We start from the raw sequence: 72,089 nt of genomic DNA, 5'->3' as shown, positions 1-72,089 counted from the left end.
AAATTGTCAGAATTACCCTTCTAATTTCTCTGCTAAGTGAGCCATGCAGCAAACTGCCTAGCTGTCTGTGAGCTGTCTTCTTCCAGGTGCAGGACAGGAGATCACTTAATGCAGAATCCACCCTGGCTGAAAAGTCTTATAACTCAAGGACACCAACATCTCTGGTAATAATTTCACAGATCCACTTTAAGGATCCTGATCAAAATGGACAACTTACCAATATTAATTTTTCCACTCCACCGGAATGGTACATACTTCCTTATATTTAGGACTTACACATTTTCTTTCAGAATATTTTGTAGTAGCGGTTGACAAATTACAGCCCATGGGCCAAGTTCACTCCACAGCCTGTTTTTGTAATGCCAATGGGCTGAGAATCATATTAACAGTTATTAAAGTTTTTTTTAAAAGGAAAAAAAAAAAGAAAAAGAAGAATACACAACAAGATCACGTGTAGCCTGTAAAGCCCGTAATATTTACTATCTGGCCCTTTACAGAAAAATTTGCCAACACCTCTTTTGTAGTTTCAGTGTATAGGTATTATACAACATTTGCTAATTTATTCCTAAGTATTTCATAAGGTTTTTATATGCTATCGTAAATTTTATCTTTTAAATTTTAGTTTTCAATCATTTGTTGGTAGAAAATACAATTGATTTTTATATATTGACTTTGTATGCTGGAACCTTACTAAATTTATTCTTTACTTCTAGTAGATTCTTTGTAGATTCCTTAGGATTTTCTATTTACACAATCATGTTTTCAGTGAATAAAGATAGTTTTACTTCCTCCTTTTTATTCTGTATGCCTTTGCTTATTTTTCTTACCTTTATATTTGCTACAACCTACAGTAAAATACTGAGAAAAAGTAGAGCCAGCAGACACCGTTTTCCAGTTCTTGGTCTTAGGGGAAATTGTTCAGTATGCTATTAAATGAAGGTTTGTTACAGATGCACTTTATCACTTAAAGGAAATTTCCTCTAATTCCTATTTTGCTGAAAGATTTTTTTTGAAGGGGACATTACATTTTGACAGTTACCTTGCCCACAATTTTAAGAGAATCACATGGCTTTCCTCCTTTATTTTCTTAATATGATGAATTACTTTGATTGTTTTTTGAGTGTTAAACTAACCTTGCATGCCTGGGAAAAATCCTACTGGTACTCCTAGATCAACCTTTTCTATTTTGTTGGATTAGATTTCCTAAAATTTTGTTAAAGATTTTTAATGTCTATGTTCATGAGGGATATTAAACTATGAATTTCTTTACTGTTGGGCTTTGGTATTAGGGTAATGCTTGCTTTGTAGAATGAGTCAGGAAAAGTTTACTCCTTCTATACTCTCTGAAAGAGTTTATATAACACTGGTAAAATATCACCCTTACATGTTTGATACAATTCACCAGGAAAAGTCATCTGGATCTGCAGTTTTCATCAAGGAAAGGAGTTTATAGCCACTTGTTATCTTTTTAATATCTGTCAGAACTGTAGTGAAGCTCCCTTCTTTATTCCTGATACTGGCCATTTGATTTTTTCCCTTTTTATTTCTTGATCAGACTTGCTGGAGTTTTACCAATTTTATTAATTTTTTAAAGATCCACTTTTAGCTTTGTTAATGTTCTCTAATGTACATTTTCTATCTCTACTCTTCTGTTATTTATTTCTACTTACTTTGGATTTAATTTGTTCTCGTTTTCTCTAATCTTAGAATTGAAAATTATACCCTTGTTCTTAAATTAAATCTCACTTATTTTTTCATATAAGCACTTAAATCTGCAACATTCCCTTAAGTACTGCTTGGGCTGCATCCCACAAATTTTGATTTGCTGTACTTAAATTCAAAATATTTTCTAATTTTCCTTATTTCTTCTTTGATCCATTGGTTATATAAAAGTTTGTTTTGCTTTATTTATAAATATTTGAGTATTTTCTATATATCTTACTGTTTTTTATTTCTACTTTAATTCTATTGTGGTCAGGTAAAATATTCTGCATGATTTCTAGATTATATTGGTAAATGTAATATGGGTAGATGTAATTAATATAAATACTGCAGAAATTGTCAGAAGTTCATAGATTTGTCAATACCCTTGCTGTCATGATTTGTCCTGGTTATCAGTCATAAATCCAGTTATTATTTTAAAATATTGTATGCTAGAGAAATAACCAAATTTCCTTGTCAAGTGAACTCTCTTTACCCAAGGCCATTTCAAGTCTTTTGTTGTCCACAGGTGGTTTTTGTTTTACTCTGATTCTTCCCTGAAAGCATTTGCAACCAGCTACCAGCCAAAATAATTTGTTTTCAACAGAAAGAACTATCTCAGAAACCCATAGAAAGAACTTTGACATGTACTCTGGAGTACATGTTTCTAATGGCATTGCTTAAATAACTTTGAGTCCATGCAATTGACTAAGCATGGCTTTCCGGAACACTAGCTGAGAAGCTGATGGGTTCATAAAACTGCTAACCCAAGATTAAGCTGAACAAGAATTAATTACATGGGCCTGAATGAACTGATGAAAGATGATTATGATTTTTGTTTGGAACATTGCTGGTTTTTAATGTTCCATTCTGGATATAAGGAGCCCCTTTCCTTTCTTCCTAAGCTATCGATAACTTGCAGCAATTTAGTAGATTATACTTTTGTAAATAAAAATGAAATATTTATCTTTTCTCCCTGACTGATACCTATAACATTCAGAAACTTTTATTGATTGTTCTTATTTTTATGGCAATATAGTTATCTATATAAGTTCAATAAGAGTCAGCCCTCTTCATAACAAGACATAATTGGAAACATTGGTTATGTTACCAAGGCTTCCACTGGAATGTCATATTTGAGAAAGATGCATAAAATCAAATATGACAAGATAGTATTAAGGAACTGAGGTTGACTTTATGGAGCCAATGATTACAAAGCTCTCTTGGAAAAATCTGCTTGTATCTGACTTAGTGTTCCCAGCCTTACAGGTGAGAAAGGAAGGTCACTAGGATACTTTGGGGATCTGAAGAAGAAAAAGTTTACCCAAATCTATATGTACTGAAGGCAAAATCTGGTGGTGAATTCTCAGCTTTGCTTCCTAGCCTTGAGAAGCTTCAAAAGTCTGATCTAAGATTCCTTATTAAAAGTTACAGCAAAGGGACTTCCCTGGTGGCGCAGTGGTTAAGAATCCACCTGCCAATGCAGGGGACATGGGTTCGGTCCCTGGTCCGGGAAGATCCCACATGCCGCGGAGCAACTAAGCCCACGTGCCACAACACTTAACCCCTGCTCCACAACTACTGAAGCCCACGTGCTCTAGGGCCTGCGTGCTGCAACTACCGAGCCCGCATGCTGCAAATACTGAAGCCTGCACACCTAGAGCTGTGCTCTGCAACAAGAGAAGCCACTGCAATGAGAAGCCCGCGCACCGCAACGAAGAGTAGCCCCTGCTCGCCGCAACTAGAGAAAGTCCACACACAGCAACGAGGGCCCAACGCAGCCAAAAATATATATATAAATAAATAAAAAGAAACTTTATTAAAAAAAAAGTTACAACAAAGCAAACTTTGAAAGGCCCACGTGGTAAATTACCATTCTTGCTGTGCTTATGTAAGTAAGGCCAAATCTAATAAGACCAGACTTATTTTGTAAACAAGATTCAAAAGGGGGATGACTCTACAGAGAAATTTTATGTTTCAAGTGCACCCTTGTGAGTTATTAGATTATAATCTTGTGCATTATCTTTGAGCTATTTTTCACCTCTTAGTAAACTCCATTTTATGTTCAACTTTGATATCTACCTGTACATTTTATCCTGCCTCTTGTACATTTTATCAATAATTAAAATTTCCAGTTTTTCTCCCATCTTCCTGACTTGGCATCACTAAGAACTAAAATTGCCCTTTTCCCAAAGCCCCACAAACTCAAGCTGGACAATTTGATACAAACTTCAGATAAATCGCCACAATATATTAACACATATATGTGGAATCTAGAAAAAGGGTATAGATGATCCTATTTGCAAAGCAGAAATAGAGACACAGATGTAGAGGACAAATGTATGGGTACCAACGGGGAAGGGGGAGGTGGGATGAACTGGTAGATTGGGATTGACATATATACCTTACCGTGTATAAAACAGGTAACTAATGAGAACCTACTGTATAGCACAGGGAACTCTACTTGGTGCTCTGTGGTGACCTAAATGGGAAGGAAATCCAAAAAAGAGGAGATATATGTATACATAAGGCTGATTCACTTTGCTGTACAGAAGAAACTTACACAGCAGTGTAAAGCAACTATACTCCAATTAAAAAAAAAATCACCACCATAGGCCATGTACAGTCAACCTTTGTGCCTCCTGTTGTGTGAGCCACTGGAAAAAGTTCACCAGAGTATCCAATGCCATCACCAAAAACATTCAAACTGCAGAGCATGCTTTGAGCCCAACATCTATAAATCTCCTCGAATGATCGTCCTCAGAACTCAGCAATTAGGTTAACAGTCTGCTCCAACCATTAATCTTTGCTTTTATTTTCTTAGAAACTCCTTTCAGTAATGCCTGACTGCTAGCACCAGCCAGCAAATATCCTCTGCTACCAAGTCTCAGTAAATGGCTCAACTGGTCCTTAATGAACAAAAAGCAACGGAACAAGAAATGGACTTAGATTGTACAGGGGAAAGAAGAATGCCTCTTTTTTTCCTTGGACAGGAGGAGGGAATAACAAAGACTTTCCTGAATTAAACTTTAGTCAGACTCCTCAAGCCCTCTAGGCCTCGACTTTGACATCTTTCTATGTCTGGCCTGCACTGCCCGGTCACAGCAAAAATCTTGCTAAGTCAGTTTAGCCAGAATCCCCCACACTCCATATCTGATCAAATTTTCATCCTCCACCATCCCGCAGGTGCTACCTGATCACGCTGGCCTGCCTTCAGCAAGAATCTTATTGGCTCTTTTTAACCAGAATCTCCCTTAACCCCGAGGTTTCCTCTGAGTAATTTTCCATCCACTGACTGCCACTCTGTTCCTTGGCTATAAATCCCCACTTTCACTTGTTGTATTCAGAATTGAGCCCAGTTTGATACTGAAATCTAGTTCTCCTATTGCAATAGTTCCTAAATAAAATGTTTTTATTACTTTAACTACTGTTTGTTTTTTAACATATGTAAGCATATGAATTAAGAAATACTATCAGGATAAAAGTGTTGCTCCTGGATTGGAAACAACCTCTGGCTATTCAGATTGGGAAGTTTTCCGTTTGATCCAGTGGCACACTCAGCACCACCACTACGCACTTCATATCCCTCCCCCCATCATCCCCCTCACGACATTGTCTGGAGCTTTTTCTCTCTTGTCATTGACCAGATAAATTGAGGCTCACAACATTGAACTCTAAAGCTTCAGTCTACATATATTTTTTAAAAAACATGATAATATTTATTAGCTCCCAGCTAACAGGGGGACACACTTTTGTACCAGACTGACATTGCGGTATTGTGCGTCTATTTCACTTTGTAGCTTTGGAGAACATAGGTAGCTAAAGATTTCTGTCATCCGTTGCATACTATATTCCATGGAAATCTGAGTGCGTACCTTTAAGAGGAGTGAAACCCCTGCACCTCTCAGAGCCTCCGGGCATCATTACCCAGCACCTCGCCCCACCTTGGCGCATGCCCGGTAGCCAACAGTGGGCGTGCCTCGCCAAGGCCCGTGGCCAGCTGGGAACTACATTACCCAGATGCCCCCGCCCCGTGCGGCTGCGGGGCTGAACCAATGAAGGCCCTGGAGAGACGCCTTTCCGTGCGGGCGAAATGCTTCTGGACGGGACTTCCAGAGTTTTCTTGGCCGTGGTGCTTTTGGTTGGTTTTCATTCTGTTCACCTGATCTGATTCTCGAGTATATAATTGCTGGGGCCCAAGATAAAGTGAGCTGGAGGTGTGAATATTGTCCCATCTGATAGAGGCGGTTCTGACACTTGGTGAGAGCGCCGCTTGTGGTGACCCCTTGCCTGAACCACGCCGGGATGAGGGTCTGGCTGAGGCCGCAGCGCCCTGGCCTGGTTGTCTGCCGCTTCCGGCTCCGCTCTGTCTGCGGGCTTTGCTGGTGGTGTTTTCCCTGATGGAAACCACATAAGTTGCATTCCCCAAACTCTCACGCATGGGAACTGCCACCTCTGAATCCTAAAGACCCAAATGCGTGGTGCCTGCTGAGTTCACTTTCAAGTCAGGCCGTTTGTGCAGGACTTGGCGCATTCCTGGGTGGGGTACCATTTCTGACACTCGGTGCGATTAAAGTGAAATAATGTTACAGGCAGAGGGACCGCGATGTGCAAAGGCTTGGAAGTGCAATTGAGTGGAGTATTTGGGAAACCTGGGGCCACTCTCCTATCTACAGGAAACACACTAGGAGTGGCACAGCAGCCTGAGCAGTTAGGGCTTCACCTGAAAGTGCTGGTAGACGTGGAGGGTTTTGAACCTAGAGATAGGATTTTAAAACCTCCCAAAGGCAGCTCAAGGTAGATTGGACATGGGGGAGGCGTGATGAGAGTGAAAGTGGGAGACCTTGAGAAAAAGTTACAGCCACAGAATCCAGGAGAGTTACCACGAGGGCTGGACCAGAGCAGTAGCCAGAGAGGGGTGTGAAAGTAAAAAGTGCACTGGACAAAGTTAAACAGGCACGGAAGGCTTTATTCAAGATTGTTGGAATAGGGGAGAGAGACTGGACTCCGTTGAAACAAAAGGTGGGAGGGTTTTTAAGTGCTGGAGTGAGCTACTGGAAAAGTACTGGGGGACCTTAGATGGGGAGGTTGATCAATGGGATCTATGGATCATATTGGGTTATTCCTGAGTTTGTAAATCTTTTCCTCTATGATTAAGACATATGTTTCCTAATTGGTATCTATTGAAATTAGGCTCCTTCCACAGAGACTGAGAGATAGGGGTGCTGTATCCTTCGATGTTTATATTCCAAGGAGATGATTCTCAAGTCCTTGAGAAAAACATTTACTGGGTTGTGAAAGTGGCAAGAAGCTGGGAGAAGGTTTACATACATTTTAAAGGGCAGAGAAGGAATTTATAATTGCAAAGTAATAAAGTAAATGCTCTAAGAAGAAGGAGGTTAGGGGCCTATAGTCAGGAAGAAACCTGTCTAAAGTTTAGTCAAGCTGAAGGAATGTTAAGGCTGTCTCGGTGAGGGGGTAGAAGTGATACAAGGTAGACTTTGAGGATGGAGGACTATTTTAAGGATAGAGGACTACCATCTACCCACCAACCAAGGCCTATCCTCTCTACCACCTCATTTTAATTTATGAACTTAAGAAACACCATCTATTTCAAAACTATGCAATCACTATTCTAAATGTGCATATAAAGGTAGTCTGTTAAAATTTTAAAAGTATGGATTTAACAAATTAAATTTATGAACGCACTTAATATTTGGTTCACCTCTTAGTATATAACTAACCAGTATACTAACATACAAAAATCAAAAGTCTTAAATATCATATTCTCTTAAATGCTTAAAGGTAGCTGAAACACACATTCAAAATGTCAAAATCCATCCTTTCTTTGCATTGAGAACACTGACAAAAGCCTTAATTTTGTGTATAGTGATTTGATATACTCAGCACTTAATATGTCCTAATATGTTTGTCCCAACACCAGCCCTGTGAGGTTGGCTCAATAACTGTTCCCATTTTACAGAAGACACTGAGGCACAGAGGGGTTGAGTTGTCCAAGATCACACAGCTGATAAGAGGCTATACTAATGACTGAGGTTCCTAAGTTAGGCATTCAGATGGAGGTCACCTTGCTCCAGGGCAGAGATGAGAGATTGGATGAGCCCTTAAGACCCCACCATGGATGCCCACTGCTCACAGTTTTGTTCTTCTCACAGGGACCCATGGCTGCAGAAGTGCTTATGGACCACGCTCAGGTGAGCAGAGGGTATTTCAGGCCCTTGTCCAACCCATCTCCCACCCATATAGTCTCTGGGATTGTGGTGTCCTGGAACTCAGCACCTGCCACCTTTCTGGCCACCGTGACTTAGGGCCCCTGGGTTTCCTGAGATTCAGGGTCCTGACCCCACACTAGGGGTTATATGAGGGGGTTTCCATTTCTGACAACCAGTAGAATACTGTGTAGAAGTTTTTATAGTTACAGAGATCAACACTTGCAGATCCTTGTAGGTGGAACTGAGTTGGCATGATGCAGGGATCTACACATCCCCATCGTATCTGGTGGGACCAGAGAGAAGAGACGCAGGAGTCAGGCCTTGAATGGCAGTCTAGGAACTATTCTATTTTGAAGATGTTAGGAATCTTGGACCACTTGAAGTAGAGGGAGGTGATCTGAATCAGGTCTTATCAGACTCCCTCAGGTGGACTAGAGAACAGAAAGAAGGGGTGAGGGAGGAGGGTAATGAATAGACCAGCTGTGTATTAGTAATGACTGGATCAGGGTGTTGGCTGTGGAGGTGGGAGAAACTTATGGCTTCTGGAATTGTTTTTTTTTTTTAACATCTTCATTGGAGTATAATTGCTTTACAATGGTGTGTTAGTTTCTGCTTTATAACAAAGTGAATCAGCTATACATATACATATGTTCCCATATCTCTTCCCTCTTGTGTCTCCCTCCCTCCCACCCTCCCTATCCCACCCCTCTAGATGGTCACAAAGCACCGAGCTGATCTCCCTGTGCTATGCGGCTGCTTCCCACTAGCTATCTATTTTACATTTGGTAGTGTATATATGTCCATGCCACTCTCTCACCCTGTCACATCTTACCCCTCCCCCTCCCCATATCCTCAAGTCCATTCTCTAGTAGGTCTGTGTCTTTATTCCCATCTTGCCACTAGGTTCTTCATGACCTTTTTTTTCCCCCTTAGATTCCATATATACGTGTTAGCATACTGTAACTGTTTTTCTCTTTCTGACTTACTTCACTCTGTATGACAGACTCTAACTCCATCCACCTCACTACAAATACCTCCATTTCATTTCTTTTTATGGCTGAGTAATATTCCATCGTATATATGTGCCACATCTTTATCCATTCATCCGATGATGGACACTTAGTTTGCTTCCATGTCCTGGCTATTGTAAATAGAGCTGCAATGAACATTTTGGTACATGACTCTTTTTGAATTATGGTTTTCTCAGGGTATATGCCCAGTAGTGGGATTGCTGGGTCATATGGTAGTTCTATTTTTAGTTTTTTAAGGAACCTCCATACTGTTCTCCATAGTGGCTGTATCAATTTACATCCCCACCAACAGTGCAGGAGGGTTCCCTTTTCTCCACACCCTCTCCAGCATTTATTGTTTCTAGATTTTTTGATGATGGCCATTCTGACTGGTGTGAGATGATATCTCATTGTAGTTTTGATTTGCATTTCTCTAATGATTAGTGATGTTGAGCATCCTTTCATGTGTTTGTTGGCAATCTGTATACCTTCTTTGGAGAAATGTCTATTTAGGTCGTCTGCCCATTTTTGGATTGGGTTGTTTGTTTTTTTGTTATTGAGCTGCATGAGCTGCTTGTAAATCTTGGAGATTAATCCTTTGTCAGTTGCTTCATTTGCAAATATTTTCTCCCATTCTGAGGGTTGTCTTTTGGTCTTGTTTATGGTTTCCTTTGCTGTGCAAAAGCTTTTAAGTTTCATTAGGTCCCATTTGTTTGTGTTTTTATTTCCATTTCTCTAGGAGGTAGGTCAAAAAGGATCTTGCTGTGGTTTATGTCATGGAGTGTTCTGCCTATGTTTTCCTCTAAGAGTTTTATAGTGTCTGGCCTTACACTTAGGTCGTTAATCCATTTTGAGTTTATTTTTGTGTATGGAGTTAGGGAGTGTTCTAATTTCATACTTTTACATGTACCTGTCCAGTTTTCCCAGCACCACTTATTGAAGAGGCTGTCTTTTCTCCACTGTATATGCTTGCCTCCTTTATCAAAGATAAGGTGACCATATGTGCGTGGGTTTATCTCTGGGCTTTCTTTCCTGTTCCATTGATCTATATTTCTGTTTTTGTGCCAGTACCAAACTGTCTTGATTACTGTAGCTTTGTAATATAGTCTGAAGTCAGGGAGCCTGATTCCTCCAGCTCCATTTTTCGTTCTCAAGATTGCTTTGGCTATTCGGGGTCTTCTGTGTTTCCATACAAATTGTGAAATTTTTTGTTCTAGTTCTGTGAAAAATGCCAGTGGTAGTTTGACAGGGATTGCACTGAATCTGTAGATTGCTTTGGGTAGTAGAGTCATTTTCACAATGTTGATTCTTCCAATCCAAGAACATGGTATATCTCTCCATCTATTTGTATCATCTTTAATTTCTTTCTTCAGTGTCTTATAATTTTCTGCATACAGGTCTTTTGTCTCCTTAGGTAGGTTTATTCCTAGATATTTTATTCTTTTTGTTGCAATGGTAAATGGGAGTGTTTTCTTAATTTCACTTTCAGATTTTTCATCATTAGTGTGTAGGAATGCAAGAGATTTCTGTGCATTAATTTTGTATCCTGCTACTTTACCAAATTCATTGATTAGCTCTAGTAGTTTTCTGGTAGCATCTTTAGGATTCTCTATGTATAGTATCATGTCATCTGCAAACAGTGACAGCTTTACTTCTTCTTTTCCGATTTGGATTCCTTTTATTTCTTTGTCTTCTCTGATTGCTGTGGCTAACACTTCCAAAACTATGTTGAATAATAGTGGTGAGAGTGGGCAACCTTGTCTTGTTCCTGATCTTAGTGGAAATGGTTTCAGTTTTTCACCATTGAGGACAATGTTGGCTGTGGGTTTGTCATATATGGCCTTTATTATGTTGAGGAAAGTTCCCTCTATGCCTACTTTCTGCAGGGCTTTTATCATAAATGGGTGTTGAATTTTGTCGAAAGCTTTCTCTGCATCTATTGAGATGATCATATGGTTTTTCTCCTTCAATTTGTTAATATGATGTATCACATTGATTGATTTGCATATATTGAAGAATCCTTGCATTCCTGGAATAAACCCCATTTGATCATGGTGTACGATCCTTTTAGTGTGCTGTTGGATTCTGTTTGCTAGTATTTTGTTGAGGATTTTTGCATCTATGTTCATCAGTGATATTGGCCTGTAGTTTTCTTTCTTTGTGACATCTTTGTCTGGTTTTGGTATCAGGGTGATGGTGGCCTCGTAGAATGAGTTGGGGAGTGTTCCTCCCTCTGCAATATTTTGGAAGAGTTTGAGAAGGATAGGTGTTAGCTCTTCTCTAAATGTTTGATAGAATTCGCCTGTGAAGCCATCTGGTCCTGGGCTTTTGTTTGTTGGAAGATTTTTAATCACAGTTTCAATTTCAGTGCTTGTGATTGGTCTGTTCATATTTTCTATTTCTTCCTGGTTCAGTCTCGGCAGGTTGTGCTTTTCTAAGAATTTGTCCATTTCTTCCAGGTTGTCCATTTTATTGGCATAGAGTTGCTTGTAGTAATCTCTCATGATCGTTTGTATTTCTGCAGTGTCAGTGGTTACTTCTCCTTTTTCATTTCTAATTCTATTGATTTGAGTCTTCTCCCTTTTTTTCTTGATGAGTCTGGCTAATGGTTTATCAATTTTGTTTATCTTCTCAAAGAACCAGCTTTTAGTTTTATTGATCTTTGCTATTATCTCCTTCATTTCTTTTTCATTTATTTCTGATCTGATCTTTATGAATTCTTTCCTTCTGCTAGCTTTGGGGTTTTTTTGTTCTTCTTTCTCTAATTGCTTTAGGTGCAAGTTTAGGTTGTTTATTCGAGATGTTTCCTGTTTCTTGATGTAAGCTTGTATTGCTATAAACTTCCCTCTTAGAACTGCTTTTGCTGCATCCCATAGGTTTTGGGTCGTCGTGTCTCCATTGTCATTTGTTTCTAGGTATTTTTTGATTTCCCCTTTGATTTCTCCAGTGATCACTTCGTTATTAAGTAGTGTACTGTGTAGCCTCCATGTGTTTGTATTTTTTACAGATCTTTTCCTGTAATTGCTATCTAGTCTCATAGCATTGTGGTCAGAAAAGATACTTGATACGATTTCAATTTTCTTAAATTTACCAAGGCTTGATTTGTGACCCAAGATATGATCTATCCTGGAGAATGTTCCATGAGCACTTGAGAAGAAAGTGTATTCTGTTGTTTTTGGGTGGAATGTCCTATAAATATCAATTAAGTCCATCTTGTTTAATGTATCATTTAAAGCTTGTGTTTCCTTATTTATTTTCATTTTGGATGATCTGTCCATTGGTGACAGTGAGGTGTTAAAGTCCCCTACTATTATTGTGTTACTGTTGATTTCCCCTTTTATGGCTGTTAGTATTTGCCTTATGTATTGAGGTGCTCCTATGTTGGGTGCATAAATATTTATAATTGTTATACCTTCTTCTTGGATCGATTCCTTGATCATTATATAGTGTCCTTCTTTGTCTCTTGTAATAGTCTTTATTTTAAAGTCTATTTTGTCTGATATGAGAATTGCTACTCTAGCTTTCTTTTGATTTCCATTTGCATGGAATATCTTTTTCCATCCCTTCACTTTCAGTCTGTATGTGTCCCTAGGTCTGAAGTGGGTCTCTTGTAGACAGCATATATACGGGTCTTGTTTTTGTATCCATTCAGCCAGTCTGTGTCTTTTGGTGGGAGCATTTAGCCATTTACATTCAAGGTAATTATCGATATGTATGTTCCTATTCCCATTTTCTTAAATGTTTTGGGTTTGTTATTGTAGGTGTTTTCCTTCTCTTGTGTTTCTTGCCTAGAGAAGTTCCTTTAGCATTTGTTGTAAAGCTGGTTTGGTGGTGCTGAACTCTCTCAGCTTTTGCTTGTCTGTAAAGGTTTTAATGTCTCCATCAAATCTGAATGAGATCCTTGCTGGGTAGAGTAACCTTGGTTGTAGGTTTTTCTCTTCTCTTTAAGTATATCCTGCCACTCCCTTCTGGCTCGCAGAGTTTCTGCTGAAAGGTCAGCTGTTAACCTTATGGGGATTCCCTTGTGTGTTATTTGTTGTTTTTCCCTTGCTGCTTTTAATACGTTTTCTTTATATTTAATTTTTGATAGTTTGATTAATATGTGTCTTGGCATGTTTCTCCTTGGATTTATCCTGTATGGGACTCTCTGTGCTTCCAGGACTTGATTAACTATTTCCTTTCCCATATTAGGGAAGTTTTCAACTATGATCTCTTCAAATATTTTCTCAGTCCCTTTCTTTTTCTCTTCTTCTTCTGGGACTCCTATAATTCGAATGTTGGTACGTTTAATGTTGTCCCAGAGGTCTCTGAGACTGTCCTCAGTTCTTTTCATTCATTTTTCTTCATTCTGCTCTGTAGTAGTTATTTCCACTATTTTATCTTCCAGGTCACTTACCATTCTTCTGCCTCAGTTATTCTGCTATTGATCCCTTCTAGAGTATTTTTAATTTCATTTATTGTGTTTTTCATTGTTGCTTGGTTCCTCTTTAGTTCTTCTACGTCCTTGTTAAATGTTTCTTGCATTTTGTCTATTCTATTTCCAAGATTTTGGATCATCTTTACTATCATTATTCTGAACTCTTTTTGAGGTAGACTGCCTATTTCCTCTTCATTTGTTAGGTCTGGTGTGTTTTGACCCTGCTCCTTCATCTGCTGTGTGTTTTTCTGGCTTCTCATTTTGCTTATCTTACTGTGTTTGGGGTCTCCTTTTCACAGGCTGCAGGTTCGTAGTTCCCGTTGTTTTTGGTATCTGTCCCCAGTGGCTAAGGTTGGTTCAGTGGGTTGTGTAGGGTTCCTGGTGGAGGGGACTAGTGCCTGTTTCTCGTGGATGAGGCTGGAACTTGTCTTTCTGGTGGGCACGTCCACGTCTGGTGGTGTGTTTTGGGGTGTCTGTGGCCTTATTATGATTTTAGGTAGCCTCTCTGCTAATGGATGGGGCTGTGTTCCTGTCTTGCTAGTTGTTTGGCATAGGGTGTCCAGCACTGTAGCTTGCTGGTCGTTGAGTGAAGCTGGGTCTTGATGCTGAGATGGAGATCTCTGAGAGATTTTCGCCGTTTGGTATTACATGGAGCTGGGAGGTCTCTTGTGGACCAGTGTCCTGAAGTTGGCTCTCCCACCTCAGAGGCACAGCCCTGATGCCTGGCTGGAGCACCAAGAGCCTTTCATCCACACAGCTCAGAATAAAAGGGAGAAAAAGTAGAAAGAAAGAAAGAGGATAAAATAAAATAAAATAAAATAAAATAAAGCTATTATAATAAAAAATAAGAAAAAAAATTAGTAAGAAAAAATTTATTAAGAAAAAAATTTTAATTTTTAAAAATAAATTTATTAATTTTTTATAATAAAAATAAAAAATTATTAAGAAAAAAATTTATTAAGAAAAAAATTTTTTTAATTTTTTAAAATAAAAAAATTATTAAGAAAATTTTTTTTAATTTTTTAAAGTAAAAAATAAGGAAAAAATTATTAAGAAAAAATTTATTAAGAAAAAAAAATTTTTTTAAGTAAAAAAAAACAAACAAACGGACGGACCGAACCCTAGGACAAATGGTGAAAGCAAAGCTATACAGACAAAATCTCACCCAGAAGCATACACATATACACTCACAAAAAAAGGAAAAGGGGAAAAATTAATATATCCTGCTCCCAAAGTCCACCTCCTGAATTTGGGATGATTCGTTGTCTATTCAGGTATTCAACAGATGCAGGTACATCAAGTTGTTTGTGGAGCTTTAATCCGCTGCTTCTGAGGCTGCTGGGAGAAATTTCCCTTTCTCTTCTTTGTTCGCACAGCTCCCGGGGTTCACCTTTGGATTTGGACCCACCTCTGCGTGTAGGTCGCCTGAGGGCGTCTGTTCTTCGCTCACACAGGACGGGGTTAAAGGAGCAGCTGCTTCGGGGGCTCTGGCTCACTCAGGCCGCGGGGAGGGAGGGGTATGGATGTGGGGCGAGCCTGTGGCGGCATAGGCCAGCGTGACGTTGCAGCAGCCTGAGGCGCGCCGTGCGTTCTCCCGGGGAAGTTGTCCCCAGATCACGGGACCCTGGCAGTGGCGGCTGTGGGAGGGAGGGGTGGTGTGGATAGTGACCTGTGCTCGCACACAGGCTTCTTGGTGGCGGCAGCAGCAGCCTTAGCGTCTCATGCCCATCTCTGGGGTCCACGCTGATAGCCGCGGCTCGCGCCCGTCTCTGGAGCTCGTTTAGGTGGCGCTCTGAATCCCCTCTCCTTGCGCACTGCGAAACAAAGAGGCAAGACAAAGTCTCTTGCCTCTTCGGCAGCTGCAGACTTTTTCCCAGACTCCCTCCCGGCTAGCTGTGGTGCGCTAACCCCTTCAGGCTGTGTTCACGCTGCCAACCCCAGTCCTGTCCCTGGGATCCGACCAAGCCCGAGCCTCAGCTCCCAGCCCCCGCCTGCCCCGGCGGGTGAGCAGACAAGCCTCTCGGGGTGGTGAGTGCTGCTCGGCACCGATCCTCTGTGCAGGAATCTCTCCGCTTTGCCCTCCGCACCCCTGTGGCTGCGCTCTCCTCCGTGGCTCCGAAGCTTCTCCCCTCTGCCACCCGCAGTCTCTGCCCGCGAAGGGGCTTCCTAGTGTGTGGAGACCTTTCCTCCTTCACAGCTCCCTCCCACTGGTGCAGGTCCCGTCCCTATTCTTTTGTCTCTGTTATTTCTTTTTTCTTTTGCCCTACCCAAGTACGTGGGGAGTTTCTTGCCTTTTGGGAGGTCTGACGTCTTCTGCCCGCGTTCAGTGGGTGTTCTGTAGGAGCAGTTCCACGTGTAGATGTATTTCTAATGTATCTGTGGGTAGGAAGGTGATCTCCGCGTCTTACTATTCCACCATCTTGCCCAGACCCCCCCCGCCTCAGTTATTCTATTGGTTCCTTCTAGTGTATCTTTCATTTCAGTTATTGTGTTGTTCATCTCTTTTTCTTCTTTAGTTCTTCTAGATCTTTGTTAAACATTTATTGTATTTTCTCAAACTGTGCCTCCGTTCTATTTCTGAGATTCTGGATCATCTTTACTATCACTACTCTGAATTCTTTTTCAGGTAGGCTGCCTATTTCCTCTTCATTTATTTGGTCTTGTAGGTTTTTACCTTGCTCCTTCATCTGTGACATATTTTTTTGTCGTCTTTTTTTTTTTTTTTTTTTTGATGGGTGGGACTGTGTTCCTGTCTTACTGGTTGTTTGGCCTGAGGCTTCCAGCACTGGAGTTTGTAGGCCAGTCACTCAGGGGTTCCTCCCATCTCCTTGGGCATCGAGGTCCCCCACCAGCATCTGGCAGGTGCCCTAGTTGCGGGGAGATGCAAACTCCATGTCCTCCCCCATTGCCATCTTGACCTAGAGACAGCAAATATTGTTTTGAGAATGGCTGGTGGTGTCCTTGAGTCTGTTACAGTTCAGTAAACCTCAAGTTCTCTGTAATGCAGGAACACCTCTGAAACCACATCAGTAATGGCCGACCCCCTCCATTTTGACTGCATGCACCACAGTTACTCCATTTTGATTTTTAAATACATTATTTTCTTTAATGGTGAAAGCAGATCTACAATGCATGTTTGACAGGCCTCAAAATAGGATGTTCTAGTTAGCATAAAGTTCAAGCCAAATCTCATATAAGCTAGAATGACTTCCCATACCTCAGTATGTGAAAATATCTTCCATCACCTTCCTCTTTGGAGGAGTGATCCAGGTGCTTTCTGGCTCAGCCTCAGTGGGCTGCCAGAAAGTTCAGCAAAGGAAGAGCTTCATGAAGGCCATTGGCCCAGTTCTCCAACCTCACTGAAAACAGAGAAGAGGCAGGGAAGAAAGGTGTTAGATATGCTGTCAGGAATTCTCTACCCACATCTCCAGTTGTAGGCTCTGTAAACAAAATTCCAATGTTCCTATTGCTGCCACTGCCACTGCCATTGTTTTGGGGTCCAGGTGAGCTGCCCCAACCTCCTAAGCTTCTTTGAAAGCTTCTTTGATGAATTGAAATGGATATAATATCTGGATAATACAAAGGAGAGGCAACATTATAAAGAGTAGACAAAATATATAGACAAGGAAGTATAACAGCTAGACATACTTTAATAAAAAGAAAGTATGTGCGTGCACACACACACACACACACACACACACTGGACCTGAGCTCTTCCACCCATAGGCACTAACCAGACTGTAGGGAATAATCTGTGCAGAGATATCTCTCAATTAGTGGGGATGGGAACCAGTGGAGAAATAGCCTAGCCTTCCCACCCTTTGGTGGGAAAATTCTGAGGATGCTCCTCTTGATATCTCAAAGGGTCCTTAGCATGTGGGGCACACCAAGGAATACTATATTGGCCTATATGCTGGGTGGCACAGAAGGTTGCCAGATTTGAATGGGACCTAGAGCTTAGCAGCTGATCCAGCAGATCCTATTGTGTTGGAAATATCAGTGTTGGGGAAAAATGCTGTCTGGTTCTGATGCCAAGACCCAGTGGAAGAATCACAATGCAGATCCCTGACTCTGGAGCAAGGCCATGCCTTCTATAGCAGAGAATTAGAAACCTTTTTAGAAATAGCTTCTGGTGTATTACTAAGCCTTAGTAAAAATGTATTGCCTGACCATGGGGCACTAATTGACCATGCATCTGGAACTGCCTTTTATGAACTAGGGTTCTGTTCAACAAACATGAAGAGACCCAGCAGGTGTTCATCATAAAATGGAAATGGCACATCCAGGATTGAGCCTGAGCAAGATCAGAGTTCAAAAATAAGTTACATAAGCAGGTAGCATATATAACACATGTCCACAAAAACCACCATATTTGCATCCCTAACTCAGTTCACTCCTATAGCCTTAGAAGGGGTCTCTATGACCAGCTGAAGAAAGTGAATGGGTCATTTCCGTGTGTAGATGCATTAGAGCCATATTCTGAAACAGCACTGAAAGACAGTGAAGAGCAAAAAAATCCCATTTAGTTGAGCTCTAAGCAGAGCACCTGGTCATCCACTTTATGAGGAAGAAGTGGCCTGAAGTAAGGAGGTATATAGGTTCCTGGGCAGTGGCTAATGGCCTGGATGTCTGGTCAGAAACCTTGAAAGAAAAGAACTGGATGACTGGAGACTGGGAGTTTTGGATAGAGGCATACAGCTGAAATATGGAAGTGGGTATGAAATGTAAAGATTTTTGTATCACAGTTTAACATCCATTGAAAGCATCCACTATGGAGCAGACAATGAACAAACAAATAGATAAAATGACTCAGCCAGTGACAGTAATCTACATCATCTGCAGCTCTGTAACTAGCACAATGGGCACATGAAGTGCCCAACACAGTAGAGATGGAGTCTAGCCCATCATCCCAATAACATCAACATATACGTATCAAGTTAGCTACTACTGCTAATGGCCAACTCAAGACAAGTCCTTGAGGAGGCAAAATGGCCACTTTGTGGAAAGTTGTCTATATGTGACCGCTTCCATTCTGGAAGAGTGACCACTTCATCCTCAAAAGAATATGTACCTAGGCAGAACACTCTATGACATAAATCACAGCAAGATCCTTTTTGACCTACCTCCTAGAGAAATGGAAATAAAAACACAAATAAACAAATGGGACCTAATGAAACTTAAAAGCTTTTGCACAGCAAAGGAAACCATAAACAAGACCAAAAGACAACCCTCAGAATGGGAGAAAATATTTGCAAATGAAGCAACTGACAAAGGATTAATCTCCAAGATTTACAAGCAGCTCATGCAGCTCAATAACAAAAAAACAAACAACACAATCCAAAAATGGGCAGACGACCTAAATAGACATTTCTCCAAAGAAGATATACAGATTGCCAACAAACACATGAAAGGATGCTCAACATCACTAATCATTAGAGAAATGCAATCAAAACTACAATGAGGTATCACCTCACACCAGTCAGAATGGCCATCATTAGAAAATCTAGAAACAATAAATGCTGGAGAGGGTGTGGAGAAAAAGGAACCCTCTTGTACTGTTGGTGGGAATGTAAATTGATACAACCACTATGGAGAACAGTATGGAGGTTCCTTAAAAAACTAAAAATAGAACTACCATACGACCCAGCAATCCCACTACTGGACATATATCCTGAGAAAACCATAATTCAAAAAGAGTCATGTACAATGTTCATTGCAGCTCTATTTACAATAGCCAGGACATGGAAGCAACCTAATTGTCCATCGACAGATAAATGGATAAAGAAGATGTAGCACATATATACAATGGAATATTACTCAGCCATAAAAAGAAACAAAATTGAGTTATTTGTAGTGAGGTGGATGGACCTAGAGTCTATCATACAGAGTGAAGTAAGTCAGAAAGAGAAAAACAAACCATATGCTAACACATATATATGGAATCTAAAAAAAAAAAAAAGGGGTTCTGAAGAAACTAGGGGCAGGACAGGAATAAAGACGCAGACGTAGAGAATGGACTTGAGGACACGGGGAGGGGGAAGGGTAAGCTGGGACGAAGTGAGAGAGTGGCATGGACATATATACATTACCAAATGTAAAATAGTTAGCTAGTGGGAAGCAGCCACATAGCACAGGGAGATCAGCTCGGTGCTTTGTGACCACCTAGAGGGGTGGGATGGGGAGGGTGGGAGGGAGACGCAAGAGGGAGGAGATATGGGGATATATATACATGTATAGCTGATTCACTTTGTTATAAAGCAGAAACTAACACACCATTGTAAAGCAATTATACTCCAATAAAAATGTTAACCAAAAAAGAAAAGAATATGTACCTATCCCAGGGATGGGTTTGTTTTTCTGCTCCCAGACTGTCTGCCGGCACCACTATCTGTGGCACGTGGAACGTCTCATCTACAGGTATGGAATCCTCCACCACATAACATCTGACCAAAGACCTCTCAAAGTGCAGGAGTTGAGGAAGTGGACCCAGTGCTGTGGAACTTACTGGTCATTTCACATACCATACCTTTAAGAAGCAGCTGTCCCTAAGTTACTGGAATGGCCTACTGAAATCACAGCTGAAGCACCAGCTCAGAGGCCACACTCCGCAAGGATGGAGTGCCATACTTTGGGATACAATATATGCATTAAATCAGTGATATTTCTATGTGGTTCCAAGTCCCTGTCAGGAATAATACATAGGTCTGGGAACCAAGGACTAGAAGCAGAAGTGACCCTACTTGCTATCATCAATCCCAGTGGCCCACTTGGGAGCATTTTGCTTACAGTACCCAGACCTTTAGGATCTTTTTGGTTAGTTGTCCTAATTCTAAAGGAGGTCACTATTGACTGGGATACAGCATGGATCCCTTTGAACTATGAGTTATGGCTGCACCCAGGGAACTTTGGACTCCTTCTGTCCAAGGAATAGCAAGCAGGAATAGTAGTGATTAACTCAGCAGAGGTAATTGATCTTGATGAGCAGAGGAAGGTAGGACTTCTTTTTTACAATGAAGGGGGGAAAAGAATGTGTGTAACTACAGTGATCACTTAGGTAGCTCTTGATACACCTTGCCCAAATGTTACTGTGAATGGACATGTGAAGAAACCTCAGCCTGTGAAGCGTATGACTACTAAGGGCTCATTCCCCTTTAGAATAAAGAGTTGGGTCACACCCACCACTAAGTTTGCCACCAAGACCTGCTGAGGTGATAGCAGAGGGTGAACAAAATGTAAAGTGGATGTTAGAAGAGTGAGTACCACTTGTGACCCCCAGACATATAACAGTAATGGTGTCTGTGGTTCTTTTCATCAACTCAGGAATGGAGGTCCTCAGGAACAATGGAGGAACTGCTCATGAATGTACATGGAAAAGTGGATCTGTGCAGCACCAGCGTAGCCATGGAAGTGCCCTGCTCAGATATCCCTTCAAGAGATCCTGTTGGGGCTGGAGCACAACTGATTGACAGCCTCCAGGTGCTGTGCTCTTAGATCACCAGAATTTGTTCTAGGTCTCACTTCCCCTGGGCTGTTCCCATCTAATGATATGCATCGCAGAGGTGTGAGAACCTTGCCCTTCCTGCCCAATGGGATAATCTTCTAGAGGGTAAATATGACTCCAGCATCCCCCATTGTCTTGGTCAAGAATTTCTCCTAACTGTGCTGAGGTGTGAGGCATTTTCTACCCAATCCTTTCTTCTCTCTCTCCTTTCTCATGTGTTCCACATGCATTGAGTTCTGAAAGCTCTGTGTTCCTCTTGTTCCCCTTTATCCTTTGAAGATGTGTTGCCCCCACAAATCTCTTGCAAGTCTCATCCTGTCGTGATATCTTCTCCTTGGGGGACACTTGCACTGATGTAGCATGTTATATGATGGTTTTGGACAAAATATTATTTCTATTTATAGTGCTCATACATACTTTACTACCACCATAGCATTTGAAGAAAAATCCTTTCTTCATATTTTTAAAGTACCTGTCCACTTCCACTTGGAAACTGAACAGCAACAGTGGCAAGCTGGCAGTTTTAGAAAGTGAACTTCTAGATCTAAAATGTTTTCATAGATAAGCCATCAATGCTCTTGTTATCTACTATTAGCTTTTAAAACATTTCTGATTTCCACCCAAAAAATTCGCATTTGGAAATCTACAATTAGATTTGCTACCTGCCACCAATTGCAGCCCTCACTTCACTATCTGGAAGAGCCCAGAAGATCTCATCTCCTTAGTCTAAATTGATCTATTTCTTAAATGATTAATTCAGGAACTCTACTCTCAGATGAAAGGCACTATGTTATAGTTCTATTGTATCAATGCTCTAAAATCCAATTTATGGGTCTACCTCTGAACCTCCAGTATATAAAATTTTCTGCTATCTCCGTTTCTATAGCTTATTCCTATATTCTCTTACTCTCTTCCTTTACATAGATTGTTTGACTTGATTCAACCAAATATGTGGTAATATCAAATTAATCTAACTCTCTGGGTTCTCAGGGAAGCAGACACTGAGATGGCAATGGCCACACATGACATTTATTTGGAATGGTAGCTGTGGGAGGCAGAGGAAGTAAAAGAAATAGATAATCTGAACAGATCAATACTAGCAATGAAATTGAATCAGTAATCAAATACTCACAACAAATAAAAGACCAGGACCATACAGTTTCACAGGGGAATTCTACCAAACACCTAAAGAAGAGTTAATGCCTATCCTTCTCAAACTACTTTTAAAAACTGTAAAGGAGTGAACACTTCCAAACTCATTCTATGAGGTCAGCATGACCCTATACCAAACCAGACAAAGACACTACAAAAAAAAAGAAAACTACAGGACAATATCTCTGATGAATATAGGAACAAAAATCCTCAACAAAATATTAGTAAAACATATTCAACAATATATAAAAAAGTTCATACACCATGATCAACTGGATTTATTCCAGAGATGCAGGGATGGTTCAATACCTGTAAGTCAATCAATGTGATACACCACATTAACAAAAGCTACAGTAATCAAAACAGTATAGTACTGGCACAGAAACAGACACATATATCAATGGAACAGAATAGAGAACCCAGAAATAAACTCATGCACTTATGGATAGTTAATCTACAACAAAGAATACACAATGGGAAAAAAGTCTCTTCAATAAGTGGTGGTGGGAAAACTAGACAGTTACATGTAAAAGAATGAATTTAGAACACTCTCTATGACCATATACAAAAATAAACTCAAAATGGATCAAAGACCTAAATTTAAGACCAGAAACCATAAAACTCTTAGAAGAAAACATAGGCAAAACACTCTTTGACATAAATTGCAGCAATATTTTTTTGGATCTGTCTCCTAAGGCAAAGGAAACAACAGTAAAAATAAACAAGAGGGACCTAATTAAACTTAAAAACTTTTGCACAGCCAAAGAAACCATCAACAGGAACTTCCCTGGTGGCGCGGTAGTTAAGACTCCATGCTCCCAATGCAGGAGGCTCGGGTTTGACCCCTGGTCAGAGAACTAGATCCCACATGCATGCCGCAACTAAGGAGCCCAACTGCCGCAACTAAGACCCAGTGCAACCAAATAAATAAATAAATAAATAATTGAAAAAAAGAAACCATCAACAAAATGAAAAGCCAACCTACAGAATGGGAAAAATATTGCAAGTGATATGTCCAATGAGGGGTTAATATACAAAATATATAAACAGCTCATACAACTCAATATCCAAAAAACAACCTGATTAAAAAACGGACAGAAAACCTGAGTAGACATTTTTCCAAATAAAACACACAGATGGCCAACAGGCACATGAAAAGATGCTCAACAGCACTAATCATCAGAGAAATGCAAACCAAAATCACAAGAAGTTGGGCTTCCCTGGTGGCGCAGTGGTTAAGAATCTGCCTGCCAATGCAGGGGACATGGGTTTGAGCCCTGGTCCGGGAAGATCCCACATGCCGCGGAGCAACTAAGCCCATGTGCCACAACTACTGAGCCTGCACTCTAGAGCCTGCGAGCCACAACTACTGAGCCTGCGTGCCACAACTACTGAAGTCCACGTGCCTAGAGCCCGCGCTCCGCAACAAGAGAAGCCAGTGCAATGAGAAGCCCGCGCACCGCAACGAAGAGTAGCCCCCACTCACCACAACCAGAGAAAAGCCTGTGCACACCAACAAAGACCCAACGCAGCCAAAAATAAAATTAAATAAATAAATACATTTTATTTAAAAAAAAAAAAACACACACACACACAAGAAGAGACCACCTCACAGCCGTCAGAATCGCTATCAACAAAAAGACCAAAAATAATAAATGTTGATGAAGATGTGGAGAAAAGGGAACCCTTGTACACTATTGATGGGAATTGGTGCAGCCACTATGGTAAACAGTATGGAGGTTTCTCAAAAAACTAGAAGTAGAATTACTATATGATCCAGCAATTCCACTCCTGGGAATGTACCCAAAGAAAACAAAAACATTAGTTCAAAAAGATACATGCACTCTAATGTTCATAGCAGCATTATTTATAACAGGAAAGATATGGAAGTAACCTAAGTGTCCATCAACAGATGAATGGATAATGAAGATGTGAGATATATATATATATAGATATATAGAGATATATATATATACACATATATGTATAATATAATATTACTCAGCCATAAAAAAGAATGAAATTTTGCCATTTGTGACAACATGGATGGGCATGGAGGGTTTTATGCTTCGTGAAATGAGTTAGACAGAGAAAGCCAAATACTGTATGTTATCAGTTATGTGGAATCTAAGCAATAAAAAAAATGAATGAATATAACAAAACAGAAACAGACTTACAGATATAGAAATCAAACTAGTGGTTACTTGTAGGGAGAGGGAAGGGGAAGGGGGAGGGGCAGAGTAGGGATAGGGGATTAAGAGGTACGAACTACTATGTATAAAATAAATAAGCTACAAGGATATATTGTATAGAACAGGGAATATAGCCAATATTTTATAATAACTTTAAATGGAGGATAGGGACTTCCCTGGCAGTCCAGTGGTTAAGACTCCTTGCTTCCGCTGCAGGGGGTACCGGTTCGATCCGTGGTCAGGGAACTAAGATCCTGCAAGCTGCACAACATGGCCAAAAAAAAAAAAAAAAAAATGGAGGATAATCTATAAAAATATTGAATCACTATGTTGTGCACTTGAAACTAGTATAATATTGTATACTTCAATTAAAAAAAATCCAAGGAAGAAAAATGTTTTGTGTGTGCAGGTAATTTATTTTATTAGCATTCTACAGTATAAAATAATCAGAAGCTCCTGAGCTAACTTAGAGAACGAACTTATGGTTACCAGGGGGGAAGGATGGGGGGGAAGGGATAGTTAGGGAGTTTGGGATCGACATGTATACACTGCTGTTTTTAAAATGGATAACCAGCAAGGACCTACTGTATAGGACAGGGAACTCTGCTCAATGTTATGTGGCAGCCTGGATGGGAGGAGAGTTTGGGGGAGAATGGGTACATGTATATGTATGGCTGAGTCCCTTTGCTGTGCACCTGAAACTATCACAACATCGTTAATTGGCTATACTCCAATATAAAATAAAAAGTTAAAAAAAAAAAAAAAACAAGCTCCTGAGATAATCTGACTCTAAAGAGGAAAATAAGTAAAACATTATTTTATTGACAGAATAGAATAACTCACCACCATCCAAATATCATAATTGTGGTGACTGAATTAAATTGGAGAGTGCTTATTTTATTAGATTGGACAAAATTAAATTGCAAATATTTGACCAGTTTTGACTTAGAGGAATGGCAATTTCATATAGTTCAAACTAAGATAAAGTTTGTGCAAAAAGCATAATGCTACAGTCTACGCTGTCATTTCAGTGGGAAACTGTGATATGATTTTATGTAAGTTTGTGAACAAAGGCAGGATGGGAAATAGCAAAATGTAAATGTGACTGGTTCAACTGTAGTTGGAATTTTTTCTTAGAAGAAGTATTTGTTCCATTATTGTATATTATTCTTCATCTTAGAAAGATGCATTCATTCCATAACTGCTATTTGGAAAAAGATGAACACTCCAATTTGTATTTCATTTATGTGGGCTACGTAGGATATTGAGTGTTTTCCTTACTTAAATCCTTTGCTATTAAGAGATGGAGAAAAGACTCCCTTAAAGTTGGTAATTCACCAGAGACATGAGGTCAGAGAGCAGAGAACAGAGTGCTGAATGTATAGGAGGAAAAATAAAATGTGTTAACTGGTAACAAAATTAATGGATTGTGCTAGTAACTGGCTAGATGTTCATCAATTTCTTTTTCTCTTTTTGGATCCCTGGGAGGACAGCACATCTCAGATTCTCTTACACTTAACTTGGACCACGCAAATGACTTGGTGCCAATGGGAAATGGGCAGAGGTAATTATGAAATTCTGTCTTCATTAGGCTTTCTCATTTGTGCTTCTTCCCTGGGTGGCCTTCTTATTCCTCAGTGGTTCCAGTTTTCCCACCTTCCCTGGATTTAGTACTCTCTTGGAGGTTGCAGGTTCCAGTGATGGGCAGAAAGTGTCTTGGTTAGGATGGGACTTAGAGACCCTGAGCCACTGGACATCAGGCTGGTCATCTCATGTTCACACATTTGTGCCTGGCTCTGGCTGCCATAAAGACTGGAAGGGAAGCAGGGGCAACTGCTTCCTGAGAATAAGACATGAATGTCAGCTTATGTCACAAACTTGAAACCATATCAACTGCACTCTCCACTTTGGCCTGAGGCCACTAATTCCAGATGTTCTCAAGGGTTGAGTCACGTGGCCTACAAGAATACATCCTTGCATAATTGGTCTATCTTTATGAAACTTCCTGCATGTGCTGTTTTAAAAAATTAATGTGTCAAATGGTACAAAAGTGTGCATTTTGTAAAAATTTTAAACATTACCTATGAAGCTGCTTGCTGAGGCAGGAGTCGTATTTTATGTCTTGACAAATACAACCAGCGACACTGCAAACACTTATTTCTGCCCCACCCTATGACAGGAGGATATTCAACACCCTTGTGGTTATAGTACTGATAATAACAGTTAAATAACAGCACTAAGTGTGGGCCAGACCCTGGGCTTTTCATGTCACCTCCCATGAAATAAGTTTCCCATTTTAGCCACTGGAATCTTAGAGTCAGTTCTAAAACTTGAGTGAACATCAGAAAGCCCTTAAGGGCATAAAGCAGAGTGCTGGGCTCCCCCAGAATTTTGACTCAGTTGGTGTGGGGTGGAGCCCAAGAACTTGCATTTCTTACAAGTTGCCAGGTGATGTTGATTCTGCTCTTTCAGGTACTACATTTAAGAACTCCTGAACTGGAGGAAAATTTGCTGTCATTATACTAATGCCCTGGAGTGAGGTATTATCTTTACAAGTCAGTCTCCAGAGTCTCAGAGAAGTTCATTTTCTTGTCCAGGACCACACAGACTGGAAGGACAGAGGCTTGATGTAGAGACCGTGACCACCCAAAACCCATCAGGACTCGTGTGTCCAAGGTGCAGGTCACTGGTGGAGATTTGGAGGCCAGGTGTGGCCCGCAGTGGCCCTGAAAATCTGGGTATGGCCCTTTAAGGGGAAGCAAAGCCTCACTCCGTAGGTGGAATCTAGAGACATTTTCCCCAGGGACCCTCCTGGTGCCTGCTGGCCTTTTCCAGAAACTACAAGTTCTCCCCTAGTGAAACTGTACAGGACCCCAGGGGGGTGGGGTGCCACCGGGGTACAAAAGCCTTTCCACATCCCCATTTCTTGTTTGTAGAAAAGGGCTTTAGTCTCCTAGACCTTCCCTGAATTCCAAAGAACAAAGACAAACTGTTACTAACCAGGGAAGTGAGAGAAGGCAGAAACAAAGGAAAAGCAAGCCCAACATAGTCTTTCCATGATTGTTAGCTGAAACAAATGCCTTGATTTATGACCCCAAACTGCTAAGATAACATCCTGTGGCTTTAACCAGCTGCCCCCAAGTGGACTTAAAATTGATGACATCAGTAGGGTCAATCAAGAACTGAAAACTCCTGAACCATCAGGAAGGCTCTAAGTGAATAATAAAATGCCTCAACCATTGCTTTTGCTCTCTCCTAGAAACAAGTTAAGGGATCACAAGACCATGATTTACTAGTTTGCTTTGCAGGAACGCATAGATCAATCATATTCACCAGTAACACATGGAGTCACAAGACAGTCCTGGGAAGTTTGCAAATGAGGTCTTATCAGGAAGCTGAACTCACAAAGACTCCCTGCCCTTTACCTTTTTGCCTTTAAAAACCTTGCGCCCTGGCCAGCCAGCAAGATGGATTTGAGACGAGTCTCGGTCTCCCATCTTCGGAGTTGGCACCTCCTCCACTAATGAACCATTCTCTGCCCCAAATTCCAGCCTTTTGTTTGGCCTCACTGCGTCTGGCACACGTAGCTTGGTAGGATGCCCCACAAAAACGGCATTACTAAGAATCCTGGGCATCGACCCGGGTGTGGACCAATCACAGCCCAGATGGGGAGTGTTTTTGTAGCCTGTAGGAGTAGGGATGGGACTTCTGGCATTTAGGTCACTTAGCTGGTGACCCGTGGCTCTACACCTGCTGTGGGGACAGGAGAGCTGGGCTGGGTCACCCTCCAGGTGGCTTTTGAAATCAAGCAAGGAAGGACAGTAACGAAGATGAGACCCATCACCACGGCCCTGTACAAACAACATCCCCCAGTGACGTCTTCAGTTTCCTGAGACTCTTGATCCCTGACTGGGTTGAGCTCCCTTCTTCCTCCTCCCCCTCACCCCCGTCCCCCACCCCTGCCCCTGGGTGGCGCCCTGAGCCTTGTGTGAATCTTTTTTTTTTTAATAAATTTATTTATTTTATTTATTTATTTTTGGCTGCGTTGGGTCTTCGTTGCTGCGCGCGTGCTTTCTTTAGTTGTGGCGAGCGGGGGCTACTCTTCATTGCGGTGCGCGGGCTTCTCATTGCGGTGGCTTCTCTTGTTGCAGAGCACAGGCTCTAGGCACGTGGGCTTCAGTAGTTGTGGCACACAGGCTCAGTAGTTGTGGCTCGCGGGCTCTAGAGCGCAGGCTCAGTAGTTGTGGCGCACGGGCTTAGTTGCTCTGCGGCACGTGGGATCTTCCCAGACCAGGGCTTGAACCCGTGTCCGCTGCATTGGCAGGTGGATTCTTAACCACTGCGCCACCAGGGAAGCCCCTCTTGTGTGAATCTTAATCTTAGTGGAGCAGGGGCACTGAGACTCCCATCCAGAGCAGGGGTGAAGGGGTCTGTTGAGTTGAAGGACCTGCTCCATTCACCTGCCTCTCACTACCTCATTCTGCCCACAGGGTCCCTCATACTCTTGAGCTCCCACTTTCTTGGTCCTGGTGCACAGTATAGGGGTTTATGCTGTCTGAGACTTCCCCTCTCCCTGTTCTTGTTGAATAGAAACAAATCCAGACTTCAATAAGGAGAGACTATTCAAAAAGACTGCCCAGCGATAGAGAGAACTCGATCTCAGAAATCTGCAAGCAGGGACTTCCCTGGTGGTGCAGTGGTTAGGACTCTGCGCTCCCAATGCAGGGGGCCTGGGTTCGATCCCTGGTCAGGGAACTAGATCCCATGTGCATGCCGCAACTAAGGAGCCTGCCTGCCGCAACTAAGACCCGGCACAACCAAATAAAAATAAATAAATATACATATAGAAGTCTGCAAGCATCTCAACAGAAAAACAGCTTTTCTTTTATAGGGAGGGGTAAGCAAAAGCAGAAAGTTTAAAGGGACATTGGGCAAGCAAGGGGGAGCATGGTCAGCAGCAGTTTGATAGGAAAGTTGTCTTGCTCTTCTCAGTTGATTCTCAGGATAAGCTGATGGGGGTGGGGGCAAGTGCAGGGGTACGTATTCTGCCTTCTAGTGCTTGCTAATGGCTGGGGGTTGAACCAGAGTTTAAAGGCCAGTGGGTGGAGAAAAGCCTGATAAAGCTTGGTCCAGACAAAGCAGAAGATAAGAAATGGGCACTCGGAAACATTTGATGAGTCTGGAGACCTGGGAAGGGCATCACTCCCGCCCAGGGTCCTGAATCCAGGGGGTGTATGGAGAGGTCCCTATTGCTGGTTCTAATCTTAAGTCCTCTTGCTGCCTTTAGACTCCATTTTCTTCGGTCTAACAAGGAAAGAGTGACAATTCCTTCTCCTGGGTTGAGGGGACCTGATAAAATTACACGTGTGATTTATGTTCCCAGTGCCCGGTGAATCCCAGGGAGCATCGGTCTTCATGCTTTTCCAAGGGAACAGCTTCTCTGAAGACTTCGATGAACTTTAGGGCTCATTTGGGGAAGAATCCTGTCCTGGGGCCTTCTTGGGCTGGGAGAATTGGCAAAACCCTCAAGGGCAAAGGCACAGCAGGAGGAGCAGCGTCTTTAGAATTGTTGCATCTCTGCTGGAGCAGGAGGGCCCCTGGGCAGTCTGGAAGTCAAGAAATTCACTGGATTTATCTTTGTAGTTGCCATCTGCTTATGGCAAATGGATATGGCTTCCCACTGATGGAGAATCCACATTTATTTTATTATAAGACATTTATTTACATTTGAAAAGTGAGCCTTTTAAAATACTCCATAATGACAGTATGTTGAAGTATACTGTCCTGTAGGGTATAAACACATAACAGGACCTGGGTTACTCTCTAGCACAAAGCCCTGTTGATATTCGTCATAGCCATGATCATCATCAAGACCTTTTCTTTTTGTTCATTTATCTTCCATTTGGCTCCCTCACTTTATCCCTGCCTTGTTCTAGCATTCCCATCCTCAAAGAGGCCTTCCCCGGTTGCCCCATGCAGAGTCACTCCAGGTCTCTTTAATCTCTTCACTCTATTTGGTTGTCTTCAGAACATTTATGGTCATCTGATACTATCTTGGTCATTTATTTAGTTCCTTTTTGTGGCTCTGTCTTCAACCCTGGAACATGAGCTACTCTTCACCACTCTGTCTGTAAGACTAGAACAGGCAGGCCCACAGCAGATGTTCAATAAGTGGTTGAAGAATGCATGATGCTACCTATGTGGACTCCAACTTCAGTTTCACAAGTTCATACTGCCTCCGTGATTTAATGCCATCTTCCCTGAGAAAAAGAGGCTTGACTTCCATTGACATCCAGTATGCTTCAGAGTGTTTAAAAATGATGGGCATTTCAGACATGAGTAGCGTATACAGTTAACTTACAGATGTAAAGCAGTGGTCCCCAACCTTTTTGGCACCAGGGACTGTTTTCATGGAAGACAATTTTTCCACGGACCAGGGTTGGGGGGATGGTTTCAGGATGATTCAAGCGCATTACATTTATTGTGTACTTTATTTCTATCATTATTACATTGTAATATATAATGAAATAATTATACAACTCACCATAATGCTGAGAGGAGGCGGAGCTCAGGCGGTAATGCGAGCGATGGGGAGTGGCTGTAAATACAGATGAAGCTTTGCTCGCTAGCACGCTGCTCACCTCCTGCTGTGTGGCCCGGTGCCTAACAGGCCACGGACCCTACTGGTCAGTGGCCCAGGTGTTGGGGACCGCTGATGTAAAGGCTCTGGCCAACAAACAGTTACTTGACCAAAAAAGCCTGTAGATACAAAGTGGAAGGACACGTTTGGAGCACTGGAAACTAAGTAAAATCCTAAGTATTCCATATGCAAATACTTTGTTGAGATGATATTTTGCTTGATGTCATAACATTGGGCTGACAGCAAGAATGAGTGTCATGTGGGCTTGATAAGACCAAATCTGCAAGTCAAAGTGAGTTTTATGTTTGACTGTACTCAGTTTTACCACTGCATAAAAGAAAAGAAGAATGTCATAAAGGCTACAGGTAGTTCAGAGAAGTTTTACTGGAAAAAGAAACAGAAAGAGTAAAAATATCTTAATGTACCATGGGACAGAAACAAACATTTCTTTTAAATAGAGATGACATCTGTTTAATTAGTCCAATTGTATGTACACTCTCCTTTTAAATTTTCTTACGTCTATGTATCTAAAGAATACATAGGGAGTTCCATAGTGGCCTAGTGTTTAGGATTCTGGGCTTTCACTGCTGTGACCTGGGTTCAGTCCCTGGTTGGGGAACTGAGATCCCGCAAGCCGTGTGGCCAATAAATAAATAAATAAATAAACATATACACACACATAATATAGTGTACAAAATTTAAATATCTAATATCTAATAAAAAGTTAAAATGCTGTATCAGAGGACAGAACCATTTGTCTCGCACACCTGTTTAATCCGTCTTACTATTATTACTAATTGCCACTATTAGTTCTATTGATGTTCTATTTAATAATAGCATTTCTGTAACGGAAAGGTAAACAATACAGAACGATAAGTAATTTCAAACACCTATTTTTCATATTTTTATGTTAAAGTAATAACGCATTTTAGTATATATTATTAGGTTTGAGGGGGTCTGGTATGGTAATGTCCTGGGTTGGCTCTCTTCTTTGGGCTTCAAGCGATCGTGAACTCCTGTGTCCTCAACTCCGCCTTCCCTGGTCCACCCAAGTACAATTCTCCTTCTTCAGTCCGGGTGGACCAACCCATTAAACCCAGCCTCTAAGGTGGGCAGAGTCAGGGCCTGGTGTCAGCCTGTGCCTGCGAACTCCCGCTACCGATGGGGCGCGGGATGAGTTGTTGTCGTAGGCGGCGGGCCGCGCAGGTACTCAGGTTTTACCACTCCGGACTACATTTCCCACAGGCCACTGCGATCAGGCCCGCTTAGCCTGGGACTACATTTCCCAAAGGCCGCCGGGGCAACCTAGACCTCTGCCTTTCCCCCTACCGTTTGTGATTGTTGGCGCGGCAGTGAGCTGTGGACTTCTGTAAGGAAAAAGTCAGAGCCCGGCCTCGGGGGAGAGCTCTGCAGACTCGGACCAGCACCACCGGGTAACTGGGTTCCGGGAAGAGAATCAGTGAGTGCGGGGTGTGCGGGCCGGTGCGGACCCCGGAGCCTGCCAGGCGGGCAGTGGGAGGGTGGACGAGGCGCTCCTGGCTTGGAGGCAGGGCTGCTCCAGTCAGGGGAGAGAGGGTAATTTGTGAGAGAGAGTGCGGGTGTGAGTCCGCGAAGACTGGAGCCAGGACCTCCGTGTGAACTTGGATTCTCAGCTGAGAGGTGTGCCACTGCGACCCGTGTTGCCGGTGCCTGCTGCCGCCTGCCCCATTCCCCTCCCAGCCACGAGGGTCTGCCCCAGACAGCTGGTCCCCAGAAGGAGGTCGGTTATTAAGCCCCTATATGAAGTTTCCCGGCAGGAAGGCACATAATTGATCTGGAGATTGGAATTTTAGAGCAGGAAAAATGACTTCCAAGGATCTGTTGTTTAAATTACTTTTCCAGTGATAATTTTATATAAAAAAAGAGAATAAGATGATATTGGCTGTAAACATTTACATCAGTCTCTGTATTGCTCAGAAAGAACGGGATTCAACCTTTGTGAATTATTGTAGTTTTGCATCTTATTGCAGAATGGTGCCTCTCTCTGTAATTTCTACGGAGAAATTAAAGGGGAAATTTAAATGTCAGAGAATCTTTTCTGCTATTTTTTAAAAGAAGAGTTGCATTCTTAAGGCCAGGCTCTAAATGTTTTATATAGAATACAAGAAAGCTTGTCATTCTGATTGCTGATTCATGGATTTGTTGGAATGCGCATGCAGATTGCATCCCTGTGAACAGTTATTTTAAATATGTCAGAATTGTCCCTAGAAGATTTCCTAAAGAAAAGCTGATTCCAATCAATTAAAAAAAAAAAAAAAAAAAGCATGCCAGAGATAAGCAAAAATTGGAAACAAAGTTTTACTTTTAGAAAAATGAGGGAGTTCCCTGGCACTCCAGTGGTTAGGACTCAGCCCTTTCGCTGGCAAGGCCTAAGTTCAATCCTTGGTCGGGGAACTAGGATCCTGTAGGCTGTGCTGTGCGGCCAAAACAAACAAACAAAAAAGGCAATACTTCCAAGTTAGTTGTCCGATTGAGCAAATAAAAATACAGAATGTTCATTAAAAATAAAAATGAAATAAGAGGCATGTAATGTTCTTAAATAGCTAACCCGTGTTAAGCAATTATTCTATTCTAGTACGTGTTTTAACTGAATTTTCTTATTCTTCTGCAAGATAACCATATGTAGTAGCTGATACTCTTATCCCTATTTTAATGATGAGAAAACTGAGCCACTGAGATGTTTGTAAATGTCAGATCAATATCGTCTATATTTTCCCTCTCCCATGGTTTGATCTTATCCTGAGGCCACAAAGGAAGTTCTGGTTTGGGTGATATGGTCTCTTTTTCGGTTAGAATGTAGGAATGGAGGGAGGAGAATCTGTTCACAACAGAACTGTGCAGCCCAATCTTAACATCCACATGAGCCTTCCCAAAATGAAGGCTTAGACAGAAAACCTACTGAAGTGTCTGATTCTGGCTTCACTGAAGAAATGCTGTTGTTCTGCAACCAGCTGTTTACAGCTTGGTTCACTGGGTTTGGATTTATCCAGAATCCCTCCGTTCTTCCACAAAATGTTATGTGAGGGCGGTTGTGTCATAGTTTGGAAGCTGAAATGGGGGGACAAGTTTTATTGGCTGAAGTTATGGGGAACACTAAAGCCTCCTTTTTGTCTCTCAGCTCTGAATTTTCTAGAGTTTGAACCCTTCAGATAGAAGAAGCCCAAGGAAGACTGATCGGTTCTTACATTTCTGATAACATGGCCCAAGTAAGTTGTTGTTTCTCCTTGAAATATTGGGATTTTTAGATTACATAGATAATTGTCATTCATTAACCTACAGTGTTCTTCCTAAGAGAGCACCATCTAATTACCCGCTTCCTGATTCCTCCTATGTGAAACAGTGCCAAATAACTGCTTCCTCCTTATGAGGTGTCCTTTTCTAATTGGTGTTCATGAATTCACTGAGCAAATTACTGAACAGGTCCTATGTGATATGTCTTTGCTGAAGGGCTGTGATGGAGCAGTGAAAATATGAAGTCCCACGAGAAAATTATTTGAGCTTCTTATGTCAGTCTCTGGTTTGGTGAGTTCGAGATACTGGCCTCATTTTTACCATACATCAGAAAACTAAACATTTTTCACAGACCTGATAAGATGGGATTTTGTATTGATTGGTCTCAGTCTTAATTTGATGAGCTCACATGCTCTGTGAGGCTTTTAGGGACACATTAGAGATGTGATTGTGACATGGTAACATTGATAGCATGGTTCTTGCCAGGTGATGCCTGAGAGAGTGGTACTAGGTCAGTTTTGTTGTGGAATGGGACCTGCTGGACTTGGGTGACTTACTTTTGATTCTGAATCATCTGCATCATTATCCACTAACTGAAGAACAGACAAAGTGTTGAGTGAGGAATGCTGCATGACAATATACTAATAAGCATATTATCATAAGTAGTAGGTTAACATAGATTACCAGAACTGGGGAAACCTGGGGCATTTGGTCCAATCTCATATATTTATAACATAATTACAAACTCTGATATTTGTATCCCTGAGATGTACTTTTATGCCATCATGAAAAATGTATTTATCAATACAAGGAAAAATACTTATGATGTGATCTGGCATAATGATCTTGAAGCTTGAGGAATTAACAAAGTTGTATAATATCTGTTTTCTAAAATAGAGATTTTTATGCTTGAAAAAAAACCCAAACCTTTTCTCTTAAAGGGAAAATAATGTAGAGACTAATAGTTCTTGAGAATGTATTGGGTCACCTAGCAGGCAGTGTCTTTGTGTGTACTCTTTTATTTAACAAAGAAACTTGGATTATTTTATCCATTTCCCAATAGCTCTGGAGTATTGTGGTATGCCACAGCGTAACAGGAAATTTTGTCCATAGCACAGGATTCTTCTAGAACATGAAGATATTCTGCTTCATTTACTTTTTTAAAAAATTTTATTGAAGTATAGTTGATTTACAATGTTGTGTTAATTTCTGCTATACAGCAAAGTGACTCAGTTATACATATATATATATTCTTTTTCATATTCTTTTCCATTATGATTTATCACAGGATATTTATAGTTCCCTGTGCTATACGGTAGGACCTTGTTGTTTATCCATCCTATATATAATAGTTTGCATCTGCTTACTTTACTTCTTATGTCATGAGCCTCCAGCCTACTTGATTGCTATATTATTGCTTCTTTGTTACATTGGAACTCTTTATTTCCTCTCCTTTCATCTTGAAAACATTTTCTTCCTTTTTTTTTTATTTTTTTATTTTTACCTGCCTCGGGTCTTAGCTATGGCTACATTTTCTTTAATTTCACCAGAAATATGTGGGTTTGCAGTTTCAGGAGTCAGTGACATTCAGGGATGTGGCCATAGCCTTCGCTCAGCAGGAGTGGGAGAGTCTGGATTCTGCTCAGAGGGTCTTGGACAGAGATGTGATGTTGGAGAACTATAGGAACTTGGTCTCCCTGGGTAAGTTTACATCTCTCAAATAAATTAGAATCTCCTCCCTGAAATACTTTCTTTGTTGTACATTTTAGGGCTGTCTTAAGAAGTGAATGTAATTTCTTCTCCCTGTTCTCAAAGAAGTAGTTTGAGCTTTGTTAGGTTGGAACTGATGAAATGGCAGGATTCGAATTCTGGGGTGTTCTATAAATATTGACAAAGGTCAGATTTCCTGTTGTGTTTATGCCCACAATGGTGAGCCCACCTGCAGGCAAAACAGCTAGACAAAGGTTCTGATTTGTTCCATCTGAAGAGCCTGTGCAATTTATTTAGTGGTGGATTAGATAAACATAAATTATTTAAAGCTGAAATTACATCATTTTATTTCTTCCAAAACAATTTACCTGATTTTGTAGTTAAAATTTATAATCCATGAGCTTTGCATTTAGGATTAAATGAATTATAAATATAGATGTCTCAGGAAACTTTCTTTTTTCTCTTAGAAAAATAACAATAATAATGTTGATAACTCACATTGTTCTAACTATGTACCAGTCACTATTTTAAGCTCTTTATGAACATAGTACTTCATAAGGTGATTGTGGGGGGAAAAAATCAGTTGATACAAATCAAATACAAATATATGTAATCATTTTAGATGAGAATGCTGAAGCACAGTGAGCTTGAGTTATCCAAGGTCACAGAGCTAGTACATGGCAGAACCAGGAATTTGAACCCAGGTGCTCTGGGTCCACAGTCTTTGTTCTCAGTTACAATGTCATGCTTTCTGTCAAGACACAGAAGGTAGGTAGGTAGGTAAGTAGATAGATAGATAGATTTCACTTAAAATAAGACCTTTCCCCTCCTATCTGGATTCTTGAATCCCCTTGCCATTCTCTTCTCTGTAGTACTTAGCAATCATTTTGACCTTTAGTTTATTACAAATTTAACACAAGCTTAAAAAGTATTTTTGAATTCATCTTTTATTTCTCATTATATGGCATTCTTATCTTGTAAGCAGGTCATTCCTGTTCTAAACCACATGTGATTACCTTATTGGAACAATGGAAAGAGCCCTGGATGATAGTGAAGAAAGATCAAGGAAGACAATACACAGGTGAGTAAGAGTATGTTGGGTAGAGAAGCCGTCACTGCTGGAAACAGCCCATGTGGTCAGGGAGTAGGCACATGTCTGAGAGGTTGTTTGGAAGACCCTTCAAAGGCCTGAGACTTGGGGGAAAGATGAATATCTCACCAAATTTTCCAACTCTTTACCAATTTTAACATTCACTCTTATCATATTTCCCAGTCACTTTAATAGGCTTATACTCTTTCCCAGTACAATACTTCAGCTGTGTTTTTTTTTAATTTTTGAGTTTTATTTTATGTATTTTTTATACAGCATGTTCTTGTTAGTTATCCATTTTATACATATTAGTGTATATATGTCAATCCCAGCCTCCCAATTCATCCCACCACCACCACCATTTGGCTTATAATGTTAGTGGTAGAAAGTGGTGAGAAGGTACAGTATTCATAATATATTCTGAATGTAGAACTAACAGCATGCCAGTGAACTGTGAATAAGTGTGGAGGCCAAGAGAGAAACTAAGAAGAATCAACAGGTTTTGACTTGATCAGGTGAATGGTGATACAGCTGCCTGAGATGGGACAAGACAGGTTGGAGGGCAAATCTAAAATACGTCTGTTTTGGGGAATTCCCTGGTGGTCCAGTGGTTAGGGCTCCTGGCTTTCACTGCCGAGGGCCTGGGTTCAATCCCTGGTCGGGGAACTAAGATCCTGCAAGCCACAGGTAGCAAGGCCAAAAAAAGAAAAAAAAATGTTAAGTTTGAGATGACTATTCATCATCCCATTGGAGATGCTGAGTAGGCTGTTGAATGTGCAAGCCCGGAGGTCAGGGACAAGTGTGTATTTCTTAAGAACAAGTTTGTTCTCTTTATAACTATAGCATAATTATCAAAATCAAGCTTTGGTGTAGTACTTTTACCTAATCTACAGACCTTAAATCAAGTTTCAGCAATTGTCTCAATGGTATCCTTTATAGAAAAAAAAAATTTTTTTTTCCAACCCAGAATCCAAAACAGAATCATGGATTTCATTTAGTTGTCTTCTTACTTTAGTCTCCTTTAATTTGAAGCAACTCCTTGATCTTCCTTTGCCTTTTATGACCTTGGCATTTTTGATGAGTACATCTCTTTTTAGATGGTCCCTCAAATTGGATTTGTCTAATGGTTCCTCATAATTTGACTCAGTTTTGTATTTTTGGCAGAAATATCACTGAAGTGATGCTGTCCTTCATGCATCGTATATCAGGAGGCTTGTGATGTCAGTTTATCCCATTACTGGTGATGTTAACTTCAACCACATAATTATGGTAGAATCTGTCAGGTTTCCCCACTGCATCTTTTTCCATATGCAATTAAGAAGTGGTTTGTCGTCAGATACTTTGGAACGATAAATGTCATGTTCCTTATCAAACTTTTACCACTAACTTAGCATCCATTGCTGATTCTTAAGTAAAGCAGCTTTTTCCGGGGTCAGCAAACCTTTCGTGTAAAGGGCCAGATAGTAAATGTTTTAGATTTTACGGGCCATGTGGTTTCTGTTGCAACTACTCAGTCCTGCTGTTGCAGCATGAAAGCAGCACTGACAGTCCTTGAACAACTCGGTATGACTGTTTTCCATTAAAACTTTATGTCGAAAACTTATGGCAGGCCAGGTTTGGTCCATGGATTATAGTTTGCTGATGCATAAACTAGAGGGTAATTTTGGTGATTTTGTAACTTTGTCATTTCTTCAACATTTGTTAGTTTGAATTTTTTAAATTAATTTATTTGTTTTTGGCTGCGTTGGGTCTTCGGGGCTGTACGCGGGCTTTCTCTAGTTACGGCGAGCAGGGGCTACTCTTCGTTGCTGTGTGCATGCTTCTCATTGCTGCGGCTTCTCTTGTTGCAGAGCATGGGCTGTAGTGTGCGGGCTTCAGTAGTTGCAGCACGCGGGCTCAGTAGTTGTGGCTCGCAGGCTCTAGAGCGCAGGCTCACTAGTTGTGGCTCATGGGCTTAGTTGCTCTGCAGCATGTGGGGTCTTCCCAGACTGGGGCTCGAACCCATGTCCCTTGCATTGGCAGGTGGATTCTTAACTGCTGCGCCACCAGGGAAGTCCCTAGCACTGAATTTTGAGGGAACACAATTCAAATCTGTAACAGTCTACATAGAAAGTCCCAAGGAATTTGCAATACTTCTAAACCTAGTAAGTGAGTTCAGCAAAGTCGCAGGACATTGGATCAACACACAAAAATTAATAACATCTCCATATACTAACAACAAACATGAGGACATTGAAATTAAAAACTCAGTCCCATTGGCAGTCACTCCAGAGACTTAAAATACTTGGGTAGAAATCTAACAAAACAAATGCAGGATATGTATGCTGAAATTTACAAAACCTAAGGAAACATATCAAAGAGATCTGAATAAATGGACAAACATACTGCATTTATGGATTGGAAGAATGAACATAGTAAAAATGTCAGTTGTTTCTTAAGTGACGTAGAGCATTAACACAATTCCTATCAAAATCTCACTGAGATTTTTTGTTGATATAAACACACTTATTCTAAACTGGACATGGAAAGTAAAGGACCTAGAAAAGCTCAAAGAGTTTTTGTTTTTTTTTTCTGGCTGCACTGTGTGGCTTGCGGGATCTTAGTTCCCTGACCAGGGATAGAACCCGGGCCCTTGGCAGTGAAAGCGCCAAGTCCTAACCACTGGACCGCCAGGGAATTACTGTTAAAACAGTTTTTAGAAAGAATAAAGTGGAATTGTTTTAAGATGCAGGTTTTATTATTATTCAGCAATGGTAATATTTCTCTTTTGGCATGGGAATGTAGGTGTGTACAAGTTGACAGGGAGAAAGGAGTATACCAGGATCATAGGCTAAGCAGACGGTGAGCTTTAGAAAACATAGTAGAATCCCTAATATCAAGGGAAGAAAAGCAATAGATCTCCTGTGTCAAATTTCTTCCTTAGGAGAGGCAATCCATGGGTGCTGCTGGAGTGGCAGGTTTAGTGTACAGTGTGAAGTTGTCTTTAGTGCAGGTGACAAAGTCATCTCCACCAGTGAACGGGGCTGGGGCGACATCATCTGGTAGGGGACACTCAGTATCCTCTTTAAGTGGATACCCACTCAAGTTGGTGTGGGTCTTGATTTTATGGCTCTAAGGTGTTACCAGGCTAAGAGGTTGGAGCTCCAGTATAGCCTGTAGACAGGCCCTCTAATTTGGCCAGTTATTATAAGCCCTTTGCCTCAGTTGTTGGTTTGGTTGGTGACAGGCAAGCTGGCAAGGTCTTTGGGTCGCAGGGCTTGTATTAGCCAAGGTTGATGGCAAGTAGACCTCACCATTTATCAATGGTGAAACAATGGTTGAAACAATGGCTTATTTAAAGGGTCTCTGCGTTGTAGACCAATGAAAGCACCCAGACCAGTGAGAAATGAGACCAACAGTCAAAAGTGTATGCAGCTGCAATTGATGTGCTGTTTTTATTTTCTTTTCTGGTGGAAGTTTAGGTTCAAATGGGTCCCCAGAGAATATGCACCCTCAATCTGGCCTCTAGCCCTTATAGAATGGGGACAATACTGACAATTTGTAAAGATAGATTAAGGCCTGGGACAAAAGAGAAACCCATTTAGGGTCAATTTTCTGGACTAGAATTTGAATTGTCTCAAGCAGACCATATGTCTCTCAGTTAAACTGGCTATGTGAGACTTATCAGAAACATGAAAGTCCTATTGAAAAGCTTTACCAGGAACCCAGTATTGTGTATTCTGGGAACTCAAATGTGTACCTTGATTTTTATCAGTAATGTCTATAACTCCAAAGGGAATAAAGGGAATAAGGTGTGTCCTGGCAAGGTTGCACGTGGTCTTATTATATGTAGAGACGTGATTTTGATCTATATTTTGGGTATCTGTGAGGCAAGAGATTCCCCGAGGTTTTTTTACCCTGAAGGGGGCAATGGCCCAACAGTTTGTAATAAATGAAATGATTGGGCCATTTGTTGGCTGGGACATTTAGTGCTAAAATGACTGCCTGAAGTTCAGTCAATTGTATTGATCCATGGGTCCTAACCTTTATCAAGGTCATCCTGACTAAGGAATGAAAGTAGCAACATTCCACTGATTAAAAAAAACAATTAAAACCATCCATTTTTATGATGGTTCATAGTGTCATTTGTACAGTTTATGAAATCACATTGCTGTTCATTCAGTTAGTCCCATGGGACTCTCCAGGTAGCCAAAGGGTCTGGAGCAAGAGTGACCTCTTCCAGCACTGTGGCATCTGGCAAGGGACTGAGGAAAGGTGAGGCCACCCACTCCTGGAGGTAAAATATACCAGAGAGTCCAGGTTTGGCTCCATCTTGTGTTAAGGAGGTCTCAGTAGCCATGCCAACCTTGTGGGGTACTGTTCCCATGACCTAATGCCTAATTGGCAGCTGGGTATGAAGGGTCACAGGCTCAAGGTCTGTGAGAACCTCTGTTTCCAGGAGAGCTCAGTATGTAGTCAGTCATTTTGTGTCAGTGCTGTATAGCAGAGGCCAAGAGGGGCTTCTTCTTGCTTCAGAAGCTCTTGACCAACTTATGGCCATTATACGTGGTCCAGAAACTCCAGGACACACGAGAAGAGGTTGCCATGGCATCGACAGTGAAATAATCTCTGAGGGCACTAACAGATATGCCTGTTGATTTAAATTTGACATATTTTAGAGCCTTTGTTGGAGGGGGCCCCATTTGAGGGGAATCACCCTACCCAGTGTTAAGGGTTACATGATGATAAGGGTTATATAGCTACAGTAAACAGGATAACATTATATTGATGCAGGGATTAAAAACATAGGTCAACGACTTCCCTGGTGGCACAGTGGTTAAGAATCCGCCTGCCAATGCAAGGGACACAGGTTCGAGCCCTGGTCTGGGAAGATCCCACATGCCGTGGAGCAGCTAAGCCCATTTGTCACACTACTGAGCCTGCACTTTAGAGCCTGTGAGCCACAACTGCTGAGCGTGTGTGCCACAACTACTGAAGCCCACGCACCTAGAGCCCGTGCTCCGCAACAAGAGAAGCCACCACAATGAGAAGCCCACGCACTGCAACGCAGAGTAGCCCCCACTCGCCACAACTAGAGAAAGCCTGTGCAGAGCAATGAAGACCCAACACAGCCATAAATAAATAAATAAATAAATTAATTAATTAATTAAAAAAAATAAGTCAATAGAACTATTCTGTTCTGAACCATTCTGAGAATCCAGAAATAGACCCAAACTTACCAAGTGATTTTGACAGACCAACTAAATCAAGTAAATGAAGGCAGGGAAGTCTTTTCAACAAATAATGCTGGAGCAATTGAACATCCATAGGCAAAAGAAATTAACATCAATCTAACCTCATGCCTTAAACAAAAATGAACTCAAGGTGGATCACGACTGAAATATAAAATATAAATGTATGAATAATTTAGTAGGAAACATAGAAGAAAATTGTCAGGACTGATGGCTAGGTGAAGGTGGTTTATGTTTTTTTTCAACAGATTAAACAAAAGAAAAGGTATCAGAAAAAGGATCTCGGTTTCCATATTTAAAAACTAGGAAAAGAGAAAAGCAAAGAAAGGAGAAGAAATAATATAATAAAGATCTAAATGGAAATCAATGAAGTAAACAGAATAAACTGCAGAGAAAGTCAGTGAAACCCAAAGCCTTAAAGAATAATAAAATAGGGACTTCCCTGGTGGTCCAGTGGGTAAGACTCCATGCTCCCAATGCAGGGGGCCTGGGTTCGATCCCTGGTCAGGGAACTAGATCCTGCATGCATGCTGCAACTAAGAGTTTGCATGCGGCAACTAAAGATCACATATGCTGCAACGAAGATCCCACGTGCCGCAACAAAGACCTGGTGCAGCCAAAATAAGTAAATATATATTTTTTAAAGCTATCAACAACAAATCTTTAAGTAATGATAATAATAAAATAAACAAACCTCTAGCCAAGAATTATCAAATTAAAAAGAGTAAATACACAAATTACCAATATCAGGAATGAGAGAAGAGACACCAATACAGATGTTATCACATAAGATAAGATAACCCATATAGCCCTACACCTATTTATGAAATTAAATTTGGAATTAGAAACCTTCACACAAAGCAAACCTCAGGCATAAATGCTTCAGTGGTGAATTCTGCTAAACATTTAGACAAAAAAAAAATACCAGTTCTACACAGACTATTCCAAAATATTGGAAAGACATGCTTTCCAACTTACTCTGTGAAGGTAACATACCAAAACCAGACAAAAGCATTACAGGAAAACCATAGACCAATATCCTTCATTAACATAGATGCAGAACCTGAACAAAATTTTAGCAAATCAAATCCAACAATATAAAAAAAGTAACATATCAAGAAAAAGTAGTTTATACAAGAAATGCAGGGTTTGATATATGAAAATTAATGTAAAAAAGATAAAACATACAATTGTAGTTGGGGGATCTAAGATGGTCCCTCAAATTCCTACTTTCCAGTATTCTCACTCTTGTGTAGCCCTCTTACATTTTACTAGAGTTGACCTATATGAATCATAATATAGTAAAAGTGAGGGTAAATCACCTCCATTTTACGTTATAAAAGACACTGGTTTCCTTCTTAGTGCATTCTCTTGCTCCTGGACCACTTGCTTTATTTGAGAGTATCCATCATGATCATTCCTATGGAGACCCACGTGGCAAGGAACTGAAGCTTCCTGTCAACAGAAAAGACCTTGGAATTGAATCTTGCAGCCTCAGGCAAGTCTTCAGAGACTACAACCCCAGTAGACAGCTTGCCTGCAGTTTCATAGCAGATATTGAACTCTAACTGCTCCCAGATTAATGTAATTTTTCTGAAAAAAATGTAAACAAATATGTAGTGACAGACAGCAGATCAGTGGTTTCCTGCAGATGGATGAGTACAGAGGGAGAGATTACAAAGGGCCCAAGAAAAACCTTTAATTTCATAGGTATAAACATGTATCAAATTGTACATGTTAAATATGTGTAGTTTAGACTTGAGTAAGGCTGGGTTTTTTTAAGCTAAGAGATACTCAAAACTCATCATTCATTATTTTACTACGTTTTACTATTATCTATGCTTTAAGGTTATTTATATTTAATGTATCCATGTATGGTAGAAACAGAATATGATGGTGTGCTACTACACATCTTGCCCTAATTTCACATTCACAGACATCATGTTGTAGCTTGAAATTGACTGTGTGGTAAACACTACAACTCAGAGCTTGATTTATTGTTTCATGTGAAGTTTTCAGAAAGTAGAGAGTATGTTAATAATTCAGATTAAACTTAAGGGTGTATTGTGTCTGTCATTTTCCATTGGGAACAGCACAGAATTGCAAGGAAATATTCTTTCAGTACTCAAAAAATTTTACCCAAAAAAAAAAAAAAAAAATTTTACCCCATTAAGCAAATAAATTACTGACGTCATTGATAAATGACTGACATTCTAACAAATTTCTTTGCAGTTTCAACGTATTCCTGTTAATGAAAATAGAAATATCAACCAATGTTCATTTTAACAATAGGCAAAAGATATGAATGGACATTTCACCAAAGAAGATATATGGGTGGCAAATAAACACATAAAAAATGCTCAAAATTATGAGTCATTACAGAAATTCAAGGTAAAACCACAATGAGGTTCTACTACAACATGCCTATTAGAATAGCAAACATTAAAAACACTGATTATAGCAGTTGCTGGTGAACATGTGGAAGAACTGGAACTCTTATTCAGTGCTGTGTGAAACACATATGGTATAGCCGCTTTAGAACACAATTTGGCAGTTTGCAAAATTTTTAAATATTCACCTGCCCTGTGACAAAGGCATTGCACTTCTACATATTAACACAAGAGAAATAAAAGCGTAGGCCCATATGAAAACGTGTACATTCATGGTCATAGTAGCTTAATTTGTAATAGCCAAAAGCCTGTATGTCATTTAACAGAAGAAAGTGTTTAAAAATTGCAGTGCATTTGATTAAGGAATCTGGGAGGATGGTAGAGCAGGAAGAACCAGGAACTTGTCTCCCCAACTAGACAACAATTGTACTGACAAAATGTATCTCATATACCTATTTTGGAACTCTGGGGTCTGTTCAAAGGCTTACAACTTCCAGAGGAAAGCTTAAGACAGTAAATTGCAGTTAATTTTGGTCAATTTCAGCCCTTAGCACTGTAACAGCTACCCATCCCCCACACACTTGCCCTGTGGCTGGCAGTTCTGCATGTGTCCCTGGAGCAGCTTGCACGCAGTTGGTGGGAACCTGGGTGAAACCCTGCTCTTTAAATATTGAGGACTTGTGCTGTGATCTATTGCTGCTTCTGACTGCAGAGGTGAAGACACAGAAGTGAGCAACCATTTGTGTAAATGTCATCGCATTGTTGCAAGCCCCTCCCTCTCCAGTTGAAGCGACTTCCAGGGGATTTGCACCAGCACATATTCCCCCCTTCATTTTTCTCTTTTCTCCTTTTGGACGCCAGATTTTTAGGGCTAAGACATTTCAAAGCAATCACATATACAGGGGAATTTGGAAAGTCATGACACATGTAAAGGCACAAGCTCAGAAAAGACCTGAGAAGACCTTAAGTTTACACCTCAGGTTGATCACCAGCAGAAACAGTCTACAACAATTAAAAAATTTTTTAAAATAAAAATGGCAAACCTTGCAGGGCAGAAATTGAGACACAGATGTAGAGAAAAAACGTATGGACACCAAGGGGGGAAAGCGGCGGGGGGGTGGGTGTGGTGGTGTGATGAATTGGGCGATTGGGATTGACATGTATACACTGATGTGTATAAAATTGATGACTAATAAGAACCTGCTGTATAAAAAAATAAATTAAAAAAAAGAGGCAAACCTTGGGGAAGGTGAAGAATCTGATTTCCAAAGTTACCACATTATTAGATTCAAATGTCTAGTGTTCAACAAAAAATTACAAGCCATACAAAGAAGCAGGAAAGCACGGCCCATTCAAGGGGGAAAAAAAGAAATCACCAGAAACTGTCTCTTAAAAAGACCTGATGGCAGATCTACTAGACAGAGACTTTAAAACAACTGTCTTGTCGATAATCAAAGAACTAAAGACATGGAGAAAGTAAAGAAAATGATGTATGAACAAAATGGAAATATCACAAAAGATATAGAAAGCATGAAAAGAAACCAAAAAGAAATTCTGGAGCTAAAATTACCATAACTGGGGGAAAAAAAGAAAAAAAAACTGCCAGAGTGATTCAAAAGAAGATCTGAGAAGACAGAAGAATCAAGACAGGGAAATTGAAAAAGAAAAAGAAAAAGACTGAAGAAAAGTGAACAGAATGTAAGGTACCTCTGGAACACCTTCAAAAGGAACAACATGCACGTTGTGGGAGTCCCAGAAGAAGAAGAAAGGGGAAGAGAGATAGCTTGAAGAATTGATGACTGAAAACTTCCCAAATTTGATGAAAGATATGAATATAAACATCCCAGAGGCTCAATGAACTCCAAGAATGAACTCAGAGACCCAAATCAAAGCACATCACAATCAAACTGTCAAAACACAGAGACAAAGAATCTTTAAAGAAATGAGAGAGAAGTGACTTGTCACATTCAAAAGATACTCGATAAAATTACCCACAGATTTTTCACCAGAAGCCTTGGAAGCCAGAAGGCAATGGGTATGTTATGTTCAAAGTGCTGAAGGAAAAAATGTTAAACAAGAATCCTATATCTGGCAAAATTGTCTTTCAAATGGGAGGGAAGAATTAAGAAATTCCCAGATAAACAAAAGCTAAGGAAGTTTGTTACCACCAGACCTGCCCAGCAAGAAATGCTGAAAGGAGTCCTTCATGTTGAAATAAAGGACATTAGACTAACTCAAAGCTGTATGAAGGGATAAAGATCTCTGGTAAAGGTACATACACTGGGCATTTTTTAAAACTACTATTATTGTAACTTTGATTTATAACTCCATTTTTAAATTTCTACATTATTTGAGAAACTAATGCATTAAAAAACAATTATTCTGTGTTTCTGGATATACAGTGTATAAAGATGTAATTTTGTGACATCAGTAACTGAAAGGGTTGGAGATGGAACTGTATAGGAGAAGAGTTTTTGTATGTTATTGAAGTTAGGCTGGTATAAATTCAAATTATAGTGTTATAATTTTAGGATGGTAACCACATGATAACTACAAAGAAGATAGCTATAGAATATACACAAAAGGAAATGGGAAGGGAATTAAAATATTTCACGTTAAAAAATCAAAAACAAAAGAAGACAGTAATACAGGAAATGGGGGACAAAAAAAGCTATAAGGAATATAGAAAATGAATAGCAAATGACAGAAGTAAATCCTTCCTTATCAGTAATTACTTTAAATGTAAATGGATTAAACTCTCCAATCAAAGACAGAGATTGACAGAGTGGATTTTTAAAAAATGACCCAACTAGGGCTTTCCTGGTGGTGCAGTGGTTAAGAATCCGCCTGCCAATGCAGGGGACACGGGTTCAAGCCCTGGTCTGGGAAGATCCCACATGAGGTGGAGCAACTAAGCCCGTACACCACAACTACTGAGCCTTCGCTCTAGAGCCCGTGAGCCACAACTACTGAGCCTGTGAGCCACAACTACTGAAGCACACGTGCCTAGAGCCCATGCTTGGCAACAAGAGAAGCCACTGCAATGAGAAGCCCACGCACCACAACGAAGAGTAGCCCCCGCTCACTGCAACTAGAGAAACCCTGCGCGCAACAACAAAGACCCAACGCAGCCAAAAATAAATAAATAAATAAATAAATAAATAAATAAATAAATAAATAAAAAGATAAAAATAAAAATGACCCAACTATATGCTGACTGCAGAGACTAACTTTAGATCCAAAGACACAAGTAGGTTGGGAGTGAAAGGATGGAAAAACATATTCCATGCAAATAACTAAAGAGAGTGAGGTTGGCTACACTAATAGCAGACAAAGTAGACTTTATTTAAAAAAAAAAAGTTACAAGAACCAAAGGACATTTCATATAGCAATAAAAGGTTCTACACAGCAAGAAGATATAACAATTATAAACATTTATGCATGTAATAACAGACCAAGAAATTATATAAAGCAAAAACTGACAGAATTAAGAGAGTAAATAGACAGTTCTACAGTAATATTTGGAGACTTTAATACTCTCCTCTAAATAATGGATTGAACAACCAGACAAAAAAAATCAATAAGGAAACAGAAGACTTGACAACACAATAAATCAATTAGATCTAACAGAAATGTACGTAATACTGTACTCGACAACAGCAGAAAACACATTCTTCTCAAGTGCGCATGGGACGTCTCCATAATAGACCATGTTATGCCACAAATTAAGGCTTAATTGATTTTAAAAGATAGATATTACACAAAGTATCTTCTCCAACCTCAACCAGATGAAGATAGAAATTGATAATAAAAGGCAAACTGAAAAATTCACAAATTTGTGGAAATTAAACAACATACCCTAAACAGTCAATGGAACAAAGAAGAAATCACAGAGAATATTAGAAAATAATTAGAGATGAAAGAAAACAAAACACACAGCACACCTAGAAAAACAATAGAGAAAATTCAACGAGTCCAGAAGATCGTTCTTAAAAAAAGATTAACAAAATTGACAAACCTTTAGCTAGAATGACTAAAGAAGACATAAATTGCTAAAAAAAAAAAAAAAAAAATAGAAGTGGAAACATTACAACTGATTCTACAGAAATAAAAAGGATTACAAGAGTACTATGAACAAGTGTATGCAAGAAAAGTGGATAACCTAGATGAAATAGACAAATTCCTGGAAACACAAAATCTATCAGGACAGAGCCATGAAGAAAGAGAATATCTGAATAAAACTGTAACTACTAAGCAAAATGAATGAGGGAATTCAATGAATTTATTTATTTGAATGAGTGATCAAAAACCTCCCAACAACAAAGCTATGGACCTGAAGGCTTTATTGGTGAATTTTACCAAACATTTAAGGAAGAATTAACATTAATCCTTGTCAAAATTTTCCAAAAACTTGAAGGATAACACATTAATTCATTTGCCTTGATATCAAAGCCAGAAAAAGATACTATAAGAAAAGTATAGATCTATATCCCTTATGAATAGTGATGCAAATATCCTTAGCAAAATACTAGCAGACAGAATTCAGCAGCATACTAAAAGGACTAAACACTGTGTTCAAGTGGGATTTATTTATTCCTGGAATGCAAGGATCATTCAACATATGAAAATCATCTAACACCACATTATCAGGATAAAGGGAGAAAAACAACTTGATCATCTCAATTGCTGCAGAAAAAGCATTTGACAAAATTCAACACTTTCAAAATAAAAACACTCAACAAATTAGGAATAGAAGGAAACTACCTCAACATAATAAAAGCCATGTATAAAAACCCCACAGCTAATATCATATTCAATGGTGAAGAACTAACAGCTTTTCAATCAGGAATAAGGAAAGAATGCCCACTCTTGCCATTTCTATTCAACATAGTACTGGAAGTTCTAGCCAGAGCAATTAGGCAAGAAAAAGAAATAAAAGGCATCCAAATTGGAGAAGAATAAGTAAAATTATCTTTGTTCACAGATGAAATAATCTTAAATCTAGAAAACCCTCAAGACTCCACAAAATTACTATTAGAACTAATAAATTAACTCAACAAAGTAGGATACAAAACCAACACAGAAAAATCAGTTGCATTTCTATATACGAACAATGAACAATCTGAGTAGAAAATTATGAAAACAGTTCCTTTTACAACAGCACCAATAAGAATAAAACACTTAGGAAGTAACTTAAACAAGGAAGTAAAAACTTTATTTTAAAACCATAAAACATTACTGAAAAAAATTAAATAAGACATAAATAAGTAGAAACATATCCCACATTCATGGATTAGATGACTGAGTGTTAAGATGTTGATTCTACCCAAAGCAATCTAAAGATTTCATGGAATCCCTACCAAAATCCCAGTAATTTTTTTTTTTTTTTGCAGAAACAAAAATCTATGCTAAAATTCATATGGATTCTCAAAGGACCCTAAATAGCTAAAACAATTTTTTTTTTTTTTTGATTTGTGGCTGTGTTGGGTCTTCGTTTCTGTGCGAGGGCTTTCTCTAGTTGTGGCAAGTGGGGACCACTCTTCACCGCGGTGCGCGGGCCTCTCATTATCGTGGCCTCTCTTGTTGTGGAGCACGGGCTCCAGACGCGCAGGCTCAGTAATTGTGGCTCACGGGCCTAGTTGCTCCGCGGCATGTGGGATCTTCCCAGACCAGGGCTCGAACCTGTGTGCCCTGCATTGGCAGGCAGATTCTCAACCACTGCGCCACCAGGGAAGCCCAGCTAAAACAATCTTGATAAAGAAGATCAATATTGCAGGACTCACATTTTCCAATTTCAAAACTTACTACAAAGCCACATTAATGTAAATAGTGAGGTATTGACATAAAGAAAAAAGCATAGACCAATGGAATAGAATAGAGTCCAGAAATAAACCCTCCCATATATTGTCAAATAATTTTTGACAAAATCAATCAATGGGAAAACTGAATATCCACCTGCAAAAGAATGAAGCTGGACCCTTACCTAACACCTTACACAAAAATTAACTCAAAATAGATCAAAGACCTGAATGTAAGATGCAAAACTATAAAACTCTTAGAAGAAAACATTGGAAAATCTTCATAACATTGGATTTGGCAATGATTTGCTGGATATGATACCAAAGGCACAGGCAACAAAAAAGAAAAAAAAAATTGGACCTCATGAAAATTTCAAACTTTTGTGTATCAAAGGACACTATCAACATAGTAAAAAGGCAACCCACAGAATGGGAGAAATTATCTGCAAATCACAAACCTAATAAGAGATTAATATCCAGTATATATAGAGAATTTCTAAAACTCAGCAACATCAAAACACAAACAATCCAATTCAAAAATGGAGAAAGGACCTGAATAGACATTTTCCTAAAGAAGATATACAAATGACCAGTAAGCACATGAAACAATAGTTACCATCATGAATCATTACAGAAATACAAATCAAAACAACGAGATACCACTTCATACTCATCAGGATAGATACTATCCAAAACAAACAAACAAGCAAACAAAAAACAGAAAAACAAGTGTTAGTGAGGATGTGGAAAAATTAGAACCCTTGCTGAAAATGTAAAATGGTATGGCCACTGTGGGAAACACAATTTTTTTTCCTCAAAAAATTAAAAATATAATTACTATATGATCCAGTAATTCCACTTGCAGGTATATACCCAAAAGAATAGAAAGCAGAGTTTCAAAGAGATATTCGTACACCCAAGTTCACAGCAGCATTAGTTACAATAACCAAAAGGAGAAAATAAATCAAGTATCCATTGAGGGATGAATGAATAAGCAAAATATGACATATACATACAATGGCATATTATTTAGCTTAAAAAGTAATGTAATTCTGACACGTGTTATAACATGGATGAAACTTGAGGACATTATGCTAAGTGAAATAAGCCAGTCACAAAAAGACAAATAATATATAGCTCCATTTATATGAGATAACTAGAGTAGTCAAATTCCATTACAGAGAGTAGAATATTGGTTTTCAGGGGCTTGGGGAAGGGGGAAATACGGAGTTATTGTTTAATGGGTATAGCTTCAGTTTTGCAAAATGTAAAGAACTCTGGAGATGAATAATGGTGATAGTTGCACAATATGACTGTACTTAATACCGCTGAACCGTACACCTAACAATGGTTAAGACAGTAAATTTTATGTTGTGTATTTTACAAGATATTTTTTAATTTAAAAAAAAGCATAAAAACTGTGGTATTCATTCAACAGAGCACTACTCAGCAGTAAAAGGAATGAACTACTCATACACACAGAATGGATGATTCTCAAGATGATTATGCTATATGAAAGAAAACAGACCAAAAATAGAGTATAAATACTTTATGATTCCAATCGTATAAAATTCTATGAAAAGCAAACAAATCTATAGTGAAAAAAAGGTAAATCAATGGTTTCCTTGGCATGTAGGTAATGGTTCCCTGGGGAAGGCAAGGAGGGATAGTAAAGGGGCATGAGGTAGCTTTGTGGGTGATGGATAAGTTCGTTATCATAATTGTGTTGTTGGTTCCCTGAGTGTATACATATTTTAAAACTTATCAAAGTGTACACATTAAATACATACAGCCAATTATTGCATGAAAATTATATCTCAACAAAGCATTAAAAGAAATTGTTGCACATAAAAATCTGATCTCCTACTCATTTTGGAAAACTAGAAGATTTGGCAACCCCACGTTGACTCTACTACCTCTCTCCTCATGTGTTGGCAGCAGAGATGGCTGGCTATGTCACAAATGCCTCATCCCTGGTGTACAGGATCTACCTTCTCTTAGTCCCCATTTTCCTGCCAACACAGCAATGGCTTTGACATGAATAATGCAGAGAGCCTGCAGTATTCCACAAAACCTTGAGATAATTTGCTCTGCCGGTGACCTTAGTCATAAGGACAGAGGTCTGGAGGTCCTGAGAACTTCTGCAAATCCTGAATCCTGCACAGTCACATTTAAGGGAACATTTGTGGATGCACTTTTAGAACAGGTACATTCCCTCTAGTTTGCCAACTGGACCCAGTAAGTCTTACAGTAGGTGACATATACTGGAACATTAGACATCAAGGGCATATAACTCCTTGGCAGGGGCCAGGTAAACAGTGTCTACTCAACAGTGCTAAGGAATAGGAGGCATCCCCAGTAAACAAGGGGCCCAACTCATGCTGCTTCCAGATGCACTGGAGGTTGCACAGCCTCCCCTTCCTCAGAGTAATCTCTGATTCACAAAAATTCATGCCATTCAGACCACAACATTAGGCCCACAAAGCCCTACAAGCTTCCCTAGGATGCCTTGGGTAGCAACACAAATGAGGCCAAATCTGGACTGAAAACTGCGCTCTGCCATCCTGCTCTTCCCTGAGGCAATAAATTTGGAGACCCCTTTGGTTTGGTAGACCTTAATTCTGTTCTCAACCCACTCCACAGTTATCAGAACACAGGAGATTAAAGGTGGCTTTATCAATAAGGCTCTTATCACCCAAACCAGAGCAATGTAAAGTAAATAGTTGTTAAGGTGGGTAATGTGGAAGCTGGATGAATCCATCACAAGCATCATACAAGATCAACAAATGTCCTTGGAAAAGGGAAACCTCTGCAAGCTGCCAGTAGGACCCAGCTCAGGTCTTCATGGCCAAAGATGGGTCATGTCCACAGCTAAACCAGTCACAGGGGGAGGGAATGACATCTTCCCATGGCCTCAGGCTACTCATGATTCCCTCTTGGAAAGAGGAAACAGAGGCCTGTCTTCCGTGAGCACAGGAAAGTGGCTGATGCACACTCTGGACACCTGCCAGTGGGTAGAACTGAGATGACTTCTACGACAGACATTAGCAGTGAGAAAAACTCTGGCAAAGTTTGTGGTCAGAAAATGCAACCTTGCTCCAGAAAGCTTCCAATGTATCTAGCATCCATTGGGAATCTCTCCAGCATAGATATTTGGATGAACAAGGTTCAACTTCTGGCTGGCAGCTCCCTCATAAAGACCACTCTCAGAGTTAATCTCTAGTGGGTGCTGTCGTGCTGAAGAAGGAGGGTGCACATTCTCTGAACTCTTTTCTCTAGTGTGAATTTTCTGATGCCGGATGAGGGTAGACCTTTGGCTGAAGGCTTTTTCACATTCATTGCACTTATATGGCTTATCTGGTTTGTGAACTTTCTGGTGCTGCCTCAGATTAGAACTTTGCCTGAAGGTTTTCCCACATTCAAGGCACTCATAAGGCCGCTCACCAGTGTGAAGTCTCCGATGGTTATTGAAGCTGGAGCGTTGGCTAAAGAATTTCCCGCATTCAGGGCACTGATAAGGCCGTTCACCAGTGTGAAGTCTCCGATGGCTATTGAGGCTGGAGCTTTGGCTAAAGAGTTTCCCACATTCACTGCACTCATAAGGCCGTTCACCAGTGTGAACTCGCTGATGTTTCATGAGGTCAGAGCTTCGGCTAAAGGCTTTCCCGCAAACGCTGCACCCATAGGGTCGTTCACCAGTGTGAACTATCTGATGTTGAACAAGTCCATCAAAGTGGCTAAAGAATTTTCCACATTCATTGCACTTATAAGGTTTTTCTCCAGTGTGAACTCTCCAATGTTTAATTAGGCTGGAGTTGCAGTTGAAGGATTTCCCACACTCGCTGCACTCATGAGCACTTTTACCTGTATGAACCCTCTTATGATGAATGAGGTTGGAACGTTGGCTAAAGAATTTCCCACATTCACTGCACTCATAAGGCTTTTCTCCAGTGTGCACCCTCTTATGTTGAATAAGATTGGAGCTTCGGCTAAAGAATTTCCCACATTCGCTGCACACATGAGGGCTTTCACCAGTGTGAACTCTCTGATGTTTGATGAGACTGGACTGCTGGCTAAAGAATGTCCCACATTCACCACACTCATAAGGCTTTCCTCGATTGTGATCTCTCTGGTGTTGAGAGAGGCCAGCGGCGTAGCTGAAGAATATCCCACATTTGCTGCACTCATAAGGCCTTTCTCCAGTGTGGGTTCTCTGCTGAACAAGTGAGGATTTGTCACTGAGAGCATTCTGAAATTCACTGCACTTCTTACCACTTTGCATAGTGGGAAAATCCGCCACGCCTTCGGAGCTCTGGTGTGGCTCCACTACACGGGGAGTGACCTGGTGCTGGAGAAAACCACATCTGGACACAAAGGCCTTCCCACCCTCCCTCAGTGTGAAAGGTTTCTTTGATGTGTCATCTCTGCAGCTCTTCACAAGCGAGGCGCTGCCTTTGTTCCTTGCAATAGGCTTGCCCACGTTCTGCTGCATCTGTGGTTGCTGAAGGTTGGCATTGAACTTGAACTCTCTCCTGTATGCCTCACACACATGTGGTTTCTGCCTGGGATGTGTTGCCTGGTGTTCAGCCGGGTGCACAATGTCTTTCAGGTGTAGGCCACACAGGTCACAGGGGTAGCCCTTCTGGGTGGATGGAACCACCTTGGGATTCATGTCCTGTGACACTTCTACAGAAACACTAAGCTCAGCAGGTGACTCCTCACCCTCTGTTCCATGGCAAAAATCTGAAAGTAGAAAAATGCTGATGACATTCATATTAATTTTCATAGAAGAAAACAACCCAATCACAAATGCAAGTCTGATCCAGGAATGAGTCCATGGAATTATTGGCAAGATGAGAGGCCTGAGGTCAGGATAAGGAATGGTCTTCTCTGCTGTGCTGTGCCTGGTAAGGTCACGAAATAGGGGAGGGCTTACCAGGAGCAAGGACACAAAGATGTGCACAGTATCAGGTGGAAAGGCAAGTCTCCTCCTCACTTCTCTACAAAGGCTTTTCAGGGGAGCCCTGGCTGCTGGTAACCCATGAGGACTGTGCAGAAGGATGTGTCCAGGGCCAGGAAAATCTGATTGCAACTGGCTAGCTGGTGTTCAAGGACTATAAGAGGAAATGTGTACATCTCATGACATATTAAGTGCAGGTCCACATTGGAGAGTGCTGCAGAGGGAGCTGTGGAAACAGTGACACAGCCAGGGGCCCCAAGTCAAAGCAGAAATGACAAGTAGGCAATGTGTCAAGAACAGGAAAGGAAAGGTAGAAGAGATATAAGGCTTTGGCACGAAAACAACGATGAACACGAGAAAAGTGGCAGGTATGATTTGAAGACAGTAGTGATGTCACATGCTCCCCCATCTCTCACTTACCTGAGCCAGGCCCTCTATATGCCCCTCTTGCCATGGCTGACGTCATGTCAACTTGGTCAGGCACCCAGGGCTCTGCCCCCATCTCCAGCTGGGCAACTACATGAGACCTGAAGGATGTAAGTCCTAAGGGGAAGACAGGACAGGTAAGGGGCCAGCACTTGCCCTGGTGAACTACCCCACAACAGACCACAGGAAAGAAAACAAAATATTACAAAAGGAACACACAAGGGAGATCTAGCAGGAACATCTCAGTGGTCATGGCAATTAGTAACCACCAGTGCCTAGAATTCCTGGCAGTCAGGCCTTAGGAAATGTTAGTTAAAGGAAAAGAGCAGAACAGAACTGTCATAGATCTGGACGATCACCCAGGCGGGCAGTGGCCAAGTCAGATGCGATCCACTGGGCTGACTGCAAGACTCTTCCTTCTGGGACCCTTCCCCACAAGGCTTCAGGGCAGCAGGTGTTGGGGCTGCTTGGGGAGAGCGTGGGACCCTGCACACAACTCAGCTCTGGAACCCACGGCCCATATACCAGAAAGGGGGGAAGGGGGACTTCCCTGGTGGCACAGTGGTTAAGGATCCGCCTGCCAGTGCAGGGGACACGGGTTCGAGCCCTGGTCCGGGAAGATCCCACGGAGCAACTAAGCCCGTGCGCCACAACTACTGAGCCTGCGCTCTAGAGCCCGTGAGCCACAACGACTGAGCCCATGTGCCACAACTACGGAAGCCTGCATGCCTAGAGCCCGTGCTCCTCAACAAGAGAAGCCACTGCAAGAAGCCCGCACACCTCAATGAAGAGTAGCCTCCGCTCTCCGCAACTAAGGAAAACCCGCACGCAGCAACAAAGACCCAACGCAGCCAAAAATAAATAAATAAAATAAATAAATTTATTTTTAAAAAAAAGGTGCGGGGGAAGGAAGCAGTGCCCACAGTCCGGCTGTGGGAAGGAAAGAGCCCCTTCTTGGGAAAAGAGGATGGGCAGAGATGAGCTGAGGACACCTGGGTGGGTGTAAAAGCCTTACCCAGTGAGGCTATCAGTGCAAAGTTCTCCAGCATCACATCACAGTACAGAAGTCTCTGAGCCTCATCAAGGAGTCCCCATTCCTCCTGGGAGAAGTAAATGGTCACGTCCTCAAAGGTCACACAGTCCTGCCATGATGGGGACAGTTCATTCCATGATCAGCTTCTCTCCTCAGGACTCCCTGTCTATCCCCTGTTCACCCTCCTCCCCAGCTTCCCAACTCAGAGGAGATCCCAGGCCCTGGTTCCATGCCTTCTATGACTGCTTTTTCAGCCCACAGCAATGCCAGCAATGCTCTGGGCCTGAAGTGCAGGGCCCCTAGTGTCGCCGATGTCATGCCTTCCAGATACAAACAAACATGGGCTCAATCTTCTCCGTAATCCCCAGTACCAGGGCCCTGGGGGCAACAGCTCACATGCCCTCCCCACATGCATATCACTCTTTGGACTGTACATTTCCTCAAACCCTGGACCTCACCACTGCATCCCCATTGTTGCTGTACCCCCTCTCCATCCCAGCCCACATCATAGCCATCTCCATGCGCTGTCACTCTTTACATGGTATTGCTGGGGCTCAGGGTAGGCCACCCCAAAATGTGCCTCAATGTCATATTGATTATTTTGAATTAAATTTACTTAGGAAACGGCCAGCACAAGGGGGACACTCCTTTCTGTCTCCCTAAAAGCAAGAAATGAATCTCTCATGTAAAAGTAAATGACTGTCTCATGTAAAAGGGTGTCTTTCTACCTCAAGGAGGTAGAAAGACACCCTTATCAACAAAGATAGGGATTTCGGGGCCAAGAAGCCTATATAAACAAACTTTGTTACTTCTTTAATTTACTACCCGAAGCCCAAACTCTGTTTAGATTTTTCACTAATTGGGTACCCAAAACCTAAGTTTCTTTGTCTAGTCAATTCCTTACAAATTTATTGGTTTTTTTGTCCAAAAAGTAGAAAAGCTGCCTGCTTTGGCCACTTCTTAGGTCCCATTTCTATGAGACCTCCATGCACAGGAATTAAAATTTGTTTCCTTTTCACCTATTAATCTGTCTTGTGTCAATCTGATTATTAGTCCAGCCACAAAAATCTCAAAAGAGGGGTAGAGGGGGAAATTTCCCCCTTCGCAACAGTTGGTGAGCCAGGCAGGAGGCCGGCTGGAGCCTGCTTCCCGCCCTGAGGATGCTGTAGATCCAGGGGCATCTGACAAAGACTGCAGAAGGTAAGATTTCTTACCAAGTCGGCCTCCCGGGTCTCTGCCTGCAAGTTCTGGTGGGAGGGAAAGTGGTGAGACTCCCTTTTCTCTGTCTCTAAATTTAGATTAGCAGGAGAAAATATTTGTGGAGCTGGTTAGTTCCTTGGATTTTTTAGTGACTTGGGAATCCTTATCCTTCACTTCCCAGAGATGGTCACTGTTTTTCTCTGTCTCTGTCGTGTTGCTTGTCACGAGGAAGAACCAGAGGGCAGAACACAGGCATAGGCCCTATGAACCTGCTGTTCAAGCCAGCCTCACCCACTGGTGAATTAGCAGTTCTCACCAGACCGGCATCTGTTTCGACAAACTTTGCTGGGTTCTTTTTATTTATTTATTTATTTTTGCTGCGTTGTGTCTTTGTTGCTGTGTGTGGTGGCTTCTCTTGGCATGGGCTCTAGGCGCGCAGGCTTCAGTAGTTGTGGCGCACGGGCTTAGTTGCTCCGTGGCATGCGGGATCTTCCTGGACCAGGAATCAAACCCTTGTCCCCTACATTGGCAGGCGGATTCTTAACCACTGCGCCACCAGGGAAGTCCTGCTCTGGGTTCTTTATTAAAAAAAAAAAAAAAAAAAAGATGAGGTTTTTCCTTCCATCTTGTTTTATGTCCTCAGAGCTTGGCTTTGTGTCCAGTGAGAATACTGTCTCTGGTCTCTGCCATCCAGAAGGTGCATTTACTGGGGTGAATCTGGGGGCCAAGCTCTTTGTCCGGCCATACCAGCTCTCAGGGGACTTTGTCATAAGGCGTCCCAGTCCATAAGGGGCCTCTGTCATCGCAACCTTTACTGGTTTTTAGTGCTGGAAAAGTCCCATTCCAGTAGTGCCTGCCGGATACCATAAATTATTGGTTTTATGGCTGGAGGCGCCCCACATTTTTGTGGGACACTGGAGACACCATTTTCCCTACACCATTCTTACTACCTGTAGCAACAAAGGGGTTCTACCTTCTTAGACTGATTCTGGGAGTGGGCTTTTTGGATCTTGTGAGGGCTATATACTCTTCTTGTGAGATGCCTCTTGCATCTTTGGTTAAGCCATAATAAAACATTGATCTCAGTCACTATGTGAAAATATAAGATCCTACTCGTCAATGGCCAGATGATAGATCCTTTAAATTGGCTATATTTAAAAGGAAAAAACAATTGAGAGCTCTCATAATAAACAGCTGTCATATTGGTCCTTATGGGAGGATCAAATGCTCTATAAAAAGAAAAAAAAAAAAGTATAACGACTACTCTTAGAGAATCTCTTATTAAGATAAAAAAAAAACAGAAATTAGACTTAAAACAAAAATCCAACATAAATTCTCCTTAAAAATCACCCCATCTTCTCAGCAATTTCCCAGGCTCTCCTACAAATAATCAGAAAATAAATGGGCTGGAGGCCAATATTTAAGCGTTAATAGAAACAACTGTCTTTGTCTTACAAAACTCTATAAAACCAGAAGTACAACTCTAGAAACAGGTCAAAGCCCACCGAACTTTACTCGTCCCAAGGTCTCACCTAGTCCTCTCAAAATGCTTGCCGATATTATAGATCAGGATATTGGCGCAAACTTGTCCTGTACTTAAGAAAAACATTTAGTAATAATTACCCTAAGACCTATGATAATAGACAAGTATACTCCAAAACATGTTTTCTTTCTCTGTCCCTTCAAGTTATAAGTCATGTATTTGAATATAAACACAGCCCACAGAGCCTGAGCCTGAGCCTGGACTAATTCAATCAGTAAAACCTGAAATTAAAGGAAAAAAGAGAGAGAGGCTTTTTCAAACACCCACTGTTAAAAGGACTTTCTTGCTCAAACTCTAATAAGTCACAGCCTCCCTAGAATTGCTTGTCAAGGGCAAATACAGATCTTAAAAGTCTTCTACACAAATAATAAAAGACTAGCTAGCTGAGCAAATAATCTAATTCATTCCAACTGTTACTGATAAACTAGTGAGTTTTCTATTGTACCTGATTCATGGCTAAAGTTTTAAAATGAGAACTATGAGATCTCTGGTTGAGTTTATCTATATGTCCATATGTGTATGTTACCTCTGGATGGCATTGCCAAAATTAATCTGTAAAAGAGCTCTATTTAATTGGCTTAAATAAACAAGACTTTTTTTATATAAAAAGTCTCAAATATGTAATAAAAAATAACCCAAACGTTTTTCATAATCTTTAGGAAATAAAAGCTACTTGTTGGTTAAATTAATACAGGTATATCTTCAGAGTTAGCATTAAATGTAATGTAGATAAACAACCTTTGTTCTACCTGAGTGTACTAGTCAAACGGGCTAATGTTGTCTCTGTGGCAGTTTGTCAGCAAACAAACAAACAAGATAATGACTAACTGCTTTAATGTCTCATGAAAAGTTCCAGCAAAGCAGATTCAGAATAGCCTATACGGCTAAGCCCTATTCTTGCTGGACTTGTATAAATAATCAGGCCGAGTTTATGGAATCTAGACTTTGCAAACAAATTCGTCTTAATTTGGCTATCTTTGGTAGAAATTAGAGTGATTTTAGAGAATAAAATTATGTTTCAATAGAAACTATAATGCACACTTGTATATATGATTCTAGTGCTATTAGTTTTCATTGAGGTTTTGTTGTTTACCTGAAAACTGGACTGGATCCTGAATTTTTCTAGTTTCCTCCAATATCTGGCTACAACTCTTTAATGTTTCCAATTTTCTCTCACCCTTCTGAGTTGGAATCACTGAGAACTAAAACTGAGTTTGGAATCATTGCGTTGGAATCATTGAGAACTAAAATTGCCCTTTTCCTGAAGCCCTGCAAATTGAAGCTAAACGACTTGATAAACTTCAGAGAAATTGCCACCACGGCTCATATTTAAACCATCCTCGTGCCTTTTACTGTATGAGCCACTCAGAAAGTTTTCCTGAACACCTGGTGACATCAGAGACATTTCAAACTGCAAAAGATGCTTCAACCCTGACATCTCGAAATCTTCTTGACTGACTGCATCCTGGTCTATAAACTGGTTTATAATCTGCTCCGATCATTAACCTTTGTTTTTCTTTTGATTCCCTAGAAATGTCTCTTATTAAATACCTGATTGCTTGCACCTAGGCCTAGCTTTGGGAGCCCCCCTGCATCACTGCCTCCTAAGATAAGGTATAACTGTTTAACTGAACTAACCTGTTCTCAGAACTAAGAAACTGGTTCAATGAACTGTAGGACTCCACTAACCCAGTCTCTCTCTCCACAGAGGACGATTCAGAGGGGGGAACTGTCAGACCCGAGGTAGGCCTCCCCTAAATGTTTCTCAATGGCATATTGATTATTTCGAATTAAAGTTACTGAAGAAACAGCCAACACAAGGGACACTCTGGCCCTCCTTTCTGTCTCCCTGAAAACAGGAAATAAATTTCTCACGTAAAAAGTGCACTCCCTGCATCTGGACATAAAGAACATCCTTATTTAGGACTCCGCGCTCCCAATGCAGGGGGCCCGGGTTCCATCCCTGGTCAGGGAACTAGATCCTGCATGCCGCAACTAAGAGCCCGCATGCAGCAACTAAGACCCAGCGCAGCCAAATAAATAAATAAGTAAACATTAAAAAAAAAAAAAAAGAACACCCTTATTGCCAAAGATAGGGAATTTGGGCCAAGAAACCTATGTAAATAAAACCCTGTTACTTCTTTAATTTACTACCTGAAGCCTGAACTTTGTTTAGCTTCTTCACTAATTGGGCACCCAAAACCTGTTTCTTTGTCCAGTCAGTTCCTCACAAATGTATTGTTTCCTTGTCTAATAAGTATAAAAGCTGCCTGCTTTGGCCACTTTTTAGGTCGCATTTCTGTGAGACCTTCATGTGCATTAAAATTTGTTTTTCTCCTGTTAATATTACTTTTATTATTAGTCCAGCCACAAGAACTCAAAGGAGGGGTAGAGGAGGAAGCTGCCCCCTCCCTGACAGTCCGGAGAATTCTTGGCAAATACAGCCATGATCCCATCCTGCCCCCAGACCTTCTGTGGCTCCCACTGCCAAGGGCAACATCCACCCTTGATGTGAAGGCCTCTCCACCTGGCCCCGTTCCTGCCTTCAATCCAAGCCACCCAGGACTACATCAGACGCCCTTGGCCCTTTTCTTCTGTCCCTTCATCAATCACTCATTCAAAAGCCAACCTCTCCGGTCCTCCTACCCCCCACCCACCAGGGTCTAATGGCTCTCTCATCTTGCCCCATTTGCCCCTGAATTGATTCCCCAGCCTGACTGAAAATCCCCGGGCCCCCTCAAGGGTCCACAGAGCCCTGGTGAGAACGAAGATGGCTGAATGAGCACCAGCCCAGGCCTCACTGAAAAACGACCTCCAATACTACGAAGCCTCAGCCCCCCTTCTCGTATCTATGCCCCCAGGAAAATTTGGCCACCTGCCAGACCCACTTTTCCCTACACACAGCCCCCTGCCCAACTACCACCATAAACATAACTCTCCCTCATCTGTCTTTATGATGCCAAACAAGCCAGCAAGATACCCCGTTCTCAGTTCTCAGGCCCCCCCTCCCCATTCCCCCTAACATCACTGCCACCATGACCTGAAGTTTCACCCTCCTAAATCCGACACACCCTTGCCCACACACCAGACGCCATATCTTGGTTGTTTCTTTTTTTGTTTTCTTTCTCTTTTTTTTTCTGGCCATGCCGCATGGCTTGTGGGATCTTAGTTCCCCGACCAAGGATTGAACCCGGCCCCCCCTGCAGTGGAAGCGTGGAGTCTTAACCACTGGACTTCCAGGGAAGTCCCTCGATGTTTCTAACTGTGAAAATAAAGACCAACCAAATGAGAACAGCAAAGGCTAATTACCCTGAGTTTGCTATAGAAACAGAGTCAACCGCTTATGTTCTGGCACAGACTCAGAGGCAGGCAGAGGAGTGGGAAAGCTTTGTAAGTGGAAAAAAAAGGAAGGCTTCAGGTGTGCCCTGTTGGCATGGGGAAGCTGTAGGCAGGCTAACTAGGAGCAGGGCATCCTATGTGATTGGTTAGGGGTGCATATTTGGCTTTCTCTGGTTGGTCCTATGTTGGAAGTAGGAACAAAAATTAGAGGAGTTGTCAGCTATTAAGTCCTGGTCTTTTGGGGCCAATTGTTACAGAAGTTATTGTTTAACTTTCTGGATTGTCACTAGAGATAGCAATCTGGCTTCCTGCAAGTCTAAACTTTCAGCAGGATGGCTTCCTGGGTTGTTTATTGTAGATAAGAGGGTTGGTTGCCTGGGCAGATTGCTGCAGGTTGTGGGTCAGAGTTCTATTTTATATACAGTCCGTCAATTGTCCCTTTGTATATTTGGTGTCTCATAACCTAAACTAAGCCTCCCCAGAACACCATAACTGTGTGTCTAGCTGCTCAACCTTCAACTTCACTCAGGGGTCCCTGGAACATCAGAGTTCAACATGGCCAAAACCTAACTGCTTCTGTTTCCACTGAAAATTCCTCCTACAACCAACTTCCCCTTCTCAGTTGATGGTTCATCCATCCTTCCAGCTGCTAAAACCAAAAACCATCACGTCACCTCTTTTCTTTGTCAGCCTGCACATCAGAAAATCTGGTCAGACTAGCTTAAAAGACACACCTAGAAGAATCCAGTCCCTCCTTCGGCCTCCAGCCACCTGCCCTAGTCACATGGGCTGCAATATTGCACCAGCCTTGCTCTCCCCACCTTCACCCTCAGCCTGCAGTCAGTTTTCCACTCAGCATCCATAGGACCCTGCTAAGACCTAAGTCAGATCATCTTCCTCTTCTGCTCTAAACCTTCTGTGGCTCCCAACACTCTCAGTAGAGAGCCCCAGCTCCCCAACACGCCATTCCAGGGCTGACTTCAGCCCACCTGCTCTCTGAACACTCCCAGTTCAATCAGGCATTTGCACGTGCTGGTTCCCGTGCCAAGGAAACCCTTTCCCACCTCATCCCACATGAGTTTAGAAATAGGAACTGCCCTCTAGAATCTCTGGCCTGGATTCAGGACCCTAGGCTGGGAGGGACTGCTCCCCTTCTCAAACCCTCGGAGACCCGGGACTGAAAAGCAGAAAGATGAAAAAGACGTGAAGTTGTAGGGCATCGCCCATCTTTGATACCCCGGCGCCGGGCACGTGAGGGTGGGGGGCTGAGCGGCTGAGGGCCTGAAGCCCATCCACTCACCTTCGCCTGGTCCATCAGCGCCGCCGCCGCCATCGCAGCCCGTGGACGCAGGGGCCCTAAGAGGCGGGCGACCGAGGCGGGTGTCGCGGGCTCAGCCAAGCACCGCCTCGCCTTGCCCGGGGCGAGGTGGCACTTCAGTCTCCCCGGGGTCAAGGGCACCCAGAGCCCGATGCCGCCTCTGGGGCCGCGGAGAGCGCGCGGCCCGGCGGGACCCTGGCGGACACCGCGTCCCAGGGGCTCACGACTAGTTCAAAGGCGCGGAGGAGGGTCCTGGCCTCCCTATCCTTCCCCTCCCGCTCCCGAAGACCAGCTGGGAAGAGCGGTACTGGCCCAGCCCCGGGCCCACGGCTCGGGGCGCACCGGCCCGGGGAAATGACTTGCTGCCCTGAAACGCAGGAAGTTCCGGCCCCCACTCCTCGGCCCTAAGAAACGACACTCTCCGGGGCTGTCATTGGCCCAGCGCCAGCCGGTGACGCACCGGCACAGCCTCCTGGATCGTGTTTTCTGTCCTGCATCCGGCCAGGCTGGTCGGGGGCGGCGGGGGAGAGGCGGGAGGGAGGCAGGCGGGGCAGGAGAGCGGACCTTGCTGGTTGACGTTGGCCGGGCTGCACCGCGAGGTGCACCTCCTTAAGGGGCTGTCCCCAGGCCTCTGGGGCCAAGTCCCGCCCGCCCTCAGAGGTCTGTAATATGAGACCCACTGGTACCTGTGTGGGCGTAGCTGGCCCCTTTACGTCTCAGGCTCCCGGGGACCCTGATTCACATGGAAAAATGAAGCTAGTATCTAATTTACGGGTTCTTTGTGTACTAACGTTAAATGTTGCTCTAATTCAGTGCGTCTCAAACCCGTAACGTCAGCATCACCTGGGAATTTGTTTAAAGTGCAACTTCTCGGGCACTAACCTAAACCTAGACACTTAGAAATCATCCTGGGGGTGGGACCCAGCCTTCTGTGTGTCAACAAACCTTACGGGGGACTCCAGTTTAAGGAAAACGGACTGTCATTAACATTCAGTAAATAAAATGGGGGAAATAACACTACATATCTCAAGGTAGGTAACAGGGCCTGGCACATAGTTCCTGCATAGCTAAGGAGTAATTTCAGTGGGCCCAGACTTGCATCTTCCCATGCATAGAAAGACACTGAAATCATTAACTTAAGATGTCTGGGGACTTCCCTGGTAGTCCAGTGGCTAAGGTTCTGTGCTCCCAATGCAGGGGCCCCGGATTCCATCCCTGGTCAGAGAACTAGATCCCACATGCTGCCTCTAAAAGATCCTGCATGCCGCAACTAAGGCCTGGCGCAGCCAAATAAATAAATAAATATTTGTTTTAAAAAAAGATGTCTTTTTTTTGTGATTAGCAGTAATCTTTTGATGTTTGACTACTATTTTTTTTTTTCAGTAAAAATTTGTGTATATCTTGGCTCCTCCATTACCTCTATCTGAGAGGCCGCCCTCCCGGGCTATAGTCCTCGGGAATGCCCCAAATATAACATAATTCTTAAATTTTAAGTGGTGCATTTTTTTTCAGTCGACACCCCAAGCTCATTTACATGGTCCAAATTAAATGTAAGGGAAGCTTGGTGAACAGAAAGAGAAAAAGGGATTGGTGAGAATATAACCACTTTCAAGAACAATTTGTTAACCCATTTACTACTCCTACCCAGTCAATACTCTCAGCCTCTCTTTTTTATGACAACCCAAAACCCCATCTAGTCATTGGCTCAATCTCAGTCTTAGCATTTATGCTCCCAACCTAACCTAAGACCAGGAGATTATAAACAAAATAAGTTATCTGTCATCTCTCATTCCCAATACATAGCTGTGGTTCCGGGACACAGTGAAAGGACCTATTCAGACCACTGAAGGAATTACTACTGTGGTGCTCCAAGGACAATGGTGCTTCAAGGACAAAGGACGACCCTGCCTGAAAAAGTGTCAGCGTTACACCCCCTACCGGATTCTTACTCGCCCTCCCCACCATGTGCGATGGTTACGAAATTCCTGAGCCCACCTGGGCAGCAGGACCTGTCCCAAATAAGGAACGGCATCTGCCCTGTCCCACTCCCACCCTATAGAAAGAAGGTATATGTGCCTTGACCAATCAGTAAACGAAATTTTCACCTCAGACCATTCCTTTGTTTTCTGGCTATAAAAACTGATCAATAGCACATGTTCAGGCTCCACTCTCCCAGACTATTAGGAAGTTGGCCTGCTGTTCTGGCAGCGACCCTTCCCTCTAATAAATTCTGTCTTCTTTACGTTCTGCCTTATGTCTGGAAATTCTTTTCCAACCTGCGTTCAGACCACAACAACTACCAACCTATATTTCTATACAGAGTAAAAGCATCTTTCAAGAATTTTCCATTTTTATGAAATAAGATTATTTCAAGCCAAAAAAAAAAAAAAGGAAAATTAACCTGCAGAAAATGCAGTTCTAAAGATTATATTTAAGAACAATGAAAAGTGATTCCAGGTGAAAGCTCTGTATTTCTAGGAATGAGGATCTGAGAGAGGAGTGTATCTGATTAATACAACTATTCATTATCTGTATGAAACATGAATAATATTTCCTTGTGGAGATAGAATGATGGGATTACCATGTGTCAGGGAGGAAGAAATTTACCTTTACTCTTTTAGGTTCTTCTGACTCATCTAAGAATTAAATTGACATGAGACAGATTAACAGGAGAAAATCAAACAAGGCTTAATATCATGTATATGTGGGAGAGACCCAGAAAAATTGAGTAACACACCAAAATGGCTGAAACCCTCACCTTAAATAACATCTTCAGCTAAAGATAGAAGAGGAGGGCTTCCCTGGTGGCGCAGTGGTTAAGAATCTGCCTGCCAATGCAGGGGACACGGGTTTGAGCCCTGGTCTAGGAAGATCCCACATGCCACGGAGCAACTAAGCCCGTGTGCCACAACTAATGAGCCTGCGCTCTAGAGCCCACGAGCCACAACTACTGAGCCGCGTGACACAACTACTGAAGCCCACGTGCCTAAAGCCTGAGCTCCACAACAAGAGAAGCCACTGCAATGAGAAGCCCGCGCACCACAACTAAGAGTAGCCCCCACTTTCTGCAGCTAGAGGAAGCCTGTGCACAGCAACGAAGACCCAATGCAGCCAAAAATAATTATTTAAAAAAAATCCCATTAAAAAAAAAAAGACCAAAGAGGATGTCGAGAGTAGGAAGAGTCAGTTGTGGGAGGTTACCAGGAATAGCAAAGTAAACAAGGGTGATTGTGATGCACATTTAAATCTCCACCCAATAAGAGTTTCTAAAGATTTGCTCATCCTTCTCTTCCAGGGAGACACGAATGGAGATTTCCCTTACAAATGGAAATGTTTGTTACGCGAAGGCAACTCCTACTTTGTCTTCAGAGCCCTTCTCCTGTCTGTTTCTCAGAAAATAACCAGCTTAAAACAATATGCTGAGACTTCCCTGGCGGTCCAGTGGCTAAGACTCCGTGCTTCCACAGGTTTGATCCCTGGCAGGGGAACTAGAATCCTGCGTGAACTAGAATCGAACTAGCATGCTGGCACGGCCTGGCTAAAAAAAAAAAAAAGTGCCAAAGAGACATAATTTAGGGTGGCAAATCCTGCTCCCCTACACATGCATACCAGAAAAGTCATAGAAATTGAAATGAGACAAAGTGATTAATATTCCAAGTCCCTTATATTGTCCAGGAGGAAAGTAAAGGTATTTATAACTAACAGGTAAGAGCCAAATCTACTACGTGTTGGATCTGTTTCTTTTACTTTAACCTTTACTTTCCACTGCTTTTGTTCACTAAAAGGATACTGTGTATACATAATGGCCTGCCTCCGGGAGCCCTGCCCCTCTGCCTGAATGTTAAACCAAAGTGCCTTTGTTCAGGGAAACATCCGGACCTTGTCCACCTGTGGATGGCTACAAGAAAGAAGAAATTAACACATCCCCTCCCCGGGGCTGGCCATTCCAGGTGATATTTGCAAAACTTATGGCCTTTTTACTTTACTTCCTCATCTCCTCCCCCTCTCTGTGCTATAAAAGAAACTGGCATCCAAACTCTGATAAGATGGTTATTTTGAAACTTTAGTCTGCCATCTTCTCAGTCTGCTGGCTTTCCGAATAAAGTCACACTCCTTGCCTCAACACCTCGTCTCCGGTTTATTGGCCTGTCATGCGGCGAGCTTAGCAAGCTTGGACTCGGTAACATAACTCTAATTTTAATAAAGTTCAATTTATCAATTTTTTTCTTTCACTGATTGTGCCTTTGGTATTGTATATAAAAAGTCATAGCCAAACATAAGGTCATTTAAATTTCCTATGCTATCTTCTAGGAATTTTTTAGTTTTGCATTTTAAATTTAGATCTGGATCCATTTTGAGTAACTTTTTTGGACGGTGTAAAGACCTTACTTCCTTTTTTTTGTATGTGGATGCCCAGTTGTTCCAGCACCCATTTGTTGAAAAGATTATCCTTGCTCTATTGAATTGTCTTTGCTCATTTGTCAAAGACAAGTTGACTAAATTTGTATGAGTCCATTTCTGAGCTCTCTGTTCTGTTCCATGACCTATTTGTCTATTCTTTTGCCACACTGCCTTGATTACTGTAGCTTTATAGTAAGTCTTAAAATCAAATAGTGTTAGTCTTCCAATTTATTTTTCTCCTTCAATATTAGGTTGGCTATGCTGGGTCTTTTGCCTCTCCATATAAATGTTAGAATCAGTTTGTTTATATTTACAAAATAACTTCCTGGGATTTTTTTTTTTTTTTTTTTAATTGGAATTGCCTTGAATCTGAAACAGGAGGGAAGGGGGCATGGTACAAACTCTAAAAGTATGACATAGCCCTTGAGGGTATGACATAAACTGGTTAGAACCCACCAGGTCCAAGATGGATGAAGATTCGACTTATAGTGGACGTTGAGCCTAATTATATGCTCATTATAACACATTAACATGATAAATGACACACCCACCAGCACCTTGACTATTTCCAAGCTGACCATAAAAGGTCAAAAAGTGGGCGGTGGCCCAATTCCTGGAAATCCCTGCCCCTTCTCCCAGAGAGTTGGAATAGTCCTCCCACTCATTAGCCTATGAAATTACCCAGCCCATAGAAACTAACCACCCCCATATTTCAGGGCCTCTCACCTAAGATGGCCCACACTCTCTCTGTGGAGTATGTTCCTCCCAAAGCCATTCTCGCCTTTTGAGATGGACCATATTCTGTCTCTGGAATATGTATCTCTCTAAATAAATCCACTCCTTACCTATCACTTTGTCTCTCACTGAATTCTTTCTGTGATGAGACATAAAGAACCTGAGCTTCATTAAGTCCTGAGACCAGGTGTGATCTCAATTAAAAGACAGTGGGTTCAAGTCCCAATCTGAGTTGTGCGGTTTCAAATCTATATATCAAGTTGGGAAGAACTGAAATCTTGACAAAATTGAGACTTCCCATCCATGAACATGGAATATCTCTGCATTTGTTTATTTCTTCTTTGATTTCTTTCATGAGAGTTTCATAGTTTTCCTCATATAGATTTTGTACATATTTTGTTAGATTTATATTTTAATCTATTTCATTTTCTTGGTGCTAATGTAAATGGTATTGTATTTTAATTTCAAATTCTAATTGTTCATTTCTAGTATATAGGAAAGCAACTGATTTTTGTATATTTTGTGTATTAACCATGTGCCTTGCTATATTGCTTATTAGATCCAGGAGGTTTTTTGTTTGTTTGTTTTGAGAGGGTTTAGGGGTCAGTTCTTTAGGATTTCTACATAAACAAACATGTAATCTGTGAACAAAGTGTTATTTCTTCCTTCTTAATCTGTATACCTTTTATTTCCTTTTCATGTCTTACTGCATTATCTAGGACATCCAGTATGATGTTAAATAGAAATGATGTGAGGGGACATCCTTGTCTTAGTGGGAAAGAATCTAGTTTCTCACTATTAGTAAGATGATAGCTATAGGTTTTTAAAATGTTATTTATCAAATTGAGGAAGTTCCCCTCTATTCCTAGATTGCTGAGATTTTTTTATCATGAATGGGTGTTAGATTTTTATCAAATGTGGTTTTTTTTGCATCTATTGATATGATCATGTGATTTTTCTTCTTTAACCTGTTGATGAGATTGATTACATTCATTAATTTTCCAGTGGTGAACCAGCAGTGTATGACCCACTTGACCATGGTGTATAATTCTTTTTATATATTGTTACATTCCATTTAATAATGTTTTGTTGAGAAATTTTATATCTGTGTTCATAATAAGTATTGGTCTATAACTGGTCTTGTAATGTCTTTGTCTGGTTTTGACATTAAGGTAATGCTAGCCTCTTAGAATGGGTTAGGAGATATTCCCTCTACCTCTGTCTAATGGAATAAATTTTAGAGAATTGGTATAATTTCTTCCTTAAATGTTTGGTAGAATTCACCAGTGAACCCATCTGGACCTGGTTTTTATTGTTGTTGTTTTTTCTGTTTTGAAAAGTTATTATTGATTCAATTTCTTTAATAGATATAGATCTAATTGAGTTATCTAATTTACATGTGTGAGTTTTAGAAGATTATGTCTTTCAAGAAATTGGCCCATTTCATCTAGGTTATCAAATTTGTGATAGAGTTGTTCATCACATTCCTTTATTATTCTTTTAGTGACCATGGGATCAGTAGTGAATAGTCTCTCCTTTATTTCTGATATTAGTAATTTGTGTCTTTCTCTTTTTTAGTCTGTTAATTTTGATGGGCTGAATTGTGTCCCCTTGCACACAAAATTCATATGTTGAAGCTCTAGACCCCAAAGCGGCTGTATTGAAAGATAGGGCCTTTAGGAAGGTAATTAAGGTTAAATGAGGTCATAAGGGTGGAGCCCTAACCTGATAGGATCAGTGTTCTTATTAGAAGAGAAAGAGACACCAGATAACTTTCTTTCCACATGGACATGGAAGAAATACCATGTGAGAAAACAGCAAGAAGGAAGCCATCTACAAGCCAGGAAGAGAGGTCTCACCAGAAACCAACTCTGATAGCACCTTGATCTTGGACTTCTAGCCTCCAGAGCTGTGAGAAAATAAATTTCTGTTGTTTAGGTCACCCACTCTGTTCTTTTGGTATGGCAACATGAGCAGACTAATACAATTTGCCTGGCTAGAATTTTATCAATTTTATTAATCTTTTCAAAGCGTCAGCTTTTAGTTTTGTTGATTTTGTCTACTAATTTTCTGTTTTCAGTTTTACTGATTTCTGCTCTAATTTTTTTTTTCTTCTGCTTACTTTGGATTTGATTTGTTCTTTTTTCCCCCTAAGGTGGAAGCTATACTGACTTTTAAATATTTCTTTTTGTCTAATGTATAAATTCAATGCTATAAATTTTTAACAACTGCTTTTAAGCACTGCTTTCAATGCATCACACAAATTTTGATAAGCTGTATTTTTGTTTTCATTTAGTTCAAAATATATTTTAGTTTCTCTTGAGATATCCTTGCTATCTACATGTTATTTAAAACTGCATTGTTTAATCTCTAATTATTTGAGAATTTTCCAACTATGTTTCTGTTGTTGGCTTCTAGTTTAATTCTATTGTGGTCTGAGGGCATACATTGTATGATTTCTATTCTTTTAAATTTTTAAGCTCTGTTTTATGGCCCAGGATGTGGTCTATCTTGGTTGTATGTGAGCTTGAAAAGAATGTGTATTCTACTCATAATTTTTTTTTTTTAGGATTATCATGATTTATTTCATTATCAGTCTTATAAGTTGCTGAGGTTGGGCAAAGCCAGGATAGTTGATAGTGTGTACCTCCAATTCCGATGTGTGTTTTCCAACACCACCAAGCAATTCTCCAGTTCTCAGCAGACTCAGATTTGATGCCCTACAAATTTAACTCAATTCTGACACTATCTACCTGGAGATAGCATCAGATCCCACAGGTTAAGGGTTCAGACCCACAA

At 41.2% G+C, this 72,089-nt stretch overlaps 1 protein-coding gene and 1 long non-coding RNA gene across 6 annotated transcripts; one reads left to right on the top strand and one right to left on the bottom strand.

Moving 5' to 3' along the window:
* Positions 1–32,163: 32,163 nt before the first annotated feature.
* On the top strand, positions 32,164–44,310 carry LOC132354275 (uncharacterized). Of its 3 annotated transcripts, none has more exons than XR_009499221.1 (5): positions 32,164–32,279; positions 34,004–34,091; positions 35,685–35,817; positions 36,809–36,907; positions 43,510–44,310. It is a non-coding gene; the product is annotated as an uncharacterized LOC132354275 (long non-coding RNA). The 3 variants fall into 3 exon arrangements; XR_009499220.1 differs by having other exon boundaries at positions 32,164–32,305; positions 36,812–36,907; positions 43,510–44,307; XR_009499219.1 differs by having other exon boundaries at positions 36,812–36,907; positions 43,510–44,306.
* Positions 44,311–51,822: 7,512 nt separating this feature from the next.
* ZNF792 (zinc finger protein 792) lies at positions 51,823–64,546 on the bottom strand. 3 transcript variants are annotated; one of them, XM_059906057.1, is made up of 5 exons: positions 64,137–64,546; positions 57,969–58,532; positions 56,737–56,863; positions 55,716–55,838; positions 51,823–55,078 (listed from the first exon to the last, which is right to left on the bottom strand). In XM_059906057.1, the coding sequence occupies exons 3-5, from the start codon at positions 56,768–56,770 to the stop codon at positions 53,454–53,456; spliced, it is 1,782 nt and encodes a 593-aa protein (XP_059762040.1). In that variant the 5' UTR covers positions 56,771–56,863; positions 57,969–58,532; positions 64,137–64,546; the 3' UTR covers positions 51,823–53,453. The 3 variants fall into 3 exon arrangements, with proteins under 3 accessions (XP_059762040.1, XP_059762038.1, XP_059762041.1); XM_059906055.1 differs by lacking the exon at positions 57,969–58,532; XM_059906058.1 differs by lacking the exons at positions 56,737–56,863; positions 57,969–58,532.
* Between the last annotated feature and the right edge of the window lie 7,543 nt (positions 64,547–72,089).

Source organism: Balaenoptera ricei, chromosome 19, assembly GCF_028023285.1.
Source record: "Balaenoptera ricei isolate mBalRic1 chromosome 19, mBalRic1.hap2, whole genome shotgun sequence".
In the NCBI taxonomy this organism is placed as follows: domain Eukaryota; kingdom Metazoa; phylum Chordata; class Mammalia; order Artiodactyla; family Balaenopteridae; genus Balaenoptera; species Balaenoptera ricei.
This window is presented reverse-complemented; position numbering and strand designations above follow the sequence as displayed.

What these genes read in the sequence shown, in the direction of transcription:
- ZNF792 (XM_059906055.1), bottom strand. Translation starts at nt 64,169, where the DNA reads ATGGCGGCGGCGGCGCTGATGGACCAGGCGAAG. An exon ending in TGCACTGATAGCCTCACTGG is followed by an intron (nt 55,839 to 56,736) that starts GTAAGGCTTTTA and finishes TCTTCCCCTTAG; the next exon opens with GACTTACATCCTTCAGGTCT. An exon ending in ATATAGAGGGCCTGGCTCAG is followed by an intron (nt 55,079 to 55,715) that starts GTAAGTGAGAGA and finishes TTCTACTTTCAG; the next exon opens with ATTTTTGCCATGGAACAGAG.